Below are 72089 nucleotides of genomic sequence, written 5' to 3'. Positions count from 1 at the left end.
GACAAAAATCAATGGGTAACTCAAGGAGATGATTCAACACAACACTAATGGAAGGAAGATTAGCTTTGTTTTCGGTTTTGAGGAGAAAATATTGAAAGCAAACTTCTGATAAGTAAGAAGATAGGGGAAACAAAGAGGGCCAGTTTTGATTGGAGAATCTCATAGCAACATAACAAAAGAGTGTGGTCTTCTACTCCTCTCCTTTGTTTCTAACTCTAAATGCTTTGATTCTTGCTTCCTATAATTTTGAAATGGGTTATCCTATATCTTGTACCGACGTCGACACGGACATGGGATACGATATGACACGATATTTCGACACGTTAATTCTAAAAAATATTACATTTTGACAAGTTAGTTCTAAAAATGTTAAATTTCGACACGTTAGGACACATTTTGATATTATATAATATTTTTAATTTATGTAGTGTATATTATATTTAGTATTCAATAATTTAACAAAAAAAATAAAACTAAACTTATAGTACCATCAATTTTGTAAAGAAACATAATATATCTCAAATGTTTATATTAAACTCAATAAAATAGTAATCGTAATCTAATGAATCTAATAGTTGGAACTCAAAATGCAACGCAACGTAACCTTTGAACTTTTTTTGAGTCTTGGCAACGAGTATTGGAGTGTCGGAGTGTCTGAGTGTCGGTGAGTATCGGGAAGTATCGGACACAATACGTCAGGATTTTTGAAGTGTCAGTGCTTCATAGACTATAAGCTATGTTGCACCGACTCCAACAGGGGATACGACACGACACTCCGACACGTTAATTTTAAAAAATGTTAAATTTCGACACGTTAGAACACGTTTTGATATTATATAATATTTTTAATTTATGTAGTGTATATTATATTTAATATTCAATAATATAATAAAAAAATAAAGTTAAACTTATAATACCCATCAATTTTGCAAAGAAACATAATATATCTCAAATGCTTATATTAAACTCAATAAAATCGTAATCGTAATCGTAATCATAATCTAATAGTTGGAACTCAAAATGCAACGCAACGTAACCTTTGAACTTTTTTTGAGTCTTGGCAACGAGTATTGGAGTGTCGGAGTGTCTGAGTGTCGGTGAGTATCGGGAAGTATCGGACACAATACGTCAGGATTTTTGAAGTGTCAGTCCTTCATAGACTAGAAGCTATGTTGCACCGACTCCAACACGGGATACGACACGACACTCCGACACGTTAATTTTAAAAAATGTTAAATTTCGACACGTTAGAACACGTTTTGATATTATATAATATTTTTAATTTATGTAGTGTATATTATATTTAATATTCAATAATATAATAAAAAAATAAAGCTAAACTTATAATACCCATCAATTTTGCAAAGAAACATAATATATCTCAAATGCTTATATTAAACTCAATAAAATCGTAATCGTAATCGTAATCGTAATCTAATAGTCAGAACTCAAAATGCAACGCAACGTAACTTTTAAACCTTTTTTGAGTCTTTGCAATAAGTATTGGAGTGTCGAAAAATGTAAATGAATAACTATCGATAAATATTAAACACAACACGTCAAAATTCTTATAATGTTAGTAGTTCTGAACGACTTTAGATTTGAATGCACAATGTTATCAATATGATTGAGTATTTAATTATTCTAACATTCTTGATGTGTCTATTCACTGGGTGCATCATCCATCTACGTAACTCTTTTTAAGGTCTGTACCCTATTTCATGCCTCTCCTGCATTAATAAATCTATTATATTATTGTCGTACTTACACATAACACTTGTACCGATACATTTTTTTTTAAGAGAAAAAAATACTTTAATATTATACTTATCTGTTCTTCCAAAATATATATTATATTTTTATTTTAAGAGTAAATATTTTTTTTAGTCCTTAACAAATTTCACGATGGCCGCTTTAGTCCCTAGTAAATAAAAAGGTCTATCATGGTCCCTAAAAAATTCAAAATGAATCTATTTAGTTAAAATCATGGTCCCTCACAAATTCAAAAAAGACCCATATTAGTCCCTCAAAAGGACTGAAATGAGTCCATTTTGAATTTTTTAAACACCACGATGAGCCTTTTTATTTGCTAAGAACTAAAACGGGTATCGTGAAATTTACTGAGGATCAGAAAAAGTATTTACTCTTATTTTAAATAAGAGTCACGACAATAATACGCTGAATATGACAATAATACGCTCAATATTCTCCTCCTGCGTCACCTTTTACGACATTGGTTTTTAGAGAACTTTATTTTTTGACTAAATAATTTTTTTAGTCCTTAACAAAAAATACGGTCCCCACTTTAGTTTCTTACAAAAATAAATTAGTCAGTTAGTTCCTAATAAATTCAAAGTGGACTCATTTAGTTGAAATCGTGATTCCTCACAAATTCAAAAAAAATCTATATTAGTCCCTCAAAAGAACTAAAATGGGTCCACTTTGAATTTGTTAGAGACTAACTGACTAATTTATTTTTGTAAGAGAGTAAAGTGGAGATTGTGTTTTTTGTTAGGGACCAAAAATAGTATTTACTCTTATTTTTTAGTCTATTCCAATCGTAGACTACTAGACTTAGGTTTTTAGGTATATTTAGCCTTTTCTTTTTTTTGGGTATAGAGAAGGGGGATCATAAAAGTCTTTGGGCCTCAGTATTCTTTTCCTTGATTAGTTTAGGCGGGTAGTCTATTCATAACATTGGAATAAGAAAAAAAAAATGTAATAATAAACTAATAAAGGAAAATAATATAATCGGAATATTGGATCAATAAATTATTGGTTTAATCAGTTGGTTGTTGATTCAATCGCATAAACTGAATAAATATATGTAAATTTATAATTTATACTCAATTATATAATAAATATTTTTAATGGTATAATCTAACCAATAACTCAATGTAGACTGGTAGTAAGTAATATAATTTATATTCTTCAAATAAGGTTTCGATCCTCACTTGCTACATTAAACGAGTATTTTTACCAATAACTAGATATAGCCTAGTGCTAAGTGTTGTATTTGTTGTTCTGAATGATGCGGTGATGCCATTTTGAGTTTGCATTTTCAGGAACCAGTATCGGTTAATATCAGTTGAACAGCGGGTCATCGGGTTGATTTTTTTTTTTACAAAAAAAACACAAACGAAACTGTTACACTTTTGGTAAAATTTATTTAGATCAAATTTGTTTTTAACTTATTTAGGAAGTTTTTCTTTGTGGTATGTTATGTTTATTTCTTTGCACAAGATAAATGAAAAATGTTGAATTTATATATTATTCATACTTATCTTAGCATTATCCAAATTAGAAATATTTGTTTTTAATCTTAAGTGTTTTTTTTTTTTTTTTTGTGATCAGATTGTTTAGGACATATGTTTGTTGTATATTATGTGCTGTGTTTACTTAAATAAATAAGTAAGGATTGTTGAATTTTTTTCTTTCGGTAGGTTATTTGGCTAGTTGTTAGTTTAATTAGAGAATTAGTTTTATAGTTAGATTATAAGTTGTGTAAATTTACATGCCTATTTTTGTCTTGGATAATTACGTTGATCAAATTAATTAAAAAAATTAAAAATATCTATTTTTAATTATGTATTTATTTTATGAATCCTTTAATCTACGCAGCGATTGCGGCATTGATTATTTGACTTGTCATCCTCAAGCACTGTTCGTATCGTAAGAGTCTTTGTATAGTCACACAAAGTGGATTTAATTTCAAAACAATGTCTGCTTTATCAATTTCTCCATGTTAAAACATGTTTTATTAAATCAGTTTTAACTTTCTTATAATTCACGCAACGATCGATAACGTTGATTGTATAGCTTGCAATCATCCAACGTTGTTCATTCATGAGAGTCTTCGTATAGCCGTGATATCTTGGACTCTATCCAATGCGGGTTTAATTTCAAAACAAAATCCTTTATCAATTTCTTTATAATCAAGGTTCATCCTAATAAATTTATTTTAAACTTCTGTTAGTTCACGTGACGATCTACAACGTTGATCATGTGATTGGCCACCCTCAAGAATTGTATGTTTCATAAGGATATACGTATAGCCATGTTATCTTATATCCTGTGCAATTGTGAGTTAATTTTCAAATTCTTTAAATTTAACAAAGCCATAAATCTTTTTTCCTTTTTAAGAACGATGTAGCTTTGAGTTCCTCATTGCACCAGGGGCTATGTCGGAGCAAATTTTTTCGTCAAGCTCAAAATAAAATATTTATAATTTAGTTTTCTTTTTTTATAAATAATTTTAGGGGAAATGATTTGTCCTTTTAAAGGATGTAAGTTAGCCATTTGACGGTGAAAACGGAAGACACGACTCCTTTAAATATTCTAGTTATGGGTTCCCATTTAGTTGGGGATTCGGTTCATCCAATTGAAATTATGAACGAGTCTTCTAACTCGTCCCATTCTGAATGTGACCCTTTAGAGCTCAGCTTGAGATTCAAGGAAGCGGCTCTTCTACCGGGGTCGTTATTGTATAGATTGTCCCTCCACCTCCGCCTCCGAACGAGAAGTTTGGGGACAATGTGTTTCTTGAACCCAAAGAGCTCTGGAAGAAAGGGGCTTCGGTCGGCCTTTGTGTCGTGGTGTGTGTCCACCTCCCCTGTTGATCGAGAGTTCTCCACTTAAAGCCAATATGTTTGTCGCTCTAGACTGAATGGAAGAGGATGCCTTGAAATCAACCTATTTGATTCAGTCATTTTGGCAACTTCACCTAGGATTTGAGTCATCCAGTTCTTCAAGCTCAGCTCTTTCCCTCAAGGGGGACGAGTTCTTTAAAAAAAAAATTGATTTGGAAGTCAAGGTTAAAGACCCCAATGCCAAACTCACCAAAGTTGGGGAGGACCTGCCAACCTCTATCTCCTCGGCTGAGGCAGCAATGAAGGAAAAGGAGGATCAACTCAAGAATCTTCAAAATTGAATTTGAGGAAGCAAAAGCCTTGAAGGAGAGAGCGGCTAAAGAATCTTTCACCAATGCTATCGATCAAGCCCGGGTTTTGAACCCCGATCTCATTACTGACAGGATGGATATGAGATATGTTGTGAAGGACGATTTTGTCATCCCTGGAACCCTGCACACGGGAGACGCTCCTGAGGAGGTCGAGGCTAATAATGTAGAGGGGATTCCAGCAGCTAACATTTCGTGAAGGGTCAGAATGCCGACTTCATTCTGTAATTCAGGACCTCGGTCCCTTTTTGAATTTGTAAAGACATTATCAGGCTTTGCCCGTGCTTAATTTCTTATGTTCATTTTGGTTTTTCTCCAAATTTATATGGAGTTATTTCATTTTGGCTATTTGCTTTAAATCCTATCATGTTAGGACCGACTTTGATGTCTGGGTCCATTATTGCTTGAATATCGAAATTTTAAAGTTCCGGACCCGAGATCTGTGTCGAGGTCCTCAAGAATTATTTCATTCGAGGAAATTAACATGTGGAATTTAACTTGGTATTTTTTATAAGTAAATCAGGCTTTCTTGGCGAAATCTACAATCATTCCTTGGTGGAACTTAAGACTCAATTTTTATCAAAGTCCCGAATAGCGTGCCTTCTTCATTATATACCCAACTTTTTATACCGATGTATTTGTTTAGTCTCAACATGAATCTTATTGTACTGGTAAATTGTCCTTCATTGATAATGATAAAGTTTACATAAAAAATATGTCATAGTGAAGAACTTATAGTTATGTCCACTGATGCGCCTAAGAAAAACAAAAAATGATTGGGCTTCCAGTGTATTCACATGACCGTCTTATTTGCAAAGAAATGCTTTACCTTGTAGTCGGCCATCAATTCTTGGAACTTCTTGTTGGCAAACTGCGTACCATTGTCTGTGATGATCTCTACAGGAACACCAAATCGGCAGACGATGTTCGTTTGGAAGAATCTTGGGACTCTCGCTGAGGTTATCGTGGTGAGGGGCTCGACGTCAATCCACTTGGTAAAATACTCAACAACTACTATTAACCAGTGCAATTGTCCCTCAGCCGCAGAGAAGGGCTGTAGTATATCCATGCCCCACTTATAAAACGGCCAAGGTGCCAAGATCATGCTCATCTCTTCTGGGGGTGCATGGTAAAAATATGCATGTCTTTGGAACTGGTCGCACCTCTTGACATGCTCCATTGTGTCCCCCTTCATAGTTGGTTATTAATACACTGTTCTCAAAGCTTTTCGAGCTAGAGATTTGCCCCCCATAATGTAAGAAACTGCACCACTAGATAATTAATTAAATAAGATTATCGATGTCGGAGCATAGATTTGATAAAGATTACGCATAATTGTGATAAGATAATTATTTAGAAAGTCAAATAATGCTTAAGTCACTTTTACTACGAAAAGTGCAGATATTGGTTCTGCTTCGCGGTATAAATGCGTACTGGTGAAGTATCCCAAAAAATTATAATAAAAATATAAATATTCCTATAAAAATATCTAGGTCAAGGATATTAAGTTTGGAGTAATAATAATGAGCGTTGATGTCAGAACTAATACCGACAAAGTGCTGCGAAAATTATAATAAAAATATGATAATTCCTAGAAAAATGTCTAGGTTCAGAATATAAAGTTTGGTAGCAAAATGATTAGCAGAGCTATTAGAACTAATATCGACGATTTAAATGTACACAGTTATAAATAGAAAATGCACAGATTTCTAGGGCATTTTCTATAAACTCCTACATGCCTCCCCTTGCTGCCTTGTGCTTCTGCACCTCCCTCACTTCCTGGAAGCTTGAACCTTTACATGAAAACCACCCAAGGTATCATCTTTCCACTTGATTCTTCCTCTTCCACCTTGTGAGCACTTGAGAGTAAGCCTTGTGAGGAAGAAAGATACCTTCTTGGGGGTGTGGTAGTTGCTGAGTTTGAGAGTGTGGGGCTACCCTTTTTTTTGTGTGTTTGAGCCTTCTTGATTACCATTGAAGCTCCAAGGAGTGAGCTTTGTGAAGAAAGAGCCAAGCTTGGAAGCCTAAATTCGTGCATCTCTGTATACAGTACCTTGGAGTGGATTTTCCAACCTTAAAAGCCATCAATTTTCTGTTTACAACGCCTTGGGTACATTATACACTTTGTTCTTAAGTTCATATTGAAAAGAATGAACCTTGATGCATGTAATAAGAGGAAGTTGATAACTTAAGTGTAAATATGGTATAACACACCCAAATATGCATGCCTGAATGTTTGGAAGTGTTAAAAATGGAACCTTGAAAGGATATCTTCGCGAAAATGCAAAACTCCATTCTGTCGCAAAATATCCGGATATGATATCTGAATATCCAGATATGGATTTTGTGATATCCGGATATGGATATCCAGATATACCCCCGTGAAATATCCGATATTGTGGGAATTTCGTGTTTTGAGTTGTTCTGTCCAAACAGAAGCGTGGGTTTAGTTTCTGGAACCTTAATTGGTTAGTATGAACCTCTGTATAAATTAACTAAGTCGTGACCACTAAGATTGAAGGATTATGGCTTTGAGAGAAGCCTAAGTCATTAAACGACTAGGGAAATGTTGTCTTAATGTAATAAACTCCTAGATTATGAATATTGATAATGTTTCTGGTATAAACAGACTGTGATTGTGCTATTTGGTGACCGTGAACTTGTGTGGACTCCTAGTTGGGATTGTTAGCTTGACAGGTAAGCTTTTGTGTCATCGGTTTTACCCATTTGATGGTTGCACCATACCGCATGGAGGGATGGTTTATATGCATGATGTGTTTTTCTGAAAATATGTGAAGAATATTTGATATGTTGTTGAGCTATTTTATGAGAGAAAATGAAATATGATATGTATGTGGAGTGTTCCACCTAGACGGTAATCCCTAAGTATCTAGAGATATACAAGATGGTAACTCCGTGGGTGAGGTACAAGAGAGGAGCCTTGTACTGTGGATTGTAGACATATATAATTCCTACCTTTTATTCTCTGGCCAGTAGGATACATTCACACATGACATAGACATATGTTGCATTGCATGGATATTTGACATTATACCGTTATTATCTTTTTGAACTTATATTGCACATGTAAGTGAGCTTGGGGTGGAAAGATCCTTGAGGACCCCTTATCTTACTGAAATTTCTCTTTAGAGATCTCACCCCGTGTGAGGCACATTTTCAGGTACAGGTACCTCTGAGGTTGAGACCTCTGGTGGCAGGAAGCCGGAGTTGAGCTGATGTGATGCATGCTTCCTTATTGCCATATGTTCATATGATTATGACTAATTCTTATTATATGACTATTGTATTTGAGACATGATCTTATTATGTTGTTTTATTTTGTGAGCATGAGGGTTGTCATTGCCACATTAGTATAAGCCATGATTATTTCAGACTTGAGTTGTACTTATGTATCAGGATATTGTTCGGTCTACGTGTTGTAGTTCCGTGACTTGATACTTATTTTATGCTATGAGGTTATTTAGTGTAGTTATTTATTGCAATTTACATACAGGCGATATTTTGAAAAAGAATAAGTAAATATACTTGGTTAATTTGATAATGATCATAATTGAAAAAATTAAGCTTCCGCATTTATTGAGCTACGCTATTACCATTTGTATGTTTAATACACCGGGTGCACACGAGGTGTTACACATATGGTGGCCATTAATACCCTCATGGATCTCGGTCAGGATTATTCTGCTTCAGTTGGGTCTAGAAACTTAAGCATTGGTGCATAGAAACCTTTTCTATATAGTTACCCTTTAATTATCGTGTACTATACCAAGTTCTTCACAAGTTTTCTTGCCTTGAAGATTTCGTCAGGTTGAACTCCCTCTTCCAAGTAAGCCACTATGGGCTTCCTCCTATCTTTAAAGCTAGTGATGATCATTACACAGCTCGGCTCTAGAATGTTTTCCTAGACTACGGTGTTGTGATTTCCAGTAATCTTTGTGCTGGCAAGCTTTGAAAGTATGTCGGCCTACTATTCTCGCTCCTTGGGATGTACTGGACCTCAACCTCATCAAACTTGGCCAACAACTCTCTTACTTTGCTTAAGTACTTCATCAGGAGGGGACCTTTTGCCTAATATTTCCCTTCCACTTGTGAAGTGACAAACTGGTAATCACTGAGTATCTTGACTTTTTTGGCTCCATGTTCCCTAGCTTGGAGTAACCTGGCTATAAAAGCCTTGCATTCTGCTTGATTGTTGGACGTCGGAAAACCTAAATGAAGGGTATGGATGACAAAAATGAGCCAACCCGTCGGGTTGGCTCGTAACCTGTATAAAATGAGTTGGTGGGTTAGCAAAAATGAGCTGATAACCCCAGTCAACCCGACCTGAGCCAGCTCGAAAAAAACCGAGCTAACCCACGGGTCAAACGGATCAGCTCGCGGGTTATCCTTTTTTATTTATTAAAAAATACAAAAGAATAATATGGGGGCCAGATATAGAAATAGGTTGTTGTCAAAGATTGTTGAAGCTTTGGTATGTACCCGCAATTGGTTGGCTGGTTTTGTTGCCAATGATAATTTATTTATTTTCAATGAAATTAAAATTTTATTTTAATTTGTCATTGTAACCTAAATTTATTATTTACATTTTTTGGTTAGTGTTTTGTATATGATGATGATTATGATGGTATTTCCCATATATTGGGTTGCTATTCTTTATGGGGATCTAATACTCATGAAACTTGATTTGGTTTAGCATTATGTTTTGTTGGACTTGGAATATTTTATTTGGAAACTTTTAATGAAGTATTGGACCTTTTGTTCTGTATTTTGAGTTGTTATTTTGATCTTGTAATTTTTTAATTTAATTATACTCAACAACTAAATATCTTATATTAAATGTTTTTCTTTACAATAAATATCTTATATCAAATGAAAACCATTTTCTTAGCTTTCCTACCACATGTACTGAATGAGTATGACAAAGGCGGCGAGACTCCCTGTGAGCTGTTGTATTTTCTTCTTGTTTCAAGGTTCCTTCATCTCCAAAACGGCCTTACACTTGTTGGGGTTGACCTCTATCCCACTATTTATGAGCATGAAACCCAGAATTCTTTCTGCCGGTATTCCAAAAGCACATTTGGCAAGATTCAACCTTATGTGTTGGACTCTCAATTGCTCAAATGTTTTCTTCAAGTCGGCCACGTGATCGTCCGGCCGAAGTGATTTCACTATCATATCATCAATGTAGACTTCCAAGTTTCTGCCAATTTTCTTTTCAAAAACTCGATCTATCATCCTTTGATAGGTTGCTTCTGCGTTCTTAAGTCCAAAAGGCATTACATTATAATAAAAATTTCCATTCTCAGAGATGAAGGAGGTCTTCTCGTGGTCACTGGGGTGTAGTGAAATCTGGTTGTAACTAGAGCACGCATCCATGAATGTGAGGAGCTGGAAGCCTAAAGTATTGTCCACTAGTTGATCTACATTAGGAATAAGATACAAATTCTTTGGGCAAACCTTATTGAGGTCAGTATAGTTAATATAAATATGTCACTTCCCACTGGGTTTCTTAACCATCATCATATTTGAGAGCCATATGGTATATTGTATTTCCTTGATGAACCCAGCTTCCAATATCTTATCCACATGATCACTTAATGCCTGACGTCGGTCAGGTCCAATCTTTCTCTTCTTCTAAGAGACTGGCTTCGCTCCTGGATACATAGAAAGCTTATGGCAGCAAAAAGTTGAATCTATGCCAGGTATCTCAAACGCCTTCCAAGCAAAAAGTCACGATTCTCCTTTAGGAAAGAGAGAATCTGTTCCCTTGTGTTGGCTTTCATGTTCTTGTTGACCTTGGTAAAGTGCTTAGCTTTTTCTCCAATAACTATGTTCTCCAATTCACCTTCTGGTTTCGGCTTGGGAGTTTGCACTTTCTCCCTCATATCAAGCTTGACCAAGTTGACCTGACTGCCGCAAGGGCATATAGTCTTTGTTTCATTATAATACTCCCTAGATTCTTTATGATCTCCCCTGATTATGACGACCTTATTCTTGGGCCCCACCATTTTCCATGCCTGATGGTTGGTGGAGACAAGCATGTCCCACTCATGTATGGTAGGTCGGCCAATGATGACATCATGAGACAAGGAAGCTTCTACAACAATGAAACGAACTCGTCCGATCTGAAATGCTTCCTTTGTTCCCAGTGTAAGCTTTAGATCAATGAAACCTTTAGGGGGTAACCGTTCTCCATTGAAACCTACCAGCATGGTCACGTGAGGTTTCAGGTCTTGCTCATCAAGATTCATCCTCTGGAAAGCACTCCATAACAAAATGTCAGCTAAACTCCCTGGGTCGATGAATATTCTTCTAACTCGGCAGTTAACCAGAAACCCGGTTACTACGAGCCCACCAGTGTGACCCGGGATGACCTTCTCCAAATCATCCTTAGTGAAAAATAAATTTTGGGGATCGAGCTTGTCCCATTTTTTCTTGAAATGTAGTCTGCCTCTTACCGACATGACCTCTTTTAGGTATCTTCTCCTTGCACTAGCAATGTCTCCGTCATCTCTAAGAGCCTTGCTTATAACATTGTAATAAAATTTGGGCTCGTGGAACTCATCGTCTTTGGCTTCAGCCACTTTTCCTTTGCCTTTGTCATCTCTATCACGGTCTCTTCTATTATCCTTCTTCGGACTTGGGCTCCTGCTGCGGGTTCGCTGTTTGCGCTTGCCGCTCTTCTTGCCTTGAGTACGTGTAAGGTATTGCTTCAACTTTCCCTCTCTGATGTGTTTTTCTATGGCATCACGGAGGTCCCAACATTCATTTGTGGTATGTCTGTGGCCATCATGGAACGCGTAGTACTTGGAGCGGTCAAGTCCTCCTTTGTTCCTGATTTAGCTCAGCCTTTCAATATTACAAAGCTCGGTTTATGCAACCTTCCTCCAAATTCGAGATCTGGAGACATTCAAAGGGGCGTAATATCGAACTTGGCTTTTGAGAAGCTATTTTCTGGTGCCCTAGAGCGAGAATTAGCCGCCTTCCTAGACCCTTCCCGATCTCTGTCTTTTCTTTTGTCTGGATTGGTGGTAGAAAAAAGAGTAGTATGAATATCCTACCTTATATATATATATATATATATATATATATATATATATATATATATCAAGAGAGAGAGAGAACTGTTGGGTTTGCTCTTTTACTAAAGCCCAAATGGGTTATTAGTATGAGAAGAGCCCAAGGAACCTAGAGCCCAATGAGCTAGGATTTCTTGGAACCCATATAAATAGTACCTCTTAAGTCATCAGCCTTCAAGGTCTCTTTTGTGAGAAAGAGGCAAGCTCAGAATCTAATCAGTGCCCACACACTTCCCCTTCCTCCTCGAGAGATAGTTTGGAAGATCTGCCACAGTCCAGCTTCAAGGAGGTTGTTCGTGCTGCGGCGCTGAGGTGAGCTGTTCGTGAAGAGGAATCCTACAAGGGAAGATTCTACACGAGACCTGCGCACCGAGAGGTAATTGTGAAACAAGGATGATTCGGTAAGCATACCAATGTACTAGGTCCTAAACCGCTTCCGCATAAATCTAAGATATCCTTCAATTGGTATCAGAGCCTTGGCTGTACATTGGTATGTGAATCTAGTTTCACTATTCATGTAATTAGTTTTGCTTCTTGAAATGTGGCACCTAGGGTTCTAGGATTATGGTATGAATCTAGCATGTGTATTTTATAATTTATTTTCATAAAAGTTTAAATTTTAATCGGTAAAAATGCTTTAATCCATGGTTAGGGTCTCTCGTGTATTTCTCGATTTGTAACAAGGAGGCTAATCCCATATGATTAGGTTTCCTCCTTGCTGTTTTTGTTTATTTCTGGAATTTCTGTGTATTCTTTCAATATTTTGTAAAAGTTCAAGATCGAGAAATCGCGAGGAAGATGCGCAGTCAGCACTGTCGGAGACTTTTCGAGGACTTACCGATCTCGGAATGGGAAGATCTATATATGGTTGGAAAGAGGACGGAAAGACAAACGCAACAGTGGGTGGCTCACTGCCATATGAGTTTAGACGCGCCTCCTCGCGCCTCCACAAGATTATGAGAGTGGCCGCCACTCTCCGGCAAAGAATGGGAGAGTGAGAGAGCGTCCGTCCACCTTTTTGGGTGGTTCCGGCGGCGGTGCACTCGTCTCTACGTGGCGGTCCTTCCCCTGGAGTTTCAGCCTGATTTGACTTCGGGTGACGGCGCGGCAGACCTGACGGCTAGGGTTCCTCTTTCGCGTCCTAGGGTTTCTCGCCAAAGGATTGGGTCTTTGGGCTTTTGGGCCCATGAAACCCTAAAGGGGCTTGAGACAGATACTATGGGCTAGGCGAAAGTCAAATTCCAAAGTTGTATTATTTAATTTTATTTTATTTTATTTTCTTTAAAATAGGAAGGCCATGGATTAAAGTAATTATGATTTATTATTTAATGCTTTTATTGATTGGTATAAATTATATGATAGATAACATGCTTTATTGCGATAACATGCCATATAGAATAGGTGGTGCCATATTGTTGCATAACTTGTATGATTGCATGAGCATAATAGCTATTATGTCTTCAGCGACTAGTATGATAGTTATTATAGGATTATTTTGATTTTAAATCATCCTAAGAAATTAATTAATAATTTTTATGATTTTTATTAAAAATCTAGATTAATAATTGAATTAATTAATTTTGGATAATTAACATCAAGACAAATAATCGTTATGGAAATTATTTTGATTTCAAATTATCCTCATAAATGATAATTATTATGATAGTTGCAATCTAGATTAATAATTAAGTCAGCTATTTGGATGATTTAAATCTAGAAAAATAATTAGATAAAATTTCCTGAGAGAATTCTTTTATTTTACGAGTAATTTGTGGGTTTTTCTGAAATGGTCATGGAATAACACACGCTGCATACAACATTCATGTATCATGATTGTTTGGAGCACACGCTGACGTAAAGTGACCGGATTTCAGGACCTTAATACTTTCAAAATTATGTTAAGCTTAGTGCACGTTTATCGGCGCTCTTACTTATATAGTTTTTGAAATCAAACAAAGGATACTCTCAATTAAATAATTCTTGGAAATTAGAAAATGTTGCTTATGTTGAATGGAATGAGATTTAAATTAAGAGATTAATTTAACCTTCAAGCGCATTATAGGACCATTAATAAAATAATCATGTGAAGTCCCATCGAATAAGCATGATTGGATTTTATTAGATTGGACTTAAATATCTATGGGAGGAGATTTAAATTAAGAAATTAATTTAACCTCCAGGCGCATTGTGGGCCTATCAATAAAATAATCATGTGAGGCCCCAACGGATAAGCATGATTGGATTTTATTGGGCATTAATAATTTCAAAATTTTAATAAAGTATTGTACGGCCCATCGTCGATAATACTAAGTTATTAAAGATAATTTTGAAATTAAACAATGAATTCGACTGGGCTAATGAAAATTCTCAAACAAAAATGTTGAATGGGTGAAGGTTTTAAAAATTAATTAATTTTAAAACCTGCGGGCTCCATTTGTGGGTTTATTAGTGAAATGGTTATCGCTGAAGCCCCATCGGATAAGGATAATCAGATTTCACTAGATTAAATCTTAATAATTTCAAAATTTTAGTAAAGTATTGTACGGCCCATCGTCGGCAATGCTTAGACACTAAGGATAATTTTAAAATTAAACAATGGTTAATTACATTCAACTTTGGTAAAATTGTTAACCCTCCCATCGAGGCTCTGGCAATGGCACTGAAGGCCCAAATAACAATTTTGGTTTTTACAAGTGACTTGCCCATCGTAAGCCTTGTAAAGATAAACTGAATGATTGTTAACAATAAACAAAAGTAGTTTTGAGAATCTACTCGCACTTCGTTTGTTTATTGCATTATTTGTTTGTAATTGTGTGCTTTATATGTTTTTCAGAAAATATCTTAGAAATGATTTTGAGTCGAAAACCTCTAGATGGTACCAACTATGAATAAGTGAAAAGCAAATTTTTTGATATTGTTCTAAAACATGGAAGCTAAAATTTGTTCTGACAATGCGAGGGCCATAGCAACCTGCAGAGGATGCGTCTTAGGAAACTAAGATGCATTTCTTAGATTAGGAAAGGGCAGATATGGTAGTTCGCTGCTATATTATTGTCAGTCTTTCCAAATACTTGCAGAAGCAAGTGTACATGATTAAGAGTGGAGTAGAAATGCTTCAGACTCTCAATGACATGTTTGCTGCGTCTAGCAGCTCTGCTAGACAGAATGCAGTCGGTGCAGGTTTTGCTAAGAGTCTTGTTAAATCCAAAGGGAAACCCAAGGGTGGTAACAAGAACAAAATGACTTGGTTATCAGTTGTCAAACCAGTTGCTATGAAGAAACCGCAAGGCAAGTTCTTCAAGTGCAGACTGAAGGGATACTGAAAGAAAAATTATCCAGAGGTGATGAAAAGAACCTGACATGGGCATATCAAGGCCTGATCAGTGAATGAATTATTGATTCAGGAATCACTGATTATGTTTGTTACTCTTTGTAGTAGTTCAAACATGGCATACCTGTCAGAAATGGACAGATATTTTAAGCTTGAAAATGGGAACTTGTGTCTGCATTTGCAGTAAGACAAGTTATTTATAAGACTATGGTTTTGGGTGATTGTTTATTTGTTCCAGATTTCAAGAGGAATTCAATTTTTGTTAGTTGTTTTGGTTAAAACATGGTTTGACAATGCAATTGATTCCTCAGTTACATTTCGAAGTTCATCTTCGTCTTGTTTTGTTCTGGTACATTGTTTAAATAGTCTTTATTACCTATGTCCTATACCCTTTTTAAATTTGTTATGTTGAATGGAAAGGATGATGAACAAGAACTTTCACCAAAGAAATAAAAGTTTCAAATGAAACATAACTTTGGCTTTTGTGATTGAGTCACATTATCTCAAGTAGAAAATATGTTTTAGTTAAAAGAGAGACTGAAAGTTCAAGAATCTTTTAACTAACAGCTACATGTTAGTCCTATTTGGAAGGTAAAGTGGCCAAGCAATCTTACAAGGGCCAAAATGGTTTGCGCAACTATTCAACTGGAACTGGTACATACTAATGTATGTGGACCAATTAGCGTTCAGACCAGAAGAGGTGATGAGTACTTCATTATATGAATGTTTACTCTGGATTTGGACAGATGAACCAAGTGCGCCATAAGTCTAAAGCTTTTGGAAATTCCAAGAGGTTTAGTCTGAGGCAGAAAAGCATGTAGGTGTTCAAATCAAAAACACTTTGGTCTGAATAAAGTGTTGGCTACCTGTCTGGTGAGTTCAGGTCTTACCTGATTTAAGAGGGGATAGTTTTTGTAACTGTCAACTCTAAGAACGCGTTAGTTGAATGAAGTTGCAGTATGCGAAAATCAAACATTTCAGTTATTCATCTTTGTCAATGTTGTTCAAGGGAGATGCCTAAGAGAAGGAAATGTACCTTCTTAACTTGATTCCGTCAAAGTTTGTTGTAAAGACACCTAAAGAATTATGGAAAGGGTGCAAGCCCAGATCAAACCATATTCGGATTTAGGGTGCTACGCACACGTCCTACAACAGCAGTCAAATGAGATGGAATCTTGTATGGAAGAGTGCATATCTTTTGGCTACCCTAAGAGAACTAGGGATGATTTCTTATTTAGTCTTAAGGACAAGATAATCTAAGTGAGCACTCACATGATTTTCTTAAAGGAGGACTAGATAAGAAATTATAAGCTCTTAAGTTAGGTTATTCTTGATGAGATTTATCTCAGATCAAGAATTTCCAGAATCTCTAGAAGCTTCATCCACTGTTCCCTTGATTGTTCAAGAGGGGATATATATATATATATATATATCTCTAAGTGAACAAACAAGAGAACCATGATTGGAAATTCAACATGATAATATATAAGTGAAACTAGTAGAAATATTAGTATCACATGTAAAGGAACAATATCAAGGATAAGCGGATCCTCAAGAAATTGAAGATCCATCATTTGACCCATTCTTTGTTTTACCTATAAATACACAAGGTCTAGTGCAGTACATTCGTAGTGGGAGAGAACCTTGTTAACTCTCAATTTGTCTTTTGTTGAGTGACATTGATCCTACTAGTTACGATAATGCACTAGAAGATGTTGTTGATCAAGTTTTGCTCAAGCTATGAACAATGAGATGAAATACTTGTATTTCAACTCCGTTCGGTCCTAGTAAAAACACCAAGAGGGGTAAAACCCACAAGGTGCATGTGGACATAAAAGGCAAAGAGAGGATGGACAGAAAGGTGAAAACCTTCAAAGCTAGCTTGGAGGCATTTTTTGCCAGACGCCATGCTTGAGTCTATCCAGATTCTCTTAGTTGCTATAAGTCTCAATTATGAGATTTCATTTTGGGAGTTGGATGTCAGGATATCTACATACAACAACCAAAAGGGTTTATAGCAAATGAGTAGGAACACACGGTATGCAAGTTGTGAAAGTCTATTTCATAGACTTAAGCAAGCATCCAGGTCTTGAAACATCAGTTTTGATCAGGTTATCAAAATTTTGATTTTGAGAGAACCTTGATGAATGATGTGTATTTGTATGTAAAGGATACAACGGAAGACAGTAGCTTTTCTGGTACTTTATGTAGATGATATGCTCCTTATTAGAAACAATGTGGAGGTAATATCAAGCATAAAGAGTTGGCTAAGTTAGTGTTTTGGTATGGAAGTACTGGGGAAGCCAATTATATTCTTGGTATAAAACTCTTATGAGGCCGGAAGAATAAGTTGTTGGCATCACCTCAGGCTACTTACATTGACAAAACTCTTGCCAAAATTCAACATGAGAATTCTAAGAGAAGAATTATAATTCTCAGATGTGGAATTCATCTTCCTAAGGAGTGACCAAAGACTTCTAAGAAGGAAGAATGCATGAGCAAGATATCTTATGCTTTGGCAAAGGTAGACTCACGCATATCATGTTGGGCGTTAAACCAGACATCTGTCACGCAGTGGGAGTAGTGAGATAGTACCATTTTGAACCTAGAGGAATACTAGATTATTGTTAAGCATGTACTCAAGTATCTTTGGAGAACGAGAGATTATATGCTGGTATATTCTAGTGGGAGTCTTGAAAAGCTGAGTTTTCAAAAATTCAGTTATTTCAAGTGGATATTGACTCAAGAAAATCAACCTCGAGCTATGAGTTTTTCACTAAACTCAGATAGCATTAGAGGTGGATCTTGCAGACCCAGTTACTAAGAGTTTGCCTGAACTTGTGTTCGAGAGGCATGTTACTTCTTTGGGTCTTAGGAGGATCCCAGACTTGCATTAAGCAAGTGGGAGTTATTGGTTTCATTGTGCTCTTGGAGTAAGACGATGAAACAATAAAATAATTTTCTGAATTTCATAAATAAGGTTTTATTTATTTATTTTGCGCACTATTTACAAACATAAAGGTCCGGATCAAATTGTGGAGTATATGATCATATGGATACGTTCATGGAGGACATGATCATAGGATCTCACAATTGATGAATGGAGTCACAGCCGTTAAATAAAGTTGGGCACTTTATTCAGGCTGCAATATTTTATGAAATGATTTTGTCCGAATCATTGTAAAATATTGGTGTGAATTAACATTCACATTGAAAGGATCAAGGAGAGATTTGATTAAGGTTGTTTTTCTGTCATAAGGTATCAAATCTCCAGTTAACTATAGTTATGTGATTGCTCTTAATCCTGAGTTTATTATAAATAGGTAATCAAATAGTTTTCATTCTTTGATTTACCAACGGGTGAGGTTCGATCTATTGACGGCCAATAACTCGGTATTTTGGGAGTGAGATTATTTGATTATCGGTATTTATGAGATAAACAACATGGAATTTGTAGGATATGTCCCCTTGATATGTTTCGGTACTTGGATATTAAAGACACTGGCCAGTGCATGTAATCCATCAGAGAAACTATCATAGTCAAGGGAATAAATAATTGATTGAGTTACAGAAAACTTGTCAATCAATTATAGACATTCTACAAAGGGGCGATGCATATTCATGTTATAAGTGTTGTTAATCTTGGAGTTCAAGTTCGGGCTTTTAGTGGAGTAGCACCGAATTAGATAATCATTCGTTGATTATCAGGAGCCTTGATTAATAACAGATGGTAGATCCCCAAGCTAGCTTGAGACAAGGGATGGGGTATTTTTCGGATAGATGATGACTTAAATAGTACCTCTTAAGTCATCAGCCTTCAAGGTCTCTTTTGTGAGAAAGAGGCAAGCTCAGAATCTAATCAGTGCCCACACACTTCCCCTTCCTCCTCGAGAGATAGTTTGGAAGATCTGCCACAGTCCAGCTTCAAGGAGGTTGTTCGTGCTGCGGCGCTGAGGTGAGCTGTTCGTGAAGAGGAATCCTACAAGGGAAGATTCTACACGAGACCTGCGCACCGAGAGGTAATTGTGAAACAAGGATGATTCGGTAAGCATACCAATGTACTAGGTCCTAAACCGCTTCCGCATAAATCTAAGATATCCTTCAAGAACGTTAATATTTTTCGTGCATACATATGAAAGTGGATAGAGTCCACTTTTTATCGTCTTTGGCTTCAACCTTTTTCTTTTGCCTTTGTCTTCTCTATCACGATCTCTTCTGTTATCCTTCTTCGAACTTGGGCTCCTGTTGCAACTTCATTGTCTGCGTTTGCCGCTCTTCCTGCCTTGAGTACGTGTGAGGTATTATTTCAACTTTCCCTCTGTGATATGTTTTTCTATGACATCATGAAGGTCTCAGCACTCATCTATAGTATGTCTGTGGCCATCATGGAACATGCAGTACTTGGAGCGGTCAAATCTGTCTTTGTTCCTGATTGGCCTCGACCTTTCAACATTATGAAGCTAGGTTTGGCAAACCTCCCTCCAAATTCGAGATCTGGAGACATTCAAAGGGCGTAACTTTCGAACTTGGCTCTTGAAAGGCGTTCTTCTAGTGCTCTAGAGATAGAATCAGCCACTCTCCTGGATCCTTGCCAATCTCTGCCTTTTATTTTGTCTGGGATCTGACAATGAGGGCTTCGGCCCCTTGTCTCCCCTTTAGTAGCCACGTAGGCTATAGCTATTTCCTCCACGTTCAAGTATTTTTCTGAGCTCTTCCTCAATTACTCCTAGTCATTGACCAGATTTTTGTATATTGATTTGGCCAAAGGAGATTCTTCATCCAACCCGGCAATAATTAAGTGTAGGTATGCGCTCTCGATTAAGCGGCCTTAGTTGTCGAATTGTATCTTTCCCCGAATAGCTCTTAAAAGCTGATATACTTTAAACATGGTGTGCCTCTCATTTGAAGTTGGTTAAAAACAGTTGCACGCAACCTTTAGAAATTGGAAAAGCTCATTATCAACACCCTTGCCAACTAGTGATAATGAGCTTCTTGAGAGTTGCATAATCCAATCTACCATAATAGCTTTTTTGAAATTAGTTCAACCAAACCTGGCTTGTTTAATCCATTTTTAGGAAGATCTCAACATGTTAGCGAAGAAAAATTCATCGACCTAATTTTTGGGCGAGTTGAGTGGAGTTTGAAACTTAAATGTTTAATATAAAATGAATAATGCTTGATTGATTTTTATATGATAAAAGACAAGATTTACACTTAGACCTAGAGCTAATAATCAATCTACTCATAATTAAAACTATTAAAATTGAGTAATTCGATTAATTAGATTAGCCCACCTTAAGTTGGTTGCTAAATAAACCGAGTCATGTTGCCTCACTTTATAAGGGACAATCCAGTTTATTTTTATCGAGTTAAAAGAATTAGTTTGAATTAGTAAGTGTTTGAATTAGTTTATTTTGAGGTTTAAAAAATACAATTTTTTAAAAGATTTTTAAAATATTGATTATTTTCGCAAAAATAATTATTTCCGAACATACTCTTAATACCTAAAAAATTAAAATATAACAAAATTTGTATAAAAAAATATCGAATCTTTTTTTTCAAAGATATAAAATAATTACTGAACTCATCTTTTTTGTGTCACCATTTAGCCGTTTATAAAGACAAATGTGGAGATGGTTCAGATCTTTGAAGGACTAATTGGCGATCAAAATCTTTAGAGATGTACTGTATTATACACTAACTTTTAAGGTATTAATTCGGAGATAAAAATATTTGGAGGACTAAAGTGATAATACGTTAATATTCAATTGCACTTAGGGTTTATTATAATTTTGTTTATAATTTTCTTTAGCCATTTTAAAGTACTTTAATTTTTATTTTATTTTTGACACAGGAAGAAAAACTAAACAAAAAACAAAAATAAAAGAATCAACCACCACCCCTTACTCGAGGAGTGGATGAGGAGTCTGCAAGCAAAATCAAGAGTAATCCAGAAGGAGATTCTGAGAAGACAAAATCATCATCAATATCTGGGCGGTCTAGCAGGTGGTTCACCAGGTAGTCAACGCAGCAATTGGCCTCCCTCAACGTATGAATAAAGTGAACTTGTCAGTTACAATTGATCATTGCTTGAATCCAAGTCACCAAAGATGTCTCACGAGCTTTCTCACCATGCCTAGTGAGCAATGCGACAATAGAGCTTGAGTCACTTTCGATGATTAGTTTCCTGCACCCTTACTCTAAGCTAGCTGGAGTCCTTTCAGAACACCCCATAGTTTTGCATTCCATGCTAAACAAACATATATTCCGTAAGAAAATCCACCTCTACAGCTGCCACTTGAGTCTCGGAGCACCCCACCACAAGCAGTGACCCTCGGATTGCCCCTAGAAGCACATCTGTATTTAATTTAATAAATTCTTCCGGAGGAGAAAGCCAAATAATAGTATGTTGGATTGGAAGATATGTGTCCTTTACAAATGCAACGCACACTTGCTGCGCATTATCAATCACAACGAGATGCGAGTGAAGAAAAGGACGGGCTAGTTGGCCATGTGCAACTGAATTACGTCACCGCCATATCATCCAACAACCAACAACAAAAAGTGTAGCTCATGAGATCGTACCTGTACTTTCCACCTTATGATTTCAGTTCCATTGCAGCCACTCAAGCTTATCAACTCCGAAGAAGATTTCCCTTTCTAAAGGAGGCAGAATAGAAGCCTGTATCTTTTTTATGGTGAGACAATCCCTAACAACATTCAGTAAGGTTTCTGCCTATTCATTGCAGACGGGGCATCGAGGATCTCCATGGGACTAGTAAGCACTCCATGCTTTGATAGATACTTTGTTATTGGCCAACTTACATTGAAAAATTTTCATGCGTTGACAACCTTTCCAACCCCACTGTTTTTTTTTTTGGTTTGTTGGTATTTTGAATATTTTAGACATCTAAACGAAGACAAACACAAAAACAGCACCATTGATAAAAGAGCAATGCTATTTATATCGAAACTTTGTCCATAATAATGTTTGCAAAGTGCTGATAACCAATCTTTTTTTTAGAAAGATAGAAGCATGATAAGGATAAAAAGTAGTTTTCTATAATAACTTATTGCAAAAGTGGAATCTGCAAGTTTGTTTCTTTGTTAATATTGTTGAATATAAATTTAATAATAAACCAGCGATATTTGTGATTTATGTTTAGGTCCAATCAGATAAATTTATAAAAATAATCTATGCATACCAATATAAAATACAATATATCTCCACACAAAAAATACAATATAAAAGCATTTGAAGTATGAAAAATATTTAGATTTTCATTAAATTTAATGAAATGTTAATCAGTTTTATCTGATTCAAAATAGTCCACTGTCAATAAAAATAAAAGTGGAGTATATTGCTTTTGTTGAAATGGTCCAATTTATATTTAAAAGATTGCGTGGGTCCAACACTTTTTTAGAAGGGAGAGATTAATTTTTCAAAATACAGTCAAACATCCCACTATATTTCAAAGGGGAATGCATCCATGCTTTTGTAGGAAAAAAGAAAATTGTCCTGTAGACACAATAATTTAGGAGAGAGAAATTAATAAAAGGAGAGAGAAAACACAATGCATGGGGTCCAGAGAAAATTGTCTCTGTAGGAAGAAAAAAAAAATTCCTGTGACAGTACCGATATATTACCCTATTTCAAATGGTAAGTATCATGAAAACATTTCGTGAAAACTGTTATAAATGAATTGATTTGCTTTCAAATAATATTTTTTCTAGTCAAATTTTTGTTTGGAATAATTTGGTTGAAGAATACAAAAAATAAGAAAAAAAATGTTGATAGATAATAAAGAATAATCAACTTCTACTATAAGAATAAAATAACAAGTCTTACACTAATTATGAATAACATCTCATATAATTAAAAAATTAAACTGTTAAATATAAGTTAAATTAATAAATAAAATTTTATATAAAACTACTCATCTTGCTCAGACGTAAATAAAACAATTCGTATTATATTTTAATACATCAATTACACTATTATATTATTTATGTTACCCTCACACCGTTTTGGGCTTTTTCACTCTTTTTCCCCTTATTAATTAATTAATAACCATTTTGCCCCTGATTCGAAACTATTTATCAATTTGCCCCTCTTTAGTCGACTACCTTGCATTTTTAGTCGACTAAATGGCCAAAACAGACAAAAAATGGCTGCTGGAAGATTTAGTCGACTAAATCTCCCTATTTAGTCGACTAAATCTTCATATTTGACAAAAAAAAAATAAGTCAGTATGATTTTAATCGATTAAGTAGGGAGATTTAGCCGATTAAATCTCCCAACATCCGTTTAGTCGATTAAAAATGCAAGGTAGTCGATTAAAGAGGGGCATATTGGTAAATAGTTTCGAATCAGGGGCAAAATGGTTATTAATCAATTAATAAGGAGCAAAAGGGTGAAAAAGCCCACCGTTTTGTGTCCCAATGTTTTTTAATTTTATTTATTTATTTATTTCCAATGGGACCATCTAAGTATTTGCATGCTGCAAAAAAAACACCATTAAAGCTTTAATCCTGAACCCGTCCTAAATCGAATTAATTGTGAAGCGATGAACTGATTAGAATATTTTTCAAAAACAAATAAATATAAAAAAAACCCATATAAGAATCCATGTTACCTTATCAGTTTGTGTTATGTGCCAATTCCCAATATCAAAGGAAGACATGTTAGTATACCGCCAATTACATGGACAAGAGTTCCAATAATCCTCAACAACATAATTATCAATATCGTACGATACAATACAATACTTTAACATAGGATACAATATCCATACAAAAATCAAATCAAAATATATAATTTTTAATATAAAAAATAAAGATTTAATTTGTGATTTAAATTTAAAAAAATCTAAAAAATTATTATTAATAAGGAAAAGAAAATAAAAATTTAATTTATGATTTAAATTCAAAAATCAATATGGAAAATCTATATTAATAAAGAAAATAATTAAATAAATATTCAAAATCTATATCTGTTTATTATATTTTTATCTTACTATTCAAAATATGTATCTATTTATTAAATAAATATTTTTTATTATATTTCTATATATTACGATTCGATACGATTTATAATACACGATACAAAAAAATCCGCCAAACAATTAACAACCTTACTCAAGAATACTATTATCATGCTGAACATTCTAAGTATGGAAAGGAAAACAAAAATAGTAAGAATCTAGGACTTCAGAACCAAAACTAGGATCTCAACACACATTTCCTTTAAAGCAACTCACATTCATAATACATTTTCCTTTAACCCTTTTATTTTTAATGTTTCATTAAGTTGAGAAAGAAAGAGAAATTAAGATTACACACTATACTGTACAACAAAATTTCACTGGCAAGATCTGCATTGCATAACTCATTGCTGGAAAATATTTTGAAATAGACTTCTTCATAATTTCACATTCCAAGTAATTTCATTCAACACTATCCAAACAAAACTCATTCTTAGAAAATTACTTTTACACAAACATGAACTTCCAAACATAAACTCAAACTTTCAAAGATAATTATTCTAAAATGCATTTTATACAATGTGCTTCCACACGACAAACTCAAGAAGTCAATCTTCCTTTTAGAACCTAGATATCATTGTATCATGAAATCATATTAAGAATTGGTCTTTCTGACATAAGATATTGAATTTAATATTACTGGACTTATCAATATGACAGAGAAAATTAAAAAAATAAGTGACTTCACAATTTTGTAAACTCCCTGTAAATTGGGAGTGGTTGGGGCTCAATCTTTCAAACTAGACATAGCAACTAAGAATTAGAGACAAGTTGAAGTGAAAAGGAGGAGTATCCTAGCACAACCATTTCACCAAAACAGATCAAATTTCATACGAAACATCATTCATCTTTTAATAACTATAAGTCTATATAACACCTTGCTTTTGGCATGTTGGTTTTCAAGTAGAGATTAGAGAGCAACACAATATTGTCAACATATTCACCAAAAAAAAAAAATTTGTCAATGTACTTAAATGAGTTCTGAGATTTAACATGAATACTTTGTTTCTTAGTACAGATGTTAAGTCCCCAACATTTACACAACATGGTTCAATGGAGGACACCTATGAATTCTTATTTTAACATTTCTTAATCTTTTACCATACAATACAAATCTCCGCAACATTTATGCAGATGTGCATTTTTCACACTTCAAGCATAATAGACCTTTGCATGAGAGAGCGTGTTAAATATAAAAAATCATTCACAAGCCTTCGCCTCACAACTTAAGCTCTTAGAATAGTTGATCAATGACAACTACTAAACGAGTTTCTGCCATACATATCATATCAGCATACAAGAGGGAGAACAAGGAAATCAAATTGAAAAAAGGATTAGAAAGAAGTTACCCAACTGCAAACAATCCATGATTAATGATCTTATATTGATGTTTTGATATCAATAGCACACAACCAGATCTAAATCCACAAAACTATATATAACACTAACACTTATTTTAGGACAATAAAAAGATAGATAATTACAAATTAAAACTGATTACATATACCCTATATATCTGACATACCTTTTCAACAATCTCCTCGCGCTACAATAAGTTCCTCCAAGTTATCATCACCAATATCTACAGGTACCAATATCTCATCCTCAGTAGTGAAATTGTATTTTTCCCCAATAGCTCTTAAAAGCTGATATACTTCAAACATGGTGGGCCTCTCCTTTGGAGTTGGTGAAACACAGTTGCACGCGACCTTTAGAAATTGGAAAAGCTCATTATCAACACCCTTGCCAACTAGTGATTCATCAATGGCGTCCTGGAGTTGCGAGTTGCTTGAGAGTTGCGCAATCCATTCTACCAGATTTCCTTTAAAAGTTTCTGGAGCTTTAGCTACATTGGTAGCTCTTTCACCAGTCACAAGCTCAAGAAGCACAGTCCCAAAGCTATAAATATCCCCCTTAGGAGTAGCAACCAAAGTTCTTGCATACTCAGGAGCAACATAACCTAAATCCCCAAACTCCCCATTCACAAAAGTACTCAAATGTGTATCAATTGGGTTCATTAGTCTGGCAAGGCCAAAATCAGAAATTTTGGGCTCAAAATCTGCATCTAACAAGATGCACTTAGAGCTTATGTTTCGATGGATAATACGGGGATTGCAGCTATGATGAAGCCATGCTAATCCTTTGGCTGCTCCAATTGCAATTTTGAGCCTCAAAGGCCACTCAAGGGTACACTCACCAGAAGCAGGATGTAACTGATCATGGAGATTTCCATTTGGCATGTTTTTATAGACCACAAGCCTCTCTTTTTTAGCCATACAAAAACCTAAAAGAGGAACCAGGTTACGATGTTTGACGGTCCCTAGAGTACCCATCTCAGACATAAACTCTTTCTCAGAGTATTGAGATTCCTGCAATCTCTTAACCATAAGTGTTGTGCCATCATCAAGAGCAGCTTTGTAAACAGTTCCTGTTCTTCCTGTCCCAATGATATTGCTTTTACTGAAGTTGTTAGTAGCCTTCATGAGATCACTCAATTTCATTTTTGAAATTGATTTCTCAAACATAGAAACCTGATATCCAATTCAGTATAGTTAGAAGTAGGCATAATATTCTCAAAAGAGACCAACAGTATGCAAAACCACATGAACTAAGGCTCCATAAATCTAACAAAAAATAATTTTTCAGAAAGGATATTATGCATTTTCTAATTTTGGCATAGCATATGTATACTTCATCAGTATGCTGTAGAATATATAATAATTTCCTGAGTTTAGCACAGCAATATGCTAAATAAGTTTTCCCAGTTAACATAATCAACAATATCAAGCTAATAAAACATTTATGAAAAAAAAAAATGTTTCAGTTGATAGTATCTAAAAAAGATTGGAAAAGTTTTCCAATAAACTAGTTTCTACTGAAAATATTTTAAACAAGTATCTCATATTCTAATGTTATAAAACACATATGGATCTAAGAAGAAAAATGAATATTTGCTCTAAGTGTAATGATATATGTCATTTGCAATGCATCAATATAGCTTGCCTTGATTGCTTTAGTTCCCTTTAGACTTCTTGCCCATTTGTTTCCTTCAGGGTCCTCTTCCTTCTTCATGAAAGGAACACGGCGAACAAAGAAAAACATAACAACACCCAATCCTATTGCTGCAAGAGTCACACCACCAACAGCTGCTCCAGCTATAACTGCAGTGTTAGTGCTACTCTTCGAATCACTACCCGGGCAAGGCGTCAATGAAGCTCCTCCACATAGGCCTTGATTATTTGCATAACTTACCATAACTTGATCATTGGTAAAGGTAGGAACTGGCCCTGTCAAAAGATTGTTGGATACAGTAAATGTCTTAATTCGTGTGAGAACACCGATTCGTGGAGGAATTTGACCAGTGAGTCGATTCTGATCGAGTTTGAGGGTATTGAGATAGGTACAATTCGCAAGACTCTCAGGTATGGCACCAGAAAATTCATTTGAAGATAGATCAAGTGATGTCACATATGGTATAAGAGTAGATATATTTACTGGAATGGTTCCAGAGAGTTTGTTACTTGAAAAATCTAATCCTGTTAAGCTTGAGCAATTTATAATGCCAGGAGGAAACTGGCCCTTGAGTCCCATATTTGACATTTTGAGATTCAAGACTCTGTTCTCATCAGGGTGCCAACATTCAACCCCATTGAATCTGCAGATAAACCCTTCAGTGTTGTTGTTGAAATTCCAAGAAGACCCCAAATAATTATTGGGGTCTTGAAGGGAATCTTTGATACTTCTCAAGCAGAGGATATCACTGACAGTCCCATAGGTCATGCCACAACTAATCAGCAGCAAGAAATTAACAAAAATATGAGAACTGAAAATCCTGCTACTCAGAACCATCTTCACCAAGATCCTAAACACAAGCCCAGAAGAAGAAGAACAAGAAGTAATCCAGATACCTCACTCAAATTGGAATACAATCCAATTTAAGCCACAGCATAAAATACAAACTCCATAGTATAGTACTACAATCCTCCTAAGAACACACCCTGAGAAACATCAAAAAGAAAAACAGTTCAGCAATTCACATAAACCAAGTCAACTACCCAAAAAATAAACCAAAACAATAAACAAAAAGGCAAAATTCTTTACTTTAGAACAAAATTCAAACTGCAACTACTTGACATAAGGAAAAGAACACATTAAAACCCTGAGAAACCAAGTACTACAATATAAACTCCATAGTACAACAATCCTCCTAAGAACACACCCTGACGAACATTGAAAATAAACACAGCTCAGGAATTCACACAAACCAAGTCAACCCCCCAAAAAAATAAGCCAACCCAATAAAAACAAAGGCAAAAAACCAAAACTCACACTGCAATAAAGATTCCTTGACAGAAGGAAAAAGAAGACATCAAAATCAAAACCATGAGAAACCCAGCAAAGTTGACTCAAGATATGAATTGGTAAAAATGAGATTTTGCACAAGTACTCAAATACCCACCTGGATTTTTGGACAACCCAAGTCAGGAAAAGCCATGAAGGTTGCAGGAAACTTTACTCTGCCCATAAGAGAAGGCAAAATAATAACAACAAAAAAATTAAGTAAACAGCAGAAAATGAAGACTGGAAGATATGAGAGTATTGTAAAGTTTGAAAATTTCAAAGGAGAAGAGAACAAAGAAGTTTCCTTTTTGTGAGTTTGAGATGATATTTGATAGTGCGGTTGTGAATAGCAGAAAAAGATATATGTGGAACGGGTCAAACAAGGAAAGCCAAAGATTTCCACAGCTGCAGAGAAGACTTGGACTGTAAGAACGCGAAGACTTGTGAAAGTGCTTGTTGCTGAGTTGCTGACTCTCCTTTCCTTTGTGAAAAAAAAAAAAAGAAAAAAGAGAAAAAGGTGGGGTCCTATTATCGGGCCAATGAAAATGGAGACACGAAAGAAAGAGCATTTTCTTTCAAATTTTTTAATATTTTTTTGGAAAATGAGTGGCAATCAAGACGGCAAAGAAATCTATGTGAGTTGATTGAGACCAGATTTTTCCAACATAATCAACAGTTTCGAATTCGTGTATGATATACAGAGTTGTGTTAAAAAAAGTTAGTCGAGTAACTCAGCAGAAATTAGTCAATTTTAAGATCTTATACAAGTGCATAAAGATTTTAATTCCAAAATCACCCCGCATTTGTTCTAGGCATTTGCTAATAAATAAATATTTATTTCCCTCCTTCTACTTAACACATAGTAACGGAGAAATTGCTCAAAAGACAAGGTATATGCATAATACGTCATTGTCATAGATAGTTAATTTTATATATAAGTGTGTAAAATCATTTATACAGTCGCTTTACGTACAGCAACGACATGTGTATGGTTATGATTCTTTGCATTTAATGCTTTCAAGTATATATGTGGCAAGTATTTGATTGTTGCACGTACAGCAGCTGCAGAAATGTAAATCCCATATATATATATTTATCTCCTATAACATGATAAATATTAAATTTATATTATATATATGTGTGTGTGTGTGAGAAAAATATTTCTCAAGTCACTCAACTAATCTTATCTCCGGCCATCCCAAAACTACGTCGTTTTGAGTATTAAGAGAATTAATGTAGGGTGTTTTGTTATTTTTGTTTGTTTACTTATTATATAAATTTTACCAAAACATCTTTCATTAATTCTTCTAACACCCAAAATGGCATAGTTTTGAGATGGCCGGAGATAAAATTATTTCAAGTAACTTGAGAAACGATAAACTCATATATATATATATATATATATATATATATATATATATATATATATATATATATATATATATGGTTTGTGAAAACCTTTTGAATTTTAAAAAATCATAAAAATTGAGTATTATTTTTTATTTTTTTGAAGACATAAATTGAGAATTAACTTAGAATTTTTATGATGAATTAGCTGCATAAATTCCATATTTATTGTCTTAATTGCTTGATATTTGAGCTCAATATTGCATAAATTCAAAAGTTTGTAAAGATTCCCAACTGATGGATAACTCTCTAGGAATCAAGGGATAAGGACTTTTTAAAGATTAAACCAGCTTCAAATCCCAAAAATCAATGAGGGTAGGTTCTTATCTTATACGAAACAATATTTTCAAATACAAATAAGATAAGAAAAGATCTTATCCATCAAGTATTAACGGCCCAATATAATTGGATAAGAGGTAAGGAAAAGATAAGGCTATAGCAGCAAAATTCAACCAAAACAATGATTGCACTCCCTAAACTTGAAGCCCAAGTCATCACCCACAACTCCTATATAAAAAGGACTTTACCACGCATTATTGCATGCTTCTTCAGAGCTCGGCGCTCCTTCGGGAGCTTCTCTTGGATGTTTTCAAAGGTAATTCCACCTTATTTTCATCCCCACTAATCGAGAGATAGTGGAGGGGTTCGAGCCCGAGAGGGAGAATCTTAGAGAGAGAAAAAAGTTTCCGGAAGCTGAAGACATGGAGTAGAGTCGTATTGTAGCATCGCTAAGGCAAAGCTTGTGTGCAGAGCTGGAGCCCAAATTCTGATACAGGATAATGTTATAGTTTTTCGAATTTGTCTCAATGTTTTCTCTCTTTTTCTTCTTCTTTCTTTATTTCCATCATGAGCTAAATAGTTTTTAGGTTGAGTGATAGAGTACCTATGTTGTAATAGATGCCTAAGTATAGACTTTTGTTAATTTTCAATTAGTTATTCAATGAATATTCTTATTTCATTCATATGTGTATGTCAAGAGATACATATATTATATTGAGGAGGCTGGGGCCAAGAGGTTTCCGAATCTAGACCTTTGTTGAGTAGTATGGATTAAATAGGTTGAAAAGATAACTTAATTAAGTTGTAGGTAGAGAGCTCATTCGCACCATATAGCCTTAGAACTTGAATTTAATGAATTCAGTAGTTAATTCTTGCATAGAGATATGGGGGTTAAGTGCTGGGTATATATGTAAGGTTGGCGAGAGTCCCAATGTACATTAGTGTCCAGTTACACATTGAGAGTTGATGAACTTAATGTTATAGCATCATTACAATATTTCTGTATCAGGGAAATTGATCCTAACCTATATCACATATATCACTTTAATATCTTAGTTTACCTTGCTACTTTCATTAGTTTAATTAGTTTAGTCAATTATATTTAGTTTACTTGCATTTATTTTATAAAATCAATCATAAAGATCAAGCTTCTTCCTTCTTCTCGATTTCTTCACTTAAATAATCACATTTTATAAATTATCTCTATGGGAACGATATCTGGACTCACAATTCGATATTACTTGTTGACAACATACACTTACATTTATCAAGGGTGTTAATCTCGCACCAACATAATGACTACACACAACTACCCATATTGATGTCTCCACACAACTACCCATATTGATGTCTCTACTTGACATTAATGAGAAGACCAAATTATCTAGATTCCTCTGTTTGCTTCTTCTACCCATATTTTGTCAAACTTTAACTTTTTCATGAGAGCCACACAACTACTACTTTGAGTTCTTGGTTCCAATAGAATTACCAATTACAGTCTATGCTTTACCACTAAGGATTTAAGAGTACGCCCCAACTTTGTTTGGTTGCCCTTCTACAATTTCAAAAGAGAACAGACATTAAAAACCCGATTGGGATTTAACAAGAAGGGGGAATACTCTCTTCTCCAATATGGAATTCTCATCAAGCAAATTTTCTTCCTGGGATTCCCTTTGAATTCTATGGAGACACTTTGGCCTCTCTTTTTCAATCTGGTCAACCACCATTTTGTCCTTCTGCTCCTACATTTCTTGGCATATCCCATAAGGCTTGGGACTAGTCTTCGCCTCTAATATTGCCACGTTGTCCATCGTTTCCTGCTCATTGTATGCATCCGTAGCTTGTATTGTATCCCAAACCTCTTTATAAGCTGTCAAAGTCTCAATCAATTTAGACTTGCCCCTTTGACTTTTTCTTCCTTTCTCATGAGCTTGAGTACCTTGGATTTTTTCTTGATTTATCAGGGTTTCACTGACAACCTGTATATCATCCTTATTTCCAACTTCACTTTCCAGATTTCTCAAAACTTCAAACTTAGAGGCATTTCTCTCTAGCCCTTTTTGAATTAGTTTCTCCTTGTCTTTTCTTTCCTCTGCCTTCTGTGTAGTCATCTTTCTCGAGCCTCTCTGTTTGCTCACCAGCATCCAAGGGCCATACCTTACATCTGCTTCCTGAGATTGATTGGTGCTTCTTTGTTCTTCTTGTCCTGGCTCACCGAGATCACCATTGTCTTTTGGCCATTCAATAGTTGTAATATTGATTCTCTTCGGACAAAATTCAGTCCTATGACCATATTGGCCACAAGAATAGTAGACAACGTATAAACCTTTCTATTCTATTTGTTTGAGTCTACCCTCCACCTTAAATTCAGATTGCAAGGGCTTGTTTAGGTCCAATTCCGCACAGTTGCCAAGAGAGAGTGAACAAATTTAGAAAAAAAATAATTTAAATGTTTCCTTTATTTCCCTTAATACTCTGTAAAAAAAAATTAATTTAATCCAAAAGCTTAATTTTTTTTTGTAGACAATCCAAAATCTTAATCTATTAGGTGAAGGTTATGACCCCTCATATGTTGCATCGACACTTCAAAAAATATGATGTGTCGTGTTCAACACTCCCCGACACCCTAACACTCCCCGATACTCTGACACGCTCCGACATTTATAATATTTGAAATTTTATTACATATCATGAAAAAATTGATCGATGTTTAACAAACTGATTTAATAAAAATTAAAAATGGATACCGGATAAATCTCATTGGAGTGTATAAGAGATTTTCAAATTGAAAATATAATAGTAAATATTTACATCTTATGTTTCTTTGCAAAATTGATGGGTATTTTATCGTTGGATACTATAAGCCCAATATGTTCCCTTGGAGGGGATATGAATCAATGTATGGCTGCCACAACTAGCAGAGGTAGAGACCAAGCTAGGCAGCAACATCCCAAGTACCGGTCTGGATTGCAAGTTGGGGGTGTGTGTGACGGTCAGGACTTATAGGAATTGGCAGAGTAACGGTACATAAGATACCACATTGCCTGGTGATGGAGGGGTTCTTATAGGAGGAGAAGATGCCCACCTCACATGGGTGGGTGAGCTGGGTCAACTCTCCTCGGGGGATTCTAGGGGTGGCTGACATTGCTGTGGTGATAGCGATGCAGCCTCTGCCAGGATGGTGGCAGTCATTGTTACCACCTTTTTAGAAGGGAAATTTCCATTTAAGGGGTCTGGGAAGGCCCTCTGACAGATTGGATATCCCAAGGTAAGGCATTTTGGGGTTTTACCTTGGGGGTACTGTCGCCTGGGGGACAAAATGGAAGGAGGGTTGTAGTTTTTGGTCAGCAAGGCTGGCGTGGACGTAGAAAGGGGGTTTAGACCTGTGTTACTGGGCCTCGAAGGTATGGGTCATTCAGAACAGGAGCCCCCTAGCTTGGTAGCAAGCGAAGCTTGGTGTCAAGATGTTCTTGGCGGGTTGATGGAGCGTCTGGCGTCTCAGGTATAAGAGAAGGGTACATGTCGTCTATAGAATAAGGTGACTCCTCGATTCTCGAGAGTCCATAATGATGGCAAATCTTATGATTGCTATTTATGCGCATACCTTCTAGCATCGTGGGATGCTTTGATCCTTGGCTTTGTTGCTCTTCATATCACGGTCGTGGTTGTCTTTCGATCTGCTACCTTTGTATTCTTCCACTCTCATAAACTCCTGGCCTTCTTCCTTACTTTTTCAAGGTCAGTTATTTCATGACGGGCAAGATCATAGGCAAAGACTCATTGCCTCAGCCTGGATAAGAGAATGTGTACTTGGACCTTGGGGTCTAGGCCTTGAACAAGTAAGGTCTTTTTGTCGAACGAATCTAAGAAAGATTTGAGGGACTCACCTGACTGCTGACGAATTTTCTCAAGGGAGTGGACGGACTTTAGAACTGGACGAGTTATTGCAAGCTGGGTTTGGAACTTGTTTGCTAAATCATCCTATGAAGAGATACTCCCGGTTGGCAGGTTTGTGTACTAGGTCAATGTTCTCCCTCCTAGCAGTGTAGGGAAAGTTTGGCACATGAGGAGGTCGATTTCGTCATGGAAAGTCATCGTCGCCTCAAACTTCTGAAACCATTTGAAAGGGTCAGAGTCTCCTACATAAGTAGGGGTGTTGGATGTACCTTTGAAGCCTAGGGGTACGAAAGTGAGGCAGAGACTGTCGACCAGGGGTCTATTGCGCCCAGAGGGGTTAGTGGATGTGTTTCAAGCATTTGGGATCTGTATAAGGGGGCTTGGAGGTGGAGGGGCGAGTCCATGTGGTTCTGGTTGATGATGGATGGAGTATGAATAGGCTGGGGCGGGGGCGAAGCCATTTGGAGGTGGTGGGGGAGCTAGGATCATGTACGAGCCTTGGGGTTAGGTGAGTGCATTGTTCGCTAGTATTGTGTAGCTGTGAAATAGTACTCCGGGGGTCAAGGGTGGTATGGGATAAGGATCGTCGACTTGATGGGTGTGAGGTCTAGGAGGATATCTTGTGGCTATTGGTACCCCTTAGTATTGTAAACAATGACCGACTGGCTTTGTGGAGGTTGTGTTGCTTGTTGATAAATGGTAGGGACGACTTGTTGGACGGCCGCAACCGGTAGGGACATGCCGTATTGGATAGCTGGTGGTGGTGGAGGGGATGAGACAGAACTCTAGCCATGGGCTTCTTGTATAACAAACTGGTTATTTACCCGAGCAACTTGTCGGAGGTTGGTGATCTCTCTTCGCATTTCTTCTAAGGCGTGATTAGTGTGGACATCTGCGACCGGCGGTGGTGCTTCTGGTACGTGTTGAACTAGTGGGAGGGTCACCCCAACTGCGCGCGGGGCTGGAGCTGATTGCACGGATAATAGGGAACTGGAGTGCATAGTTTGGGCTGCCCTTCTAGGGTGGTTGCCCTGGGTTGATGTGTCCTCTTAGTAGAGACCGCTATGTGGTGTTTAATCTGGTACGTCCTAGAGCTTTAGCTTTCTTTAGATCTTTGGTAGAAGAGTGAGAATTGGAGTTTACAGGTTCCCACAGATGGCGCCAATGTACCATTGGGTACTATAAGCCCAATAGGTTCCCTTGGAGGGTATATGAGTCACTGTATGGGTGCCACAACTAGCAGAGGTAGAGACCAAGCTAGGCAGCAGCGTCCCAAGTACCGGTCTTGATTGCAAGTTGGGGGTGTGTGTGTGACGGTCAGGACTTATGGAAATTCGCAGAGTAACGATATATAAGATACCTCATTTCCTGGTGATGGAGGGGTACTTATAGGAGGAGAAGATGCCCACCACATATGGGTGGGTGAGCTGGGTCAACTCTCCTCGGGGGATGCTAGGGGTGACTGACATTGATGTGGTGGCTGTGATGCAGCCTCTGCCAGGATGGTAGCAGTCATTGCTGCCACCTTTGTAGAAGGGAAGTTTCTATTTAAGGGGTCTGGGAAGGCCCTTCGGGAGAGTGGATATCCCAAGGTAAGGTATTTTGGTGTCTTACCTTGGAGGTGTTGTCGCCTGGGGGACAAAAAAGAAGGAAGGTTGGTAGTCTTTGGTCAGTAGGGCTGACGTGAATGTAGAGAGGGGGTTTGGGCCTGTGTTACTGGGCCTCGAAGGTATGGGTCATCCAGAACAGGTATTATAAGTTTAGTTTCATTTTTTTGTTAAATTATTGAATATTAAATATAATATATATGTAATATCAAAACGTGTGAAATCTAACATTAAATACAATATATATCATATATTAAATATAATATATAATATATATTAAATATATATTATATATTAAATATAATATATATTGAATATTGATTAAAATTATTATTTAGTATCAAAATGTGTCTTAACGTGTTAAATCTAACATTTTTTAGAATTAATGTGCCGGAGTGTCATGTCTCGTGTCGGTGTGATTAGGGGTGTTCGCGGTCTGGATTGGATCGATTTTGGAAGAAAAAATCATCTGATCTAATCTCTTCGGTTTGATCATATAATCATCCATTCGGTTTTGATTTTTTTTCAAATCTGATCCGATCCAATCCAATTTTTTTCGGTTTGGATTGGATCGGTTTTCGGTTTTCGGTTTTTTAAAAATCCTAAAATTTATTTCATGATTATTGTGCAAATAACATCTTTGGTATAAATTGGCTTTGTAAATTTTTTTTTTGAAATACAAAAACATTAGTAAACTATAATATAATTTTTTTAATTTTGGCAATGAGATATGAAGCTCTACAAAGATAAAATTTTGTTGATGAGATATGATTAGATTTTTTCTTGGGTTTAGTTGATGGGTTAATGAGTCTTGGGTTTAGAAATTTTTAGGCTATGATTATGGAAATACCCAAGTAGGTAGAGGGAAATTGATATATTTGATCGGTTTGAATTGGATCGGTTTTCATCAACCCATCCAAAAACCGATCCAATCCAATTAAAATTTATGATTTTTAATCGGTTTTCGGTTTTTCGGTTATCGGTTTTTCGGTTCGGTCACCGCGGTTTGAATCGGTTGATGAACATCCCTAGGTGTGATGCAACGTAAGCCCCCTCTCATATAAGTTTATGGACTTTAAGGATGGATAATGCACATGAAATTTCATAATATTTAATTAATTTTTAATAGAATGGGACGATAAGGATCAAACTAATAATCACTTGGTCATTCATGCCTGACCTTTATGTAAATAATCAATTCAACCTAATCGATTACATTGTTAGATAAAAGCACATTAATAGTTCATTAATAGTTTTTATATTTTATATCATATTTTTCTAATATCCTTACCTTGGATTAAATTATTTTATAGAGTAAATACCATTTTTGGTCCTAAGCAAATTTCACGATGCCCGCTTTAGTCCATAGCAAAAAAAAGGTCATTCTTGGTCCCTAGTTTTTTAAAATTAGGCTCACGTTAGTCCTTCTGTGAATAGAGCTCCAACGTCGTTACTAACATTTCTGACGCGTACCGTTAAGTTGATGAGTCATAATGTCACAATACACCCTAGATAAAAAAACAACGTCGTTAAGTATCTAATTAAAAGAGACCAACGTGGGCCTAATTTGAAAAAACTAAGGACTACAAATAGTTTTTTTTTGTACTAGGGACTAAAACGGGCATCATGAAATTTACTGAGGACCAAAAATGATATTTATTCTATTTTATATTTGAAATAAATCTAATTAAAAGAGTTTGAAGAAGAAGAAAAAACTTTTTCTACAAACAAAGCAAATCAAAACCTGCACTTACAACAACTAATATCAAACAAGAGTCTACTTGCCTGCATTCTCAAGAAGCGATAAAACGAGAGTTGGTCAAAGAGTTTAAGACACAAGATGGGGCAGCCAACCCCAAAAAACACGGTATCAGTATTGCGGGTCAATAAGGGTTTGCTACACTAAAGATAGCTACAATGCAAATAATTTCTAATACTCTATTATAGATGCTAAAAAAGTAGTTAAAGCTATTAAAAAAAAAGTAGTTAAAGCTTAGTAATGTTCGTCATTAATTCTCAAAAGTCATAGCTTAAAAGACACAAACACAACAACCATTAATCAAACAGAGCAAAGAGAAGCACCAGGGAAGTGGGCTTGGCCGAAATCAGTGCAACTGAAAAAGGAGTGGACTTTGCGGAAAAAGGCGTTGGCTAGATGTATCGAGCTCAGTTCACCCATTAATAAAATGGGAAAAGTTTGAAGGGATATTGAAAGAAATATAAAAAAGCAAGGATTAAAGTAAAAAAAAAAAAATTACGTTTTAGTAAATGAGTGTATCGAAATTAGCACAGCGAATGTACCAAAAATTTGCTCAGGGATTAAGCTGGAGGAGAACAAAGATGCTAAACTTTTTTTTTTTTAAGGATATAATATTATGTTTATTTTTTTCATGTTTATTTTATCCCGCACTTCTCTCTAATTAGATTACAATCTTAACAGACTTCTACCTTTTCTCTCTACTCTATTGTTAGTTATGATTGTGATCTAATGGTATGGAGAGAAGGAATATAAAAAAATAGACATAATACCCTTTTTTTTAATAATAGTTTCTCTAGGAATAACATCAATTATATATAGGAATAACATCTGTCATTTTAAAGGATCGAAGTTTATATCATTTTAGATCTTAACCGTTGATTTCTGTCCATCAACGATTATAATTTATTGGATCAAAATTATTAATTAATTAATAATAAATTTGGCTCATTAAGTTTGACCTAATAGATTATAACCGTTGATGGACGGAAATCAACGATTATGATCTAAAATGATATAAAATTATATCCTTTAAAAGGATAGATGTTTTTCTCATTATATATTCATACTTTTTATTTATTTATCTATTGATTTATTGATTAAACGATTAATCGAATTTGAGCTCAGATGGAGTCGTTATAGGGGAAAATTCTTACTATTTCCTTCTAATTGAATATAGCATCAACAAAAAAAGCGAAGTATAAAATATTGAAATTCAGCTCATAGGTTTGTGCCTTTTCTCAACGGTTACTAAACCGGTATAATTAATTGTCACATAATTAATTCAACTGAAAAAGTTAAGGTATTGGGTGATGACATATAAATTGTTTTATATTATATTTTTAATAATTCTTTCGTATTAGAGTCAATTGAAGGTAATAAGAATCTAACTCTGAACCACTTAATTATTAATACTCTATATTATGATAAGCAACAAATTCCATTAAAAAAATTAAGTGCTTTTACTATCATATTCATATAAAAATAAGCATGTAGAATAATATTTTTCCTTTTTCTTTTTTGGAGTTAACCTAATCTTAATTACTTCTTTGAGGCAAGTTGGATCCCCTCGATATCCCCACAAACTTTGACTCTTTGAGCCGGCTTTGAGACTAAACCGGAGTGCGGGGCGGTCAGGGATGAAGATATTTAAACCCCTCCCAAAGGTGATATGTAGGGGTGAAAGTGGGCTGAGCCACGACTTAGTCTATATCAGGTCAAGCTCGGCCAACTATATATAGGCAAATAGAAGAGGCCCAAGCTTTTAAGAAAGTCTATTTAGAAAGCAGGCCATAAGCTTTTTTTTTACATATCAGGCCTATAAGCCTTCAGGCCGGCCTATATCATATTATTTATTTTAAATAAAATAAAATAATATTATTAATAGTAGTACCAAATGATGATAGCTCAGTTGATGCATCTAAGCTGAGTAGGTGGTGGAAGGACCTAGGATCGATCCCCACCAATACCACATTTGGGAGGGGCATAAGATCTGTACCAATCTCTACAGTAACATCAAAATCAACATTTAGTGCTGGATAAGAGTTATTGATGCTTATCGTTCTAACTTGGCTGAAGATATCATCCAAGCTTTAATATGTGGTGAAGATTGGCTACGTAATAAATATGGCTTGAAGAAAATACAAAAGGTATAAAAAGGTTTTTTGTTTCTTAATCTTATTTTCTTTCTATTCTTTAATCTTGTTTTTTGTTTTCTACATTTACAAATTGTTTATGTAACCTTGGAATTGTATTTGCATGGGAGAGAAGATGATAAGAAGTTTTTGTCTACTAAAAAGCATCATGATGTGTTTGTAGGATTCATAAAGTTATTTTAATTTACATAGTATAGATTGGTTTGCTGGATCTGATAAAATATATGTTATTTAGTTTGGAAATTTTGCTTTTGAAAGTGACTTAAATGCAGATTGTGATAAGTTGTTATTGTGATTCATGGTTCTGTTGGGATGATGAAAAATTGTGGTTTTTGTTTTAATAACAGAATTTAAGTATTATGTAAAGTTAATTCATGGTTCTGCTTGGAAGTTAAAAGTTAACATGCTAACGGGTCGAGTCAGGCCATTGGTTTTTTTTTTTATAAATAGGTCAGGCTAGGCTAACAGTTAGACTCGTACTATGCTATCGGGCCAGTCAAATTGGAATTTTTTTGAATAGGCTTGGGCTTTTCGGGACAAAACTCGGCCTAGCGCAGCCCACTTTCATCCCTAGTAGCATGTGGGGATCAAACCAAGACCCTTTCTTTTCCACTTACTCAGCTCCCTTAATTACTACCAACTAAACTACCATCATTTGGTACTCTTTCTCTTTATAATAAGACCCGCTCATTTTTATGTGAGTATGGCAGAAATTTTTTTTTTTTGCAGTAAAAATATAAACATTTTTCCCTTAAATATTATCATATAAATAATTTTATATTTTATACTATATTAATTTCTTACATTATCCAGCGGTTGCGGGTTCTTTGTTTAATCATTTAGATCACTTATTGAGCTACATATACACGTATAGAGAGAGAGAAGCACATAAGCGTGCGGCCTAGTGATCAATGATGCATGCATTATTGTCTTCATTATTTAATAGGTGAATCAACTATGCCATTGATCTATGACTGTACGAGAGATTATATTTAAATCGTTTTTTGGTTAATTTCGGATCCAGTTGTGCAAAGTTTTAGCTACTACAATGATAAAATTGAGTACACATAATAGTAGTGATTTCTCACTACCAATTAGGATAGGCACCATTGTAATAGGGAAGTTGTAACAGAACGCTCAAGTGAGAGAAGAATAGAGAGAAAAGAGAGAGGAGAGTTTGCTGAATTTTTCATACTTTCTTATGAGCCCCAAGAGGTTATTTGTAATACAATGGATGTAAAAACGTGAAACCAAACGGTGGGTAATTAAAATAGCATAGTAAACTGATTCAATCTATTGGGCCGTCTATATAGCTTAGCCCATGATGAAGTCTTTAAAATACCCTGGCCTCTCAGTTGCTCTTCCTCTATTGGGCTTATTATTATTAGGGCCTCCGTCTACCCTTAAACCCGTTACATCACCCCATCCATCCAAAATAGACTTGTCCTCAAGTCAATGATATGTGTCAGCCGCTGGCATGGGTAAAGTGGCCAAAGCTTGCTGAGATTCCAGAACCGTGTTTGACCCTTGGTTGGCAGCTAAAGGGGCACAGCTATTGCGCACTATAGACGGTGCAGATGTTGCTGTCCATGGGAGAGGGATAGGAACTGTTGGATGATTATTCTCACTGTATGCCAGCTGGGATCTAGTTACTTGCAAGTGTGGTGTAGATTGCATCGACACTTTAGGAATCATCGCAGTCGTTGCATGTGGGAATGGGTCAGTTGATAGATGACAACCACTTGAGTTAGAGTTCCCAGATATGAGTGGGGCTTCGTGAAATGTTGTTCTCTTGCCACTACCCCCATTGATTTCCATATCTCCCCTTAATGTTGTTGTCTTCCCTATTACGAGTTCCTCTCCGTCTTCTTCACTACCCCATTTCTCTGTGTACAGTGGCTTCTGAGTTTTCTTGTATTTAACCATCGATTTATACCCTTTAGACTCATCCTCTATTTTTTGTCCCTCATCTTCTATGTTAAGGGTCCCTGTCATGGCCAAATCAGTTTCATCTTCCCAAGTGGAGACTTCTGGAGGCAGATCTGACCACTGCACCAGAACTTGAGGCACCAAAACACCCTTCCGCCATATGTTCCTGGACCCTATGATAGCCATAGGGGTGTGTTTCAGTGGATTTTCAGACGTCGTCTTCGGGAAAGAGTGGACCTTGAAGGGTTGGCCAGATCGGAATGGTCTCAGTAGGGATATGTGGAACACAGGGTGGATCCGTGCAGTGGTTGGAAGCTTAAGATGATAAGCTACTGGCCGAACGTGTTCCTCTACTGCAAAGGGATCGTAATACCGTAGCGCCAGCTTCTGTGACGATCAGTGGTTAACCGACAGCTGTCGGTACGGCTGTAAACGGACGAGGATCAAGTCCCCTGAGGTAAAGTTCCAGTCTTTTCTTTTTTTATCGGCTTGAGCTTTCATCACTTGCTGAGCTCTGAACAAATTGTCTTTCAATGTATGCATGAGAGACATGCGCTCAGTGAGAGTAGCCTCCACAGCCTCGTTCGTTGAAGCACCAAGACAGTATGCCAGAAGGTTTGGTGGATTGCGACCAAACATGACTTAATACGATGTCACCCCTGTGAAGGAATGGAAGGAGGTGTTGTAGTGGTATTCGGCTAAGCTGAGGAATTTTGACCATGAAGAGGGATGATGATGTGAAAATGCCCTAAGGTAATTTTCCAAACATCGATTAACTCTCTCTGTATGGCCGTCTGATTGGGGATGATAGCTGAAACTAAAATTTAATTTTGTACCTTGCAGCTTGAACAAGGAGGGCCAAAAATCGCTGAGAAAGATCGGGCCACGATCGGACACGATGGACTCGGGTAAGCCATGGAGCTTGCCCAAAAAACCCTAGAAAAGCTGAGCAACCTTGGAGGCCGAATAGTGTGCAAGCAGAGGAATGAAGTGAGCCGCCTTTGAAAATCGATCCACGACAACCATAATGGTTGTGTTTCCCCCTGAAAGAGGTAAGTGTGTGATGAAATCCATACTGAGGTGTGACCACAGTGTGTCGGGTATCTGTAGAGGCTGTAAGAGGCCAAAAGGGGGGGTGATTTGGGGGTTTAAGTTTCGGGAAAATTTCACAGCTTTGTATGTAATTTTTGGTGTCCTTGCGGATCCCTTTCCAAGTGAAATTTCTGTTGATTCTGTGCAGGGTAGCTTGGATGCCTAAATGGACGCCCTGAACCGAAGTGTGATATTCATGGAGGATGAGGTCAATCAAAGAGGACTTTGCTGGAATGTAAATGCGGTTACGGTGGAAGAGCAAGTTGTTGCGAATCCTCCAATCAGCCATAGAACTAGGACTTTCTTTTATTTGTTGTAAAATGGCCGTAGAGTAGGGATCTTTTGTGTACTCGGAATGTAAAACTTTGGTATGATTAAGTACTGGGCCAGAAATGGCCAAGAAGTGGGGTGGCTGAACTGCTTCACCCCTGTAGGTAATCGTGAAAGACTGTCGGCCACCGTGTTGGTCTTGCCGGTCTTGTAAGTAATAGTATAGTTAAAACCCAAAAAAATTGTTGCTGCTCAGGAGTTTGTATGACTTGACTCATCAAGTTGTGCTGACTTCTATGGTCTGTGCGTATGGTAAATGGCGAACCAATGAGATACTGACGCCATTTACTGATGGCTGAAGTAATCGCAAACATTTCTCTAACATATACCGACTATCTCTGCATAGCTGGCGATAACTTGCGGCTGTAGAAGGCCAATGGTTTCTCATTTTGTAACAAGACAGCGCCAATTCCCACTCCTGAAGCATCTGTTTCGACTACAAATGGTTGTGAGAAATCTGGGAGTGCTAATATAGAGGCTGTGATAAGATGATTTTTGAGTTCACGAAATGCATTGTTCGCTTCCGTAGTCCAACTAAACCCATTTTTGGATAACAGATCAGTAAGTGGGCTAGCAATAGATGCATATCGCTTGATGAATTTCCTGTAGTACCCTGAAATCACCAGGAATGCTCTCACTTGTGAGGTGTTGGATGGGACGGGCCACTCCACAATAGCTTTCAATTTGTCTGGATCAGGAGAGACTCCACCCCCTTTTATAGTATGTCCCAGATAGGGAATCTCCAAACAACCAAATGAACACTTCTCTTTTTTTGCAAATAATGAGTGTGCTCTTAAGGTGTTGAGAACAACCATCAAATGGTCTAGGTGCTATGCTGGGGAAGAGCTGTACACCAGGATGTCATCAAGGAATATGACGACAAATCGCCGAAAGTACTTAGAGAATATAGTATTCATTGTGGCCTGGAAAGTGGAGGGAGCATTAGATAGACCAAATGGCATCACTAGGAACTCAAAATGTCCATGGTGCGTGCGGAATGTTATCTTGTGAGTATCATCCGGTTGCATTCTGATCTGATGATAGCCAGAGCGCAAATCTAATTTAGAAAAAATTGTGGCTCCGTGTAACTCATCCAGCAATTCGTCAATGGTTGAGATGTGAAACTTATCTTGCACCGTAATCACATTGAGGGCTCTATAATCCACACAAAAGCGCCATGTGCCATCCTTCTTTTTAACTAGTAAAACTGGTGAACTGAAGGCTGAATGGCTGTGTTGAATCACCCCTGTTCTCAACATTTCAGTCACAAACTTCTCTATCTCATTCTATTGGCATTGTAGCGGTAAGGACGAACTCGCACTGGTTTTGAATTTGGTAGCAGATGAATATGATGGTTATAAGCCCGATCTGGGGGAAGGGAAGAAGGTTCTTGGAACACATATGTGAATTCCTGGAGTAATTGATTCAACCCTAGAATTGTTTCTTTCTTGTCTATAGCCTTACTGTTTTCGTCCAACTGGGTAGAAAAGCATATCAAACAGGAAGAAATAGAGTCATGGACCTTAAGTTTATGCAATTGGGAGGAACTTATGTGGTTGAGATTTGTGTCCATTTCTCCTTGAAGTAGCACCTGTGATTATTGTGAGTGAAGGACATTGTTAGTGCACCATAATCCGTAACAATAGGACCCAAGGTTGATAACCATTCTACCCCCAATACAATATATGCCCCTTTCAATTCAATTACATAAACATCTATGTTGAATAAATGGGATTGAATGTCAACAGGAACTGAATTACAAGAGGCAGAACATAACAATGCATCCTCATTTCCTACCCGACCTTTAAAAGGTGGAATAACATGTAAAGTTAAATGCAAATGGGAAGCCATACGAGATGTGATAAAATTATGAGTACTACCTCCATCCACTAACAATTGTACTGGCTGACCATGAATTTTATCTTTCATCCTGAATGAGTTTGAGGATTAATGCCCAAATAAAGCATTAAAACTAATTTCATGAAAAACCTCCTGGGATGGTGTTTCTGTTAGCTCCACTACTTGCTCGGTTGGTTGTTCTGGGGTTATATCAGGTGGGTCATCATCTGTCCCTTCCAAATACAATAAGGTAGCTATTCCCTTACATTTATGTCCACGTACAAATGTCTCATCACAATTATAGCATAAATTTTTGTCACGATGAACTTGCATTTCTGCTGGTGACAATCGTTTAATGGGAATGGGTGGTAAAGCTGGATTGGGTTTAAAGGTCACTAGTGGAGGTACTGTATTAATGGCTGAGGCTGCAATGGGTTGTGGATTCTGATTTGAGCGTGAGAGCCATGGTTTAGGAGCACGGTTTTCTGCAAACTGATCCTCATAAATTTTTGCAAAAGCAGACGTCATATCTATTGGTCTATGGACCAGCACTACCCTGCGGATTTGGGGTTTCAGCCTAGTGATAAACAAGCTTTTTCGCATTAAAGGAGTGAAATCTGGAACTCTACGAGCAATTAGTTCAAATGCAGTTTCGAACTCAACAACAGATCCAGATTGTTGTAATTTAGCTAAAGAGCCCAATGGATCCTTGAATTTAGAAGGTCCAAATCGCTGGTTAATAGAATTGCAAATCTGGAAATTAAATTGGCCATGTGCAAACAGTGCTTCAAACCAGCAAGATGCAGGCATGTCCAAATTAAAGGATACTAGATCCAAACGATCCTGATCCAGAATTTGGAAGTATCAGAAGTACCTGTCAACTTCGAACAGCCAGGGTCCTAGGTCTCCATATCCGAATCTGGGGAAATCTATCTTCATAGAACGGATCGGTTGTGGGGAACGTGAGGGAGATGCGCCCAGTATTCCAGCTTGTGGGTTGGTGGTCAGGGTTATCATCTGCTGTTGTATATTCTGAAGCAGATTGAACATCTCTTGGAGTTGCCGGTTAAATTCATCCAACCTTTGAGTCTGTGATAACTCAAATGTTTGCTGCCGATGGTCAACGGTTCTTTCCAGATTAGAGAATTGTTGGTCATGGGCTTGAACTTGGTTGGTAAGGTCTCTGAGTCTGGTATTTTCTGCCATAGCTCAATGAAAGCACCAATGTAATAGGGAAGTTGTAATAGAATGCTCAAGAGAGAGAAGAATAGAGAGAAAGAGAGAAAAGAGAGAGAGAGGAGAGTTTGCTGAATTTTTCATACTTTCTTCTAAGCCCCAAAAGGCTATTTGTAATACAATGGATGTAAAACCGTGAAACTAAACGGTGGGTAATTAAAATAGTATAGTAAACTGATTCAATCTATTGGGCTGTCTATATAGCTTAGCCCATGTTGAAGTCTTTAAAATACCCTGGCCTCTTAGTTGCTCTCCCTCTATTGCTCTTCCTCACCAGGCACGAATGCCCATCTAGTGAATGGGTATCATAGCACTTGCCGAACACAAATATCTAATATTTCAAGAGACGTGAATTCAATTCCACTAACTTGAGCTAAAGATTATAAAAAAAAAACCCCACAATTTCTGTAAGATAGAGACATAAATAAAGGTCATGCGAGGGCTAACAGTTTATCGAAAGTGATTCTTATGCAAGACACCATATGCATCAAACACATCTAGTCTTATTTGAAGTCATTTAATTAAAGTGTCTTAAAAAAATTTCTTTAATTTCTCCACAAGTTTATTGAAAATTCGAGTAATATGATTCTAACCTTTAGAACATTGTTTTTTTGTGAGATTTGCTTGCATAAATGCCTTTCCCGTGTTTCTAAGAAAAATCATACACAACACATAAATAGACTATTCCAATGCTAATTACTAAAATGAGATCGGCAAAGGTCGAACTTTAGATAACTTGATCACAAATACTTTAATATCACATCACGTCATGCGATTAATTCTCTCAAAAACTTAAGTAGTTAGGTGAGCAATTGAACACATATGAAAGATTTTTTGTGTTATATTTTTTGTTCCGAAAAGAGTTCCTGAATTGAGGCCCAGGCTGAGACTCGAACACTGGGTGCTTGGTGAAGAGGGATCACCCACCACTACATCACCTATGATTACCATATATAGATTTCATACTCCGGATCACCCCACACACTCCCAACTGCCACAAGCCCTCTATAAAAGGATGAAATAGAGTCGGGGCGGATACATGCTTATGCAGGAGCATTCTTAACCTTGTATCACCTAGAGTATTCTCATTTCTCCAGATATATACACACACATCCTGATTATTCTCATTAGACAATTGGCTGGAGGTATTGATACTTCATTGTCAAGTATCTCCACTTCTTTTTTTTTTAGAGTTAACGTAACCCTAATTATTTCTTTGAGGCGAGTTGGCTCCCCTCGGTATTCTCATAGGTTTTGAGTATGGAACTAATACGTAGTGCAGGGTGAGTCAGGAATGGAGATATTTAAACCCCTTCTAAAAATGACATATAAAATTCGAACCGAGGTCCTTTTCAAATATCTCTATCTCTTATCCATAAATAAAAATAGGTCAAACGATTATCATGTTGTAGGACGTTAGTCCCGTCATGCTACACACACCAGAAACCAGTAAAATCCACCACAATTTTTTTAAAAATAAAATAAAACATAAAAACACAAATTTGGAATAGTCTACAGGAAACTAAATCACTTTCCTGTTGCATAACACTTGTTTTTCTCAATAAAAATACTAGCCTTATGTCATATTCGATATTACTAAATATTTCTAATACACTCGAAATACTTTATATTATATTTCTAACATCATCATTTAACTTTGTGGTGAGAACATGTCAATTGCAAGAAGAAAAAAAAAGAAAAGACGACATAATAGGGTAACCTTTAGTAGCCAGTGGTTCACCCTACCCACCCAAACCCAAGGTAAGGTTCGAACTCCACGGAGAATTTCTGTGCATGTAACCGGAGAGTTGACATCATAAGCCAACACAATGCCATCATCGACTTCACTGAACCTGCAAGTGCAGCACAACCAAAATAAAATTATGTACACAAGGGTGAGTGTGTGGGTAGACACGGTTTTACCATCATCATGCTTCACCCAGGATACTACTATTCTACTAGGTCTAATTATTATCCAAAAAGCATATAATCACATTGATGGGACTTGAAACTGAGACGTTTATATGATATAGATGAATTAAACTAAAACCCAATTATGCAACAACACGCATAGGCCCTATTTTCTGTCCTAGAAATAGAATTTTTTTTTTTGATACATATGTAGAAGGGGCATAGCCCCCAAACAAGAAAACGAAATCAAAACTAAAGCAGGAAACTAATAGAAAAACTTTAAATAGCACAGTTAGGAAACATCAAAACAAAAATTAACCAGAATTTAGACTATCAGCATCCATAAGTTTAGCCAGATCCGGATGAAGAGAAGAGATTAGCTTTAAACCATATTCATCATCAACAGCCTTTTTAGCTATTCAATCAGCACATTTGTTGTTAATTCTAGAGATATGAAATAAAACCACACTCCAATCTTTTTGTAGCCACACTCCAATCTTAGCCACCAGTGGAAGCTTTCGAGTATCCTTACCATCACTAGTAAGTAAGCTAACAACTTGTATAGAGTCAGATTCTACTAAAATATTTCTGCAACCATGATTCCAAGAATACTCTAAGCCATGGAGAATAGCTCAAAGTTCAGCATTTAAGGGGGAACAAGATCCCAAGAAGAGGAAATAGAAATATTTAATCCAATGTATTAATGAGTTTATTTTGGATCTATAAATAGATAGCATTCTGCACAAGTAAAAGGAAAACAACTTTTGTCAAATGAGTGATATGTGTGTACAGTGACAACATAATAATAAAGAGAGAGAATAATATATACTTGTGAATTTTACCTCTTATTTATAGGGTTTACCTGTGGGTATTAGTTCTTCTAGCAGAACAAGCCCAAATCTGATGATGTCGCTTTAATTATATCAATTCATATTTAAATTATCTCTTATTAAATCATATACTAAAATAACACTTTCAAATACCTACAACCTCACATCTCTTTTACATTTTTAAGCAAATAATTGACAGCTAGTGCTAACTAATTTCCAACACCTCCATAGACACTTTTCTCTAAGCATATATATAATTCCAACTAAAAAGTATTCTACATGACCAACCAGAATTTTTCAATATATTTAAACCAATGGAGATTGAGTTTACAACTAAAAAATACAGAAACATATGCACCATAATCATGTCATCCCTGGTAATTCCTATGGAAAAACTAGGCACAATAAATTCCATGTGACTATTCATTAATAAAAAATAAAAAGTGACAAAACGTACCCAAAACACCAAGAGCTATGCCCACTGAGAATGCCATTGGAAACATCTTTACTTTTTGAAGGATGAACAAATACTTCTAAATTAGAATCTCAGACCTTCAACCCTTCCATTGCTGCATTCTAAAATTTTTATTTCGTGTATGTATATATAGATATAGGGCGAAAAACTTACACCGATTATATATATATAAGGAAATGATTTGTTTACAAATTTCTTTTATGAATTTTTGTAAGTAACACTATGTACTCCCAGAAGTACATATATAGTGTAACTTAGTGTACTTCCGGGAGTACATAATGTAATTTTAAGAATTTGTAAACAAAAAATTTGTAAATATAATCCTCTCCATAAATAAATAAATATATATATATATATATATATATATGGTGAATCAACTTATGTTATAGATTATAAACTTACTCTAAAAGTTTAATATGATTTACATTCATTATTAGTTATTAATCTCACTTATATCTAACAATTTGCGTGATTAATAAATTAATAAAATCAATAACTAATAACTGACAAATAATAAATATAAAACTTATCCCGATTTAACCTAATCATTCCCTATACATATATAGTAATCAAAAAAGCACTTTGTAGCACCTTAGTTCAATTGAGGTTCTTTTCTCACACCACATACATAGAAGACTTGAGGTTTTAGAGTTTCGGGAAGAAAACAGGTTTTGGCATTGAAGAATGCAACGTAGCGTTTATTATAATAAAAATAAAAATAAAATATTCATCTAACCACTTTATATTTTATTAGTAGGGTAAAACTATGGGATCTATTAATCTTATGTTGCATCAGATAATTATCTCATGCAACATAGACAAAATAGTGGAATCTACCATTTGTAAAAAAAAACAAAAGAGAAAAAATAATGTGGACCCTACTACTTTGTCTCTGTTGCATGAGATAATTATCTCATGCAACATGAGATAATTATTTTCCTAAAATTATACATCCCATTATCTTTCTTTGATTACATTACATGTACCTTTTTTAATCTAAAAGAAAAAAAGTAGATATATAAAAGTAGAACTTCAATCCTTAAAAGCTGGATATATATCGTAGTTAGTAATCAAGTTTTTTTTATCTAAATTTTTATTACATTTAACATATTTGTAAAGACATGCTCCTAAGTCCTGTGTTTTTTATATAACTTATTAAAATTAATTATGAAATATGTACAAAAAATTAACATAATAATTAATTCAAAAAAAGAAAGAAACTCCAAATCTAATATGGATAGGAAATTAGGGAAAAAATCAAGGAAAGTTTATCTTCTCGTGTAAGAATTTTATATTTATAAAATTTATACCTTTTGCTAGATAAGTATTAAATAAATAAAATATTATTAAAATTTGTAAAAATTTAATAAAAAAATAAAGACAAAATTTCCAAATAATAATGTTACGTGAAAATTAAATTAAAATGAAAGCTTCCATCTCAACCAACAAACCCAATCTCCTAGGTAATTACTAACTAGGGATAAAAAAAGACTTTTTCACCCTTTTGTCCCTTATTAATTAATTAATAATCATTTTGTCCCTGATTTGAAACTATCAATCATCTGTCCCTCTTTAATCGACTACCTTGCATTTTTAATCGACTAAATGGCCAAAACAGACAAAAAATATGGCTGTTGGGAGATTTAGTCGACTAAATCTCCCTATTTAGTCGACTAAATCTTCATATTTGACAACAAAGGAAAATAAGTTAGTATGATTTTAATCGATTAAGTAGGGAGATTTAGTCGATTAAATCTCCCAAAAACCATTTAGTCGATTAAAAATGCAAAGTAGTCGATTAAAGAGGGGCAGATTGGTAGATAGTTTCGAATCAGGGACAAAATGGTTATTAATTAATTAATGAGGGGTAAAATGGTCAAATAGCCATAAAAAAAACTCAAACTTCACAAACTTCCGTTTAGAATTGATACGAGCTGCTTTCAAATGCTTAAAGAAAACATAGTTAAGGCTCATTTGGATGGATTTGTAAAAAAAGACTTTTTATACCTTACTTATTTTATAAGTGTTGTTTTTCAAAAATTAAAGCTATTTAGATTTTAAAAAAATATTTAATTTTTGAAAAAAATGTTCAACTTTTGATTTCTGCTTTTTTAGAAGCTAAAATTTTTAACTTAAAAAAAAATAGGTTTTTGACTTTTATTGTTACTTCTTTTTTTAAATCAAACATCCAAACAGACTTTATAATATATGTGTTTTTATATAAAAAAAAAACAGTTTTTGTCTAAAAAAAGTCTATCCAAACGAGCTTTAAAAGAAAAATAATAAAAAATTAAAAAGAAAGAAGAAATAAAAAAGGTCATTTTGGGTCTTCTCAAAGATCATGTGGGGCGCCATGAAATCATGATTAGTTTAGTGACTTGGGATTAAAAAATAATTGAGGTTAACTACAAAAAGTTTTTAAAAATCTCAAAAATTTGAAAATGTGATCTTTGCTCAAAAAGAATTGAGTTAAAAAATTACACACAAACACATATTTAAACTCAAAATAAAATAGTACAATCATTTTTCAATATATTAAAAGTTATATCACTCATTAGGTTTAGACCAATTTTTTCAAATTATTTTTGTTAATCGTAAAATTTGAAATTGGTTGAATAGATTTCTAAAAAAAAATTAAATAATTTTTTTCTCGCTAATAATTTTGCAACTATGCTAGTCATTGTTAAATTAAAAAATCCTATTTGGCTTACCAAAAAAATAATAATAATCCTATTTGAAAACTCAAATAAACTATAATGACTTATATAATTGTCTTTGTTTACGTAAAATAGGTTTCTCTAATTTATCTAATTTTTAAAATGAGTGATGTATTTTTACTTACTCATTTTAGAAAAAATGTATTTAAAAGTAACAAAGTATAATTTATTCAAAAACATTTATTAATTACTAGTTAAACTTTATTCTTTTTTTTTTTTGGTAAGCAAGCATACCAATTGAACTATATTCTATTATGAAAACTAATTGAACTATATAAAATGTATTTTTTCAATTATAATTCATTTAGAAAAAAAACTGTCCACGTAAGAAATAATTTTGAATCAAATTAATTTTAATTATGATTTTGAACTTTACACACGATTTTTTAATGGACTAATACAAATAATTTTATGGTTCAAAATATAATTAATTTTATGTTATAACATTTAAACTCCTCTTAAAACCCTCTAAGCTTGTCTGGAAACTATTAGAAACAAAAATTAATAAATATATTTTTAACAATGAGATTATAAAAACAACTTTTAATACTTATTGCTTCAAATAAATTTGATAAAATACTTTAAGTACTTTATCCTTTTTAAGATCTTTCCATATTATTAAATAAGAATATGATTTAGTTTACCAAAAAAAAGATATGATTTTATTAAAAAAAGTATAATTTTTTTTAATATAACTAAGACATTTCACAATCAATCATAATAAATTTTTGGGAATTGTTTATCTCATTTAATATGAGATAAAATCATTTTTCTATACTCACATATATAAAAGAAAGGAGAGAGAATAGAGAAATAAATAAATATAAATGAGTCACATCATTTAATGTTTGTATAAAAAATTTATTTTATCTAATATTAAAGGAGAAAATAATTATCCTAAATTTTTATACGATAAAAATTATATATTTTATTGTTTGTCACTTGTCAAGACTATGTCTTATTATTTAATATTAGTGAACGTAACCCAAAAAAGAATATATCTGTTATCTGTTTCTGAATTTTGTCGGGAACGGGGTAGTTGGTAGATTCCGTAACTTTTTGCAGACAAAGAAGACTGCTATGGTTAGCTTTACAGACAAGATACATAACTTAAAAACATACCAAACAAAACGACAACGCATCGAAGTTGAGACACTACTACACCCTCAGGGTTGGTTAAACCACAAAACGACACCGCACGCTCTTTCCTTCTTCTTCTTCTTCTTCTTCATCATCACATTTACCCCTCTCTCTCTCTCTAAGGGTTGCAATTGTTGAGAGAAAATGGATTGAGAATTCTCTCTCTCTGTGCCTATTTCATTTTCCTTAGGATCACAATCAGGTAACACTTTCTATTTATCTTTTAATTTTATTTTTTCTGTTGTTTTATTTTGTTGCTATTGGTTTAGATCGGCTTTGTTTGCTTGCGTGGAACAACAATCCACTTTCCTCGTTCTTCGTTTTGGTTTTCAGTTCAAGAGATTTCGTAGACGTTACACTCAAATAACTACTCCCTCGTAACAGTGCTGCAGATAATTTCTTTTTTCAATTTATTTATTTTGAAAATTCATTTTCTCACTGTAAGAATGTCCTATTTATTACTTAGAATCGCGAGTTTTCGCCAATTCGCTCCTTTCTCTTTATAGGGTTTCTGTTATTGTGACTCGAAGGTTTAGATACTAAACGATTTTCAGCTATTTTTATTTATTTACTTATTTATTTTTGAAAAAATGAATATTTGAGGGTTTAGTGAAGCTCTTTAAAATATGGTGTTAAAATTGGTGAAGTTTGTTGAATTACTGAGCTTTTTTGTCTTATATTACTTAGCTTACCCTTTTTACCATAAAGAGTTGCTTGTGATGGGATGATGCTGTTAAGTTTATTTGTAGAGTATTATTTTAGAGTATACAGCATAAGTTGAACTTTGGTATTTAGTTTATTATTTTGTTTTGTTCAGCTTCTTTGAGATGGAAGACACGGATTCGGTTGCTATGCTGATAGATTCTACAACTTCTAAGATACATCAGCTACAAAAGGCGTTTGCTGAGCTTGAAAGTTATCGAGCTGTTACACTTAACTTGAAATGGAAAGAGCTTGAGGAACATTTCCATGGCCTTGAGAAATCGTTGAAGAGACGGTTTCATGAATTGGAAGACCAAGAGAAAGAGTTTGAAAACAAGACAATGAAAGCTCGCGAATTGTTGAAGAAGCGGGAAGCAGCTGTTTTTGCCAAGGAGCAAGACACGTTGAAGAGGCTTCAAGAGAAAAGGGATGCTGCTGTGTTTGCCATTGTAAATGCTCGAGAAAAGCACAGGAAGGTTTCGACAAATGAATTGGCTGGTGTCTCGAATGGGGGTCAAGGGACACCAGGTGTGGAGGAGAAACCAGTGGATGCTGTGTCCATTGCTGCTGAAGGTAATTTTGATGATGTGCAACTTTCTCCTGAAAGCAGAAATGTGGAGTTGATGTCTTATCCAGAGTTGGTAAAACTATGTAAAGAGATGGATGCTGTAGGACTTCACAAGTTCATATCTGACAACCGCAAGAACCTTGCTGCGGTAAGGGAGGAAATACCGCATGCATTAAGAGCTGCTCCTAATGCTGCCCGTTTAGTTTTAGATTCTTTGGAAGGATTTTACTATATGGAAGTGTCAAATCAGGATGTAAAGAAGGATGCTAACTTATTGGGTCTTCGCCGAACCTGTATCATGCTGATGGAATGTCTAAGTGATTTCCTGACCAACTCAGGCTGTGTTTCTAATGTAATTTCAGAAGATATCAAGGAAAGGGCTAAGGCGGTTGCTGAAGAGTGGAAGCCTAGATTGGATACTCTTGATATGGATGCTAGCAATGGGAATTCCTTGGAGGCTCATGCATTTTTGCAACTTCTAGCCAGTTTTGGTATTGCCTCTGGTTTTAATGAGGAGGAGTTATCCAGGCTGATTCCAATGGTGTCTCGGCGTCGCCAAACTGCTGATCTATGCCGTTGCCTTGGGTTGTCAGAGAAGATGCCTGGTATGTATTTTTTCTTTAATAATGTTTGAAATGGATCAAAACCTTATATAAAGCATATAAGATTTTGAGCAATATATAGCTAAATCTGATACAACTGAAGGAAAATGTTTTTGTTTTGTTTATGATTGTTTTTTTATGTTCTATTCAGTATTCACAAAGTTTTTGTCTAATTATCTCATGTTCATATATCTTTTTATTTAAATTTAATTTTGATTTATATTTGTGATAATTACCAACTTGTTAAAGTATCCGGTGCCTTGCAAAATTATCCAGCATTAATAGGATTTTTGCAAGTCCTACAAACTTTAAATTATTGATTTATTGTATTTTGCCAGTATTCATGGATATGCATGCTTGGTTCTTCTTGTGAAATTATTGAAAGGGAAAATTAAAGGAAACATGAATTATAAAGAAACTTATGCTTTCCTGGAAGTGATTGAAGGCTACTGAATGGCTTGCATTAGCATGCTTGGATGTTCAACAAAAATTGATGAATGTAAATTATCAACAATCACAAGACCTTAGTTTCTAAGAAGCATCCCGAAATGGATTTTGACATGCAAGCATGCATGAATTCAGCATTTGTATTAATTATAGAGTGAAGTGACTAGGCTATTGCATCTATTTATTTTAGATTTTTAATGCTTCATTTTGCTTTTTGATGTGCAGGTGTAATTGAAGTTTTGGTGAACAGTGGGCGGCAAATTGATGCTGTTAACTTGGCTTTTGCATTTGATCTTACAGAACAGTTTTTGCCTATTCCTTTGCTTAAGTCATACTTGACGGATGCTAGAAAAGCTTCTTCTCTTGTCAAAATTGTTAACGCATCACCCACTGCACAGGTAAGTTGTTGAGTCTCTGCTATCGGAAGTAATTATTCTCTCTTTTGTTGTGTTCTTTTAATGATTTGAACTAATGCTGTGAAATATTGTTGAGTTCATCTGATTTTTATATCTGGTTTTAATTGAGGTTACATAATAGTTTTATTGTCATCTTGATGGATTGAGCTTGGTAATTGCAGACAAATGATTGTATTAGAATATTTGTAGAATATCTTCAGAATTTATTTAGATTCAGTTACAGAGTTATTCCTCTAATTGAGGAGCAACCGTAGGAGTTGATTCCTAATTACTTATTTGATTAGGCCTTTGGGTAGGAGTCTTGTGATTAGTAGGCTTGTAATTGTACTATTAGTATTACACGAGTTTTTGGCCTAATTATTAGTATAAATAGAACTATTAGTTATTGGAGCACATCAACACATTAAATCAATCCAATCTCATATTATTCATTAATATCTCTATTATTTTTTCCTCCTTACCTACCTAAACTTCATAATTTATACATTTGGTTGTAGTGGAAACTAGTGTCAAGATGGTGCAATGATGTTTGTCATGCCCAACTTTCTTATTAAAAATTCAAAATGTTGTCTATGATGACCTTTGATTAGAAACTCAGTTGTTTCTTGAGCTGTCGGAACAAATATCATACACATCAAACCTCCCTCTAAGTTTTCTTTTTGAAGTGCTTGTCAATTTCCACATGTTTGGTCCTATAATGCTGTACTGGATTGTGTGCAATGTTGATTGCTGCCTTGTAATCACAATATAGCTTCATTAGCCCTTCAATTGGTCTTCTTAGTTCTTCTAGAACTCATTTCAGCCACAATACTTCACATTTCCTATGTTCCACAGCTCTGAATTCAGCTTTTGCACTATTTTTGGCTGCAACATTCTACTTTTTTCTTCTTGCGTGGCTAGGTTATCCCAAACACAGGTGCAAAAGCTTGAGGTAGACTTCCTATCAGGGTTGGATCCTGTCTAGTCAACATCAATATAAAAAGTAAACTTCAATTCCTCTCTTCCCATTTTTCTTGAAGAGTAATCCTTTCACCATAGTGCTTTTCAAGTATCTCAGAATTCTTTAGACAACGTTGAGGTGATCTTCGTAGGGAGAATGCATGAAGTGACTCACTACACTGAGGGCAAATGACATGTCAAATCTAGTGTGTGATAAGGAGATAAGCTTCCCTGCTATATATATATATATATATATATAGGGAGGAATCTTTTGACTCTGGTATAGAACTAAGAAGTCTTACTCCCTATTCCAACCGTTGATTTTCATTCATCTAACAATTATTTACTTAAAATTAATATTTAATTAATTGATATAACTCAATAAATTACATCCGTTAGATGAACGAAAATCAACGGCTGAATTAGAGAGTAAGACTTCTTAGTCTTATACTAGATTCAAAAGATCCCTCCCCTATAATATATAAGATCAATTTACACCGATGTAAGAATAATAAGTCTTACACCAAATCTTAACCGTTGATTTTTGTGTATCTAACGGTTATGATTTATTAGAAATTAATAATTAATGAGTGTAATCTAATAAATCACATCCGTTAGATTCATGCAACGGTTAAGATTTGATGTAAGACTTACTATTCTTAAATTGGTGTAAGTTGATCTTGCCCCATATATATGGGTTAGGATCATTTTACACCGGTGTAAGTTACACTCTCAATCTTAGCCGTTGATCCCACTTAGATCTAACCACTCTAATGTTTTAGTAATGTGAGTCATTGGATACAAGTGGATCAATGGTTAAGATTGATTGTAACACTTTTTATTCTTACACTTGTGTAAGAATATCCTACCCATATATATATATATATATATATATATATATATATATATATATATATATTATATTTTGTAAAGTCAAATTGTCAACAAGAACCTGTTTTAGACTTTCTCCAAGCCTCTGGTTTGGTTCCATTGGTGTTTAGCAGGTCTGCAGCCACTCACTTCAGTTTCTTCCAAAAGATCAAATATATTTTTTCTTTGAGAAACCACTATTCCTTTCTTAGACTGAGCATCCTCCATGCCAAGGAATATTTTAGTGACCCTAGGTTTTTAATTTCAAATTCTTTTTCAAAGCACTACTTTATCCTCTCCATTACAGTAAGATCATCTTCTTCATGTATGATATCATCGACATAGACAATCAAAACAGCAACTACCCTTGTTTCCCTACTAATGAGAACTTCATAAATATTGAACCTGTTTTCACTTAACTGTTCTGGTAGAAGTTTTGTGAAGTGTGGCATTGCCACAATTGAAACAACATGGACATAACTGCTTGATTCCAAAAATTAGAGGGATGGAGAGCACAGTTAAGCCCAAAAGAATAAAATGATGGCTGACGTGGACTACCTTCAATGAAATATGTCTTGATCTTGATGTTTGATTTTTAACTTGTTTTTTATGGAATATTCCTAATGACTTGCGATTGTCTCAGATTGAGGTTAATGAACGAGAGCTGATTGCTCTTAAGGCTGTAATCAAGTGCATTGAAGAACATAAACTTGATCAGCAGTATCCTATAGATCCTCTCCAGAAACGAGTGATCCAACTAGAGAAGGCTAAGGCTGACAAGAAGAGGGCAACTGAATCCACAAAGCCTCAACCCAAGAGACCCCGTGCTAATGGTGTGGGATATGGTCCTCGTGTCACTAACATTCCTTCTGACAAGACTTCTTCCTATGCTAGAGTTCCTGACAGGTACCCACAGTATGTTTATGACCGGTCTTACATGTACCCTGGACCAAGTGATAACTATTGCCCCCCTCTCCTGGGTTCTGGAACTTATAACGTTTCTCCTAGTCATGGCAACTACTTTGGAAATGGCTATCAGTACCAAGCTACATATCTCCACTAGTTAGCAGAGATGGTGAACAGATAACAATGATCTTTGTTTAATATTTAGTCTCAAGTCTTAACCCTTAATCTGTTGTATGTTTCACTTTATCAATGTAATCTTTAGAATCGCTGAAACAGATAAAATCTCATGTTAAAATTTAGTTTTTGTGCTTGAAGATATTTCTGATCCTCTAATGTATGCACTCTGTTCTCGTTTTGTACAAGCTTACCTCGTTGCTTTTGTAGTATTTTTTCCCTTGTTTCTTAGAGCTGTGACTGTCATTGCCTCTAAAGAACTGCACTGTACATGTTTTTTGTTCAATTTGAGGAACTCAGTGTTCCTCTATATTATTCTTCCCTTGTTTTGTGGATTGATGATTTAAATATTTTCATAGGCACTGCTGTGCACTAATTGTAGAACTGAATAAATAGGTATCAATGCATGCTCAATGTATTACTTTGAGCCAGGAGGCCTTCTTAATAGATTAGTGTTCATAAGCTAGAGTTGTTACATTTTTCTCATTTTTTCCCCATTTATTTTACAATTTTATTATACTATTTGCAATTTAAAACATTCATTTTAAATAAGAATTTGTATTGAATTTTGTCTGTTATTGTAAAAAGATAAAATAAAAAATAAAAAATGAATTTTTAATTTTTAATTTATCTTTATCTTTTGGTATTTTCATTAATTTTTCATAAATACTTATTTTTGTCTGACTGTTAAAATATCATTTTTTTTTTGGCCTCGGAAGAATACTTTTTGACCAAAAACGAAATTGTTGCAAATTTTTTTTATGACATTTACAAAATTATGCAATGTTTATTGTTTTGTATATGAGAAGATTATGTAGCCGAAAGTCAACCGTACCCGTATTCCTTCCTAACAAGTCATAGTTTGGTCTTATATGTAAAACATTTTCACTTGACACCTCACACACACACACATATATATATATATACATATGAAAAAATTCTTCTCTTTTTAAATGACATAATTTGTGTTATTTTACTTTCACAAAAAGGTGAGATCCACATCTTTATTTTTTTTTGGTTAACTCTTTTTCTTTCATTATCTATCTTTTTCTCTCACTTAAAATGATATAACTTTACATCCTTTAATATGACATACATTTTTTCATATATATAATATAGGAAAAAATGTTTGTCATTTTAAATGACAGAAAGTTATCTCATTTTAAGAGAGATACAGACACAGAAAATTTGAATTTTAAATTAAAAAAAAACACTCACTTTCTCTCTTCCATGATTTCTGTTTTTCTGTGTCTATCTCTCTTCTAAAATGACATAACTTATGTCATTTAAAATGACAAACACCAAACCCATATATATATATATATATATATATATATATATATATATATATGAGAAAAGATGTTATGATATTGGTGTCAAATTAAAAAGTTTGATATTAAATTTTAATAGTTAATTTTTGTCAATTTAACGATTATAATTTATTGGGTTATATCTAGTAATTAATTATTAATTTTCATTAAATTATAAATGTTAGATTGCCATAAATTAATGGTTAAGATTTGATATCAAACTTTTTAGTTAGTTTGACACATTCAAACTATATATATATATATATATATATATATATATATATATATATATATATATATATAAAGAGAGAGATGTAGGATCCTTTGACACCTATATATATATATAGGTAAGATCTTTTGACAACAGTGTCAAATTTAAAATTTGACACCTCATCTGAGAACCATTAGATCAAAAAAGATCAATGGTGTCACATGCTTACAAATCAGAGTCGTTGATCTTTTTTGATCTAATGGCTCTAAGATAAAGTGTAGAATTTCAAATTTTACACTGGTTTCAAATGATCCTATATATATATATATATATATATATATATATATATATATATATATATATTGGTAAAATTATTTTTGCTTTACGTACAGCAATAACAGGTGTATGGTTATGATTTTCCACATTTAATGCTTTCATCTTTTGTATGGCAATAATTCCCCACGTTTAATGCTTTCACGTATATATATGACAAATATTTGATTGCTGCACGTACAACAGCGACAGGAATGTAAACCCCATATATACGTGGGTCGAGATTATTTTACACCAATGTAAGTTACACTCTCAATTTTGTACGTTGAACCCACTTATATCTAAGGGCTCTAATTTTTTAGTAATGCGAGCCATTAGATGCAAGTGCATCAATGGTCAAGATTGAGTGCAAGACTTCTAACTCTTACACTGGTGTAAGAATATCTTGCCTATATATATATATATATATATATATATATATATGGACTTATCATTTCTCAAGATGATTGAGATAATTTTATCTCCGACTACTAAATCATAACCGTGCAAAGATGGTTCAATGGTGATAAAGGAAGAGAGAGAAAAAAGAATCATAATCATTCAAAGATGAATCAATTAATATAAGGAAATAAATAAATAAAACGACGTAGTTTTAGGGTGGTCGGAGTTAAACTTATCTCAAGTTACCGGAGAAATATTTTTCCCTCTCTCTCTCTCTCTCTCTATATATATATATATATATATATTTATATGTGTGGGGTAAACATTTCTACAGCCACTTTAGATAAGATTATCTACAGCTACTCCAAAAACTAGGTCATTTTGATTAATGAAGGCTGTTTCTGTAATTTTAGGTGAATTAATGAAGTGTGTTTCTATAATTATGTTTATTTTTTTATCATATACATTTTACTGAAACACCCTTCATTAATTCATCTAAAATTATAGAAACACCTTTCATTAATCAAAACGACGTAGTTTTTAGTGTAGCTGTAGATAACCTTATCTAAAGTGGCTGTAGAAATATATTTTTCTATGTATGTATATATATATATGTGTGTGTGTGAGGTAGGATCCTTTGATACCGGCGTCAAATTTAAAATTTGACACCTCATTGATAGCCGTTAGATCAAAAAAGATCAACGACTCTGATTTGTAAGCATGTGACACCATTGATCTTTTTTGATCTAACGGCTATCAGATGAGGTGTTAAATTTCAAATTTGACACTGATGTTAAAGGATCATACATCTCTCTATATATATAAATATAAATTAGAGATGTACATTTGAAACAGAAACAAGTAATGAGCAGCTTTTCAATGGACAACCTTCAGTTCCACCCCATGAGAGAAGCCAAGAACGAAAAAAAAATAACAAATTAATATTGACGAAGGAGTTGAAAAGAAAAAAGAAAAAAGAAGGAGATTTAAAAAAAAAAATTAACGCTGAGGAAAGAGAGAGAAAGAAAGTGGAGGAAGCTAAGGAGAGAAAAAAGAATCAGAAAATTTCTGTTTTTTTGTTCTCGGACACAAAATGAGAAACACTTATCTATCTTAATCACTCTCCATCTCTACCAACACCACCACCCCCACCACCATCCAACACGACCACCGCCACCATCGTCGTTGCCGCTATCGTACCACTAGTTCTGTCGTGGCCACCCCCACCACCACGATGCCACCGCCATCATCACCACCATCTCCACCCATCACTACCACTATGTCACCATCACCACCACCATAACTACAACCGCTGCAACCAGCACCACCACTATCACCGTCACTATCATCGCAATCGCTGCCGCCACCACCGCCATCACCACACCACTGCCACCACCACAACACCACCGCTACCATCACCACCACTGTCACAACCACCACTATCTTTGCTTCATCCACCATCGCCACCAACCACCACCACCATCGTCACAGCCACTACCGTCACCACCACCACCACCATTACACCACCCTCACCACCACCACTGTCACCTACAACCACCGCCACCGCCGCAGCCACTGCCACCACCACCACCATCTCCATGATGTCATCACAACCACCACCACCATGCCACCTCTACCATTGTCGTCGCCACAATGCCACCAACCACCATCCCTACCACCATTGTCGTCACCTCCACCACCACCACAACGCCACCGCTACCATCACCACCACTGTCACCAACCACCACTATCATTGCTGCACCCATCACCGATACCGCCACCGTCGCCATCCACCACCACCATCGTCACAACCACTATCATCATCACCACCACCATCACCACCATTACACCACCACCGCCACTGTCACCTACCATCACCTCCACCGCCGCAACCACTACCACCACCATCTCCATGATGGCAACACAACCACCACCACCATACCATCGTCACAGCCACTATCGTCATCACCACCAACCATTGACGCAGCCACTGCCGTCACCTCCACCACCACCATCCCCACCACTACCACCGCCGCCACCACCATTACCACCGCCGCCACCACCATTACCACCGCCATCGCCGCAGCCACTGCTGTCACAACCACCACCACTATCATCACTACATCATTGCCACCACCACCGTCGTGCCGCCGCCGCCACCACCACCATGCCACCCCTCGTCGCCACCACCACCACAACCATACCATATGGAAAGGAAAGTGATGATCCGAAATTTTTTTTATATTTAATAGGAATTATTTTTATTATATTATTTGTTGTGTTATAAAACACAATTCTCATTCTCGGAATAAAAATAGAACATGTTATCAAACACATTTTTTCCTCAGAAAATGTTCCAAGGAACAGAAATAGAAAAAAATTGTTTCTTTTCAGAAACAGTGCTAGGGAATAGAATGATTGTCATACACACCTTAAGTCACATGTCCATTAAAGCAGATGAATTATGACCTTTAGATTTAAAAGAAATGAAAGGTTGAGATGAATAGTAAGATTTTAAATCTTACTTTAGAGTTAAAAGAACTCTCTCCATATATATATATATATATATATATATATATATATATATATATATTCATTAAAGTAAATGAACTTTTAAATATAATTAATTAGGATGACAAGAAGTTTTTATGATCTCTAGTGTTTGTTTAGTTATTTATCTGTGTCAGTGACAGAATTGTCTTCAATTTTAAGTATTTAATCTTTATATAATATATGATTAATATATAACTAATTAACGATAGTAATAATATAACCTGCAACAATCAATTTTCTTGCTTACCAAAAAAATAAATAAATAATTTTCTTCATTTCCTGTCTGAGTCTTTGTCCCTTAATTAAAACTTGTTAGCTCTTATTTATAAAAAAAAAAAAAAAAAAAACTTGTTAGCTCAATTAAAAATTGTACTTTAAAATTTCATCTAATTAACTTGTTAATGGCATTTATCATCCCTCGGCGCTCAACCCTAGAGATCTCAATCCGAAAGTGCCCTAGTCCGAATCATGGTGGTAACGATGGGTACTTTTTTTCTCACATAAAAAATTGCAACTTTATGTTATCAAAAAAAAATAAAAAAATTGCAACTTGACTTGAAGATCCAAAAAATAAAATAAGATTAAAATATTTTCAATAATACGGAATACTAAATATGAAGTATATCTCTTGCTTGAGGATTATATTTATAAATTTATTATTTATAAAACTATACTATGTAATCTCGGAAGTACACTAGGTTATATTATGTACTTCTGAGAGTACATAATGTAATTTGTAAAAATTTGTAAAAAAAATTTGTAAACGAATCTTTCCTTTTTACTAAATAGATAAAAAATGACATTTATACTAATTATACATTTATGATTATTTTCACTTATATTTTATTTATTTTTCCTTTTTAACAAGGGAATAGGTACTATCCTAACATTTGAAAATAAACTCTCAAAGGTAATTCAGTTGGCAACTGAGCTCCCAAGGATTTGCTTGAGTCAGGGGTTCAAACCTTACCTCAAGCAAATTCTTAAAAAATCTTTGGGGTCAGAGGATGTGCCTTCTTCCTCGAATGAGAATACCTCCAGATTATACTAATTTTTTTTTTTATTAACTAATAGAGTAATCCCAATAATGGAAATTGGTCAACCATTGTTCACAAATCTTCTCACAACATGAACCAACATGAGGAATTTACTTAATTTGTTAATTAATTAATTAACTAATGATTTGATTTACTAGAGAGTAAGAGTAGTTGTACAATTCCTTAAGTAAAATAAATTCTACTTTGAACGAAAATGTCGGTGTGGGAAGTGACCTCACTTATATGTATTAGAAGGAACTTTCTATATATAGTGGGGTGAGACAATATTCTCATACAAGTGGGGACATCACGTAGCATATGTGGATATGGTTATGTTTGTGGTGGAAAGTACACATAATTCTGTTAGTAATTGTGAAACCTTAAACTAGTACATCATGGAGTGGAGCACATTATTAGATGACATTTTGTTTGACGTTGATCACACATTATGAGAGAGCATTTTGCATGATATAAATTAAAGTATGATTTTATTTTGCTGAGCTTGAATCTCCAAATTCTTTTCAATAAGGAAACAAGACAGGAAGCAAAAATAGGAGATTTGAGTCATATAAGAAAGCTCAAGAGAGAAAAATATAAATAAAAGAGGACTATTCCGATACTAACGTGATTATTCTTTCTTTACATACTAATATTGTAATTAGTATTTAAAGAGCAATATAAATACTTTAATTTTGAGGTATAAGTACTTGTGGAGAAGGAGAGATTAGGGTGAACGATCGTCATCTTTTAAATTTATATAAGCCTTTAATTCTGAATATATTTCTTTATTTTTTTTAATTATATAGTGATCATTCCTCTTGAAACTTATAAAAGTTTTAAGTTGCGACCCTTTTTGTGTATTTTATTTTGTCAAATAGATAATTGCAATTAGAAAATAAGAATATACTTTGCAATTTCGCCCCCTTTCAAAATTTTCTGGCTTCGACATTAATTATAAACACATTTTTGACACGTGTATTTTATAATTTATTGCCATATCATTCATTAGATTTGATATTTTATATAATTATTAACAAAGTTAAACTCACTAAAATAAAAATGAAAATACAAGAAGAGTTGCGAAGATAAAATGCGTATAAATATTACCAATAAGAATTAGGCGCAATGGTAACTTACTGTTAGGCACTTTGATTGTGTAGGTAACTAGTATTAAATTTATAAGGTCTTGGGCACTCTTATCCTTCGGATCCCTATCATTTGGTGTTATCATTGAGAGTCGAACCACGAAAAGGGTTACATGATAGGTGGGTGAAGCTGTCCAAAGAGAAAAAAGACTACCACCGGATCAGAGTGAAAGCCGCCGTGAAGAGTGATAATATTAGGAGTCCCACATTAAATATGTAGATAACTAATATGAGATTTATAAGATCTTAAATACTACCATCCTTTTGGACTGGTGATGAATCCCTGTCACTTAGCCAAACTCTTATATGGCGAAGACTTCAAACTCTACTTAATGCAATTGCTAATGAAATTGTAAGAATATCTTAATAAAGAAAAAAAAACCTGTGATGACTAGGTTCTAATCATTGCTATTTTAGGGAGGATTTTATCTAAACACCCGTTTTGCATCACATGTTAGTTTCACATTTATGCATGTAGAGATACCTCGGTAAAAACACAGATAAATAGTTTAATTTAAATGTATTAGTAGCATAAAACCTTTTTTTATACTATTATTAATACTTCATTTAATAAATTTATCCATGTAAACAATTATATAAAATATCAACTATAAATCTTTTTTACAAAGATAATGAATTAAAATTAAATTAAGAAATATAAATGTTAGTATTATTACTACTTGTTAGATATTTATTTATTAGATATTTGAGCCATTAAATAAAAATAAATTAATGATCAAAATTTGATATAAAGTGTAAGATTTTTTATTATTATACTATTGTTAAAATAATCAATAACAACTTATAAACATTTAGGATTTATTATTTCTCATATTGTCGGAAATAAAATTTTCTCCTACATTCATATAAAAATATGTGGGATTCATATTTTGTCTTTCTATATCTTTTTCTCACTTTTATATATATGTAAGAGATAAATTTATCTCCTATAACATGAAAAATATTAAATCAACATTTAATATATACATATGATGACTACGAAAAATGAATAAATATTTAAAATAGGAAAATTATTCTTTTATGTTATACGAGAGAATTACCTTAATACATTGATAAACATGCTTGTTACCTTTTTATTTTTTTTAACATATGATGGGACTCATCTATAACATGAGAAGAAGTGTCTTCTACGACTTGAGATCAATGCTCCCTTTAAAATAATATATCCAGAATACTTGTGTCTTTTTTTTAAAAAAAAGAAAGAAACAAAAGCGTATCTTTTATGGTATGTATCCACCGTAACAACTCCCAAGAAGAATGTCCGTTTCATAGTTTTGTCGAAAACGCGCTCACACATACAAAAACTGAAAAACACTGTAGTGTAGAGAAATTTTTAAGGTACCACGGTGATACCATTTATTCAGTAAAAAAAACCAATCACAAAAAAAGAAAAGATGAAAGTGAAATAAAAAAAATAAAATAAATACAAGTGACAAATTTTAAAAAGAAGTGGTACGTGTGCGAAGGTGGCAGCAAAAATTTGCTCTTAAGTGTAGTTGGTACTGTCCGTAAACGGTGAAGGCCAAAACGGGAACGGGACTGCCAAAAAACAAAAAAAAAGAATTGAAAAAGAAAAGAAAGAGAGTCACAGTGTCACGTTTCTGACTCTCTTTTTCTGATTTAACTAAACAAACACCACACACTCTCTTCTTCTTCTTCTTCTCACTTCTCACTTCTCTCTCTCCAAGGGTTACTTACAAGTTCCAAGTGAGAAAAATGGATTGAGGATTTCTCTCTCTCTTTCTTTTTCTATGTTATATTTTCTTTCAGATCAATCAGGTAACTCTTCATTTCTCTCTCTCTCTCTCTCTCTCTATTATTATTATTATTATTATTATTATTTTTATGTAATTTTGTTTTCTTGCTGTCGGTTTAGATCGGATTTGTTTGCTTGTGCGGAACAATAATCCGCTTTCTCCGTTAAACGTTTGATTTTCTGTTCGAGAGATTTTGATAAACATTGCGCGCGAAATCAACTCATGCAACTGTGGTGCGTAGAACTTTGTGAAATTTTTGTTGTTTTCTGGAAATTCGTTACTCTGCTGGAAGAAAATCTTGCCTTAGAAGACGCGAGTTTTTAGTTTTAACTTTTCAGTTTATTGTTGTCTTTTTTTATTTAATTAAATTGCCTTAATTGTTGAGTAGAAATGTTGCGCAAATTTTGCTCCTGTTTCTATTTTAGGGTTTTTTTTTTTTTGTTATTGTTGTGACTCTAAAAGATTTGGATCCGGACATTTTCTTTGTTTTCTGTTTTTGGTTGTTTCCTTGCGAGTTTTAGTGACTAATCAAGCTGCCATACAAATTATAAAGATGTGAATGCTTGAGGATTTGGTGAAGGGTTAAAATATGATGTAAAAAATAGTGAAGTTGGTTGAACTCTTGAGATTTTGTCTTGAATTTTTAGCTGGAGCTTTTGGATGATGTTTTAGCTTCTTCCTTCTTGCCATAATGAGTTGTCCGTGAGGGATAATGTGTTAGATTGTTTCCTTTTTTCACTTATACTATTGACTTTAGCTATATAGTATTGCAATTATTGCATTGAACTTTCATTTTGTCACAAATTCAAGAATAACCTTACTAAATGCTGATTATGTTTATGGTCATGCAGATAAAATAATTTTCATTTCTAAACGTGGAAACAAACTTTAAGTTACGAAACTAGCTTTTTTTTTGTGTGGAAAATTTTGAATATTTTGTGCAATTAAAAGGGGCTGGTTATACAGTTTTAAATGATGAAAATATGGAGGAACGCACTTTACTCACATAAGTTTTGATTCATTGTCTGATTGCCAGTCTTCACTTAGAAGTTAGTACAGCAAAATAGTTCTGAAATAACTTCACAATGGGAAGTTATGAACGTCAAACTTAAAGCCCTAAAATTATTCACTCACAGAGCTTTGTTTTTAGATCATTGTTAATTACTCAACTTTACCAGCTAGATTCCTATTTTATATAGTTATATAATATAATATCCCTAAATCGTAGTAGCTTTTGCTTTCAATCTTATCGTTATTCATTATAACCATATCCTCAATGGCTAGCTTTTATCTGTTTTCCCTTGCTTTATTTCTCTTCATTTTGATAGCACGGGTATGGTTTTTCTCATAAGGCACAAGTATGGCTTTTCTCATATAAAGATGATGAGTATTTGTAATTGCTGATAGGTATTTAGTTAACTTAATACTACTGCACATGGTTTGTGACTATGGATGTTGAAATATGGTATTTGTTTCTTTAATTTATCTTCTTCAGCTTCTTTGCTATGGAAGACTCCGATTCAGTTGCTACACTGATAGATTCTACAAATTCTAAGATACAACAGCTCCAAAAAGCGTTTGCTGAACTTGAAAGTTATCGAGCTGTTACACTCAACTTGAAATGGAAAGAACTTGAGGAACATTTCCACGGCCTTGAGAAATCCTTGAAGAGACGCTTTCATGAATTAGAAGACCAAGAAAAAGAGTTTGAAAACAAAACAATGAAAGCTCGAGAAATTTTGGAGAAGCGGGAAGCAGCTGTTTTTGCCAAGGAGAAAGACTCATTGCAGAGGCTTCAAGAGAAAAGAGATGCTGCTGTATTTGCCATTGTAAATGCTCGAGAAAAGCAGAGGAAGGTTTCATCAAATGAGTTGGCTATTGTCTCTGATGGGGGTCAAGGGACACCAGGTGTGGAGGAGAAACAAGTGGATGCTGCTGTGTCCATTGCTGCTGAAGGTAATTTTGATGATGTGCAACTTTCTCCTGAAAACAGAAATGTGGAGTTGATGTCTTATCCAGAGTTGGTAAAACTATGTAAAGAGATGGATGCTGGAGGACTTCACAAGTTCATATCTGACAACCGCAAGAACCTTGCTGCTGTAAGGGAGGAAATACCATATGCATTAAGAGTCGCTCCTAATGCTGCCCGTTTAGTTTTAGATTCTTTGGAAGGGTTTTACTGTATGGAAGTGTCAAATCAGGATGTAAAGAAGGATGCTAATTTATTGGGTCTTCGCCGAACCTGTATCATGCTGATGGAATGTCTGAGTGATTTCCTGACCAACTCAGACTGTGTTTCTAATGTAATTTCAGAAGATATCATGGACAGGGCAAAGGCGGTTGCTGAAGAGTGGAAACCTAGATTGGATGCTCTTGACATGGATGCTAGCAATGGGAATTCCTTGGAGGCTCATGCATTTTTGCAACTTCTGGCCAGTTTTGGTATTGCCTCTGGTTTTAACGAGGAGGAGTTATCCAGGCTGATTCCAATGGTGTCTCGGCGTCGCCAAACTGCTGATTTATGCCGCTGCCTTGGGTTGTCAGAGAAGATGCCGGGTGTGTATTTGTTCTTTTATAATGTTTTATATGAACCATCTGAGATTTTGAACAATATTTATCTAAAACTGTTGCGACTAAAGAAAAAGTTGTTTTTATTATTCCTTTATTTTATGCACAACTCTTTCATCTAATTACCTCTGTATCATTTTTTCTTTAATTTAATTTAATTTCAATAACAAAAAGTTTTTTTCTTAGTTTTCTTTCTGTTACAATATGATTTCTTGTTAAAGTATCTGCCAAACCCACCATATTAGTAACAGGATTTTTCCAATTTCTACAAATATTGAATAATTACTTTTTGCATTTTTCCAGTCTTCGTCAATGTGGCTGCTTGGTGGTACTTGTTAAATTATGAAAGGAAAAGCTAAAGGAAACTTGAATTATGATGAGTTGATGACTCAATTCTTTCCTGAAAATCATTTATAGCAATTGAATTGTGTGCATTAATATGCTAGGATATTCAGTGAAAACTGATTTTGCAAATAATCAAATATAATATAAATTATTATATAAATTTTATGTTAACAGAGTTTTTGGATCCTGGCTGATTGCATTGCCGCAGTGAATGACTTTTTAATGAGAGCCCAAGACCTTAGTTTATTAGAAGCTTCCCAAATGGCTTTTAACATGCTAGTCTCATGCATGAGTCTACAATTTATATCAATTATGGAGTAAAACAACTAAACTATTGCATCCGTTTGTTTTAAAGCTTTGTTTTACTTTTTGGATGTGCAGGTGTAATCGGGGTTTTGGTTAACAGTGGACGGCAAATCGATGCCGTCAACTTGGCTTTTGCATTTGATCTTTCAGAACAGTTTTCTCCCATTTCTTTACTGAAGTCTTACTTGAAGGATGCTAGAAAAGCTTCTCCTGTTAAAAGTGTTAACTCATCTCCCACTGCACAGGTGTGTTGTTGAGTCTCTGCTATATTAAGTAATTATTCCCTCTGTTGTTTTCTTTTAATGATTTGAACCAGTGATCTGAAATATTGCCTAGTTCTTTTTGTCTATTAAAGATATTGATATAAAACAATTAATGTGGTCTCACTTACCAATTTAAATTGTTGGGTTAAATTGGTTGCGTTAAATGGTATGAGAGCTTGTGACCAAGTGGTCATGAGCTCGAACTTCACCGCCCCTATTCTCTACTAAAATTAAAAAAAGTAAGTTAAAATCAGCATATGATAAACCAAAAAATTAAACCTGTGCATCATTATCTACGCTTTAAGCCCAAGGGCTCTTGCATGAGCATGTGTGTTAGAGTTATTAATATAAAACCATTAATGTGGTATCACTTAACAATTTAAGTTTTTTGGTTGAAATAGTTTTTTACATTGTCCATTTCTAATTAAGGTTCCCCATATTCTTATTGCTATCATTCAATATTTTGCTTGGTAGTTAGTTACAGAGGAATGTTTTCTGTAGTAGAAACTAGTTGTGTGGTAAGATCATGTTCTAACATTATTTGTAATGGTGTCTTGCTCTTGTGTTTATATTTATTTGGTGCTATTTTGGCCAGTCAGGTTTTGCTGGTAGCCTAAGTGGGAAATGACCAATTTGTTAAATGAATTTGGACATCCACTTTGCTTAATGTAACTTGCTCATTTCATGATTTTCTTGCTAGAGTACTCGGCCACAGGTTGGGCTAGTTGTTTGGTCTATTTCTGACTTATTGGGTTCTTCAGCTTCATCTGCAGCGATGTATGTTATCAGGGTCAAGGATAGAAACATTTGAGTGAAAGCTGCACTGTTCAGAAAAAAATGTAGGGAAATTCTGAACTGTTC

The 72089-nt window shown here is 34.9% G+C and overlaps 4 protein-coding genes across 6 annotated transcripts in view; 2 read left to right on the top strand and 2 right to left on the bottom strand.

The window, feature by feature from the left end:
• Positions 1 to 25712: 25712 nt before the first annotated feature.
• On the bottom strand, positions 25713 to 29042 carry LOC133303314 (probably inactive leucine-rich repeat receptor-like protein kinase At5g48380). 2 transcript variants are annotated; one of them, XM_061503203.1, is made up of 3 exons: positions 28892 to 29042; positions 27436 to 28430; positions 25713 to 26963 (listed from the first exon to the last, which is right to left on the bottom strand). In XM_061503203.1, the coding sequence occupies exons 2-3, from the start codon at positions 28279 to 28281 to the stop codon at positions 25962 to 25964; spliced, it is 1848 nt and encodes a 615-aa protein (XP_061359187.1). In that variant the 5' UTR covers positions 28282 to 28430; positions 28892 to 29042; the 3' UTR covers positions 25713 to 25961. The 2 variants fall into 2 exon arrangements, with proteins under 2 accessions (XP_061359187.1, XP_061359188.1); XM_061503204.1 differs by lacking the exon at positions 28892 to 29042 and adding an exon at positions 28762 to 28833.
• Positions 29043 to 43558: 14516 nt separating this feature from the next.
• Positions 43559 to 44041, bottom strand: LOC133303319 (uncharacterized mitochondrial protein AtMg00860-like). Its single transcript, XM_061503208.1, has one exon. It carries the CDS (start codon positions 44039 to 44041, stop codon positions 43559 to 43561), a length of 483 nt encoding a protein of 160 aa, XP_061359192.1.
• A 9299-nt stretch (positions 44042 to 53340) lies between these two features.
• LOC133303315 (FRIGIDA-like protein 3) lies at positions 53341 to 59201 on the top strand. Its single transcript, XM_061503205.1, has 4 exons — positions 53341 to 53576; positions 54192 to 55249; positions 55919 to 56091; positions 58562 to 59201. Exons 2-4 carry the CDS (start codon positions 54202 to 54204, stop codon positions 58979 to 58981), a joined length of 1641 nt encoding a protein of 546 aa, XP_061359189.1. The 5' UTR covers positions 53341 to 53576; positions 54192 to 54201; the 3' UTR covers positions 58982 to 59201.
• An 8393-nt stretch (positions 59202 to 67594) lies between these two features.
• The window catches only part of LOC133303322 (FRIGIDA-like protein 3), a 7103-nt gene continuing 2608 nt past the window's right edge, over positions 67595 to 72089 (top strand). Inside the window, exons 1-4 of one of the 2 annotated variants that reach the window (XM_061503213.1) lie at positions 67595 to 67768; positions 67866 to 67979; positions 69242 to 70302; positions 71041 to 71210. In XM_061503213.1, the coding sequence (XP_061359197.1) occupies positions 67969 to 67979; positions 69242 to 70302; positions 71041 to 71210 (1242 nt within the window). In that variant the 5' untranslated portion in view covers positions 67595 to 67768; positions 67866 to 67968. The remainder of the gene's footprint in view (positions 67769 to 67865; positions 67980 to 69241; positions 70303 to 71040; positions 71211 to 72089) is intronic. The other variant, XM_061503214.1, reaches the window with a different exon arrangement.

The sequence above is a fragment of the Gastrolobium bilobum genome, unplaced genomic scaffold (genome assembly GCF_033153095.1).
Source record: "Gastrolobium bilobum isolate Gb01-03AN ecotype WA unplaced genomic scaffold, APGP_CSIRO_Gbil_v1 utg3921, whole genome shotgun sequence".
Lineage (NCBI taxonomy): Eukaryota > Viridiplantae > Streptophyta > Magnoliopsida > Fabales > Fabaceae > Gastrolobium > Gastrolobium bilobum.
The sequence above is the reverse complement of the archived record's forward strand: the minus strand, read 5'-3'. Positions and strand labels throughout refer to the sequence as shown.

What these genes read in the sequence shown, in the direction of transcription:
- LOC133303314 (XM_061503203.1), bottom strand. Translation starts at nt 28,281, where the DNA reads ATGGTTCTGAGTAGCAGGATTTTCAGTTCTCATATTTTTGTTAATTTC. An exon ending in AGGGAACTAAAGCAATCAAG is followed by an intron (nt 26,964 to 27,435) that starts GCAAGCTATATT and finishes ATTGGATATCAG; the next exon opens with GTTTCTATGTTTGAGAAATC.
- LOC133303319 (XM_061503208.1), bottom strand. Translation starts at nt 44,041, where the DNA reads ATGGTTGTTCTCAACACCTTAAGAGCACACTCATTATTTGCAAAAAAA.
- LOC133303315 (XM_061503205.1), top strand. Translation starts at nt 54,202, where the DNA reads ATGGAAGACACGGATTCGGTTGCTATGCTGATAGATTCTACAACTTCT. An exon ending in GTTGTCAGAGAAGATGCCTG is followed by an intron (nt 55,250 to 55,918) that starts GTATGTATTTTT and finishes TTTGATGTGCAG; the next exon opens with GTGTAATTGAAGTTTTGGTG. An exon ending in ACGCATCACCCACTGCACAG is followed by an intron (nt 56,092 to 58,561) that starts GTAAGTTGTTGA and finishes CGATTGTCTCAG; the next exon opens with ATTGAGGTTAATGAACGAGA.